Source organism: Pagrus pagrus (genome assembly GCF_965226575.1).
Source record: "Pagrus pagrus genome assembly, chromosome: 23".
In the NCBI taxonomy this organism is placed as follows: Eukaryota; Metazoa; Chordata; class Actinopteri; order Spariformes; family Sparidae; genus Pagrus; species Pagrus pagrus.
The window spans coordinates 14,500,552-14,571,210 of record NC_140205.1 but is presented as its reverse complement, the minus strand read 5'-3'; the positions used below and the strand labels follow the sequence as shown (position 1 = coordinate 14,571,210).

Here is a 70,659-nt window from a genome sequence, read left to right as displayed (position 1 = left end):
ACCAGCACATGCACAAGAATAAATTATCCATTCTTACACCAGTACATAACAATTTAAACTCTTGGCACTGGATATTTCAACAGTTTAACAATTCCAACCATTTATTTAACCTTTACGTTTTGCAACTTTAGCAAACAATTTAAAGGGGCACTCTGTAGTTTTGAAGAAGAAATTCAAACTCAGGATTTTAATATTTACAATATTAATGAGGTAATAATACAAACTCAGAAATGTTTATTTTTTCCATACCTGAATAAACAAGCTGTTCTCAGAGGAAAATAAAGAAAGGTGACAGGGTCCGCCACATATAAACAAAGTAAAACAGGATGAAGCTGTGTTGTTCTTTAAGTTTAGTTTGTTTATTCAGTCATGAAAACAAAGAGAGTTTGTTTCTTTAGTTTGTTTAGGCTTAAAAAAAAAAAATCAGTCCATGAAGATCTTTCTCTTCTGATTAAAATTTCCTCTCCAAAACTACATACTGCTCCTTTAAACCATGAAGTTTACATTTAGCTATTACCTTAAGCTAACTATTTCAACTGTTTACTTTTGGCTAACTAACGACCATATATCAACCATTTATCCTTTACATTTAGCCTTTAGCCAACACTGAGCTAACTACTTCAATCATTTAAGCATGGCTCAACTGACTATTCCAGCAATTTATCCATTACTTTTACTTGACCTTTTCCACTTCTCACACTCTTCACTCCCGACATGTGGTCCTACATGTAACATGATTCTGGTAACAGTGGGCACTGGTATAGGAAAAATCTTAATGGAAATCACAGGCTGTGATAACGAGTCTCTCGTTAACTCATTAAGACAGCTTTCCTTCATGGCTGAGCTGCTGGACGTTGATACAGAATGGAGGGAAGACCTCCCTCTGTGAGACCTCCACACAGAGCCACACAGAACACCATAAATCCATATCAAAGACCTCTAAGCCCAGAGTGCATTTACTCCTTTTTTTTGTGCAAAGTACTTGCAGTGGTTTAACCAACCTTAATTAATTTTATGCAAGTACTTCTACTTAATGAGCTATAACATGCAAAACCACTACCTTTTTTTCCCGTCTTAAGGAATCAATATTTCCACTAAAGACTTTTCATTAGCCGACTCTCACAATGGCCCGGCTCTCCTTTTTAAAAGGGGTGCCATGACAGATATTGCAACTGAAGCCTATGTTAGGCACAAATACAGATTCCCGAGCCGGATAATACTTCCTGTTTCTTGTGGGCATAAGTGACAAGAGCCTCGTTTTCAGCTACTACTGCATTATACAGAGCGGGGTTAAGCCTCCAGGGGAGCCTGCACACACGCACACACAGCGAGAGGAGACTCAGGACCGGTATGCAGATGAAATCATAGTCGACATTAATAGGTAAACACACCAAAGTAAATAAACTCCATTAAAAAGCTGACATGTTTAATTTAGCTGAGCTTTTTTTTTTTTGCCTTATCGGTGTTTTTGTTGAGAGAGAGAGGGAGTCGGTGGAGGGATGCGAGGAGAGAGCGGCGAGAGAGCGCTGCAGGTAATTATACTCCATACACTTGTAATCTGGGGGTCAGCCCGAGTCCCTCCCCTTTGTTCTACAATCAATAGCCTCGGAGGAGGTGGCGGGAGCTGGGAAGAGAGACAGAGACGAGGCGAAGGGAAGAGACGGAGCAGAGAACGTTGGTGGGTCCTTATTTTCAGCGTTAATCATTTAACAGCATGACTGTGGGCAGGTGGGAGAGTAAAAACACAGTGGAACACAAACACTTAAGTAGTCAGGTGCAACAGGGAAATACCTGGTGGCATTAACAGGTCCCTGCAGGAAAACAGGGAATAGACCCTGCAAATGGATTGGTCGGAGGAGGAGGCACAATAAAAGAGCTGAAGAGGGCTGGAGAGAGAGAAATAATCACTTTGACTTAATCCACAGATCTGTGGGGGAAAGAAACAGCAGCGACTTTACCGTCTCCATCCAGCGAGATATCTTAGTCAGTTTATTTGACAGGAGAACGGCGTCAGATGCAGTAATAAAAAAAGAGGCAGAGGAGGAAAGAAAGTACATTACTATTCCCCCTCTAACCTGTTAGACAGACCATCTTTTATTTTTTTAACAATCTCCTACCTGAGCACTGCATTCTCCTTCAGCTGCACCCGGAGTACCAACCACAGGAGGGACGTTATATGGACACACCCCCTTCCCAAAATAAGGACCTCAGTGAGTAATCCTCCACTAAAGAGTGTACATCTGTCCCACCATGATCTTGCTGGCTCTTCATGTGTCTTTATGACCCGTTTGTGGGGAAATCTGTTGACCTGGCTGGCTAAAAGTGCTCCCTGAATTGAGATGCGTCCCTGCTCCAACACACCTGATCCAAATGATCAGCTCGTCATCAAGCTCTGATAACGACTCACTCATTAGAACCAGGTGTGTTGGGACAGGGAAACATCTACAACATGCGCGTCAGGGGGCCACAGTAACAGAATAAAAAAACGCTGAAGGTAACCTTGGGGCTTCTTAAAATGCTATAAAGCACTGCCAAGCTCCATAAACCCACTGATACGTTTCAGGGCTACAACTAATTTAGTTCCTCTATTGATTTTTCTGCCAATTATGTTCTCGATCAATTGATTAATTGGTCTATTAAATGTCAGAAAAATGTCACGTCACAATTTCCTTCAGTCCAACGTGAATCAACAATCAGCTCATTGGTTTTGCTGATGTCGAGCACTAGATTGTTCTCCGTGAACTGCTCCGCAAGATTGTTTATTTACTCCTGGTATGAGCTTTCTTCATTGTTTACAATGTAACTGATGATGGTGATGTAACCCGCATCTTCATAAGAGAGTTTTCTTGATGTCTATGAGTGCAGTCATGGGTGAACAGGAGGGGGCCGAGCACACAGCCCTGGGGGTTTCCGGTGTTGAGTACTAACGTAGAGGAGGTGTGACCGCCAGTCCGAATTCTCTGGGGTCTGCTTGTGAGGAAGTTCAATATCTAATTGCAGAGTGTTGTGCTCAAGCCCAGAATGTTTTCCAGTCAGCTTCATGGGTGAGACTTTGTTGAATGCTGAGCTGAAGTCAACAAACTGGCAGGGGTGCTGTCTTTGTTGTGCTGGAGAACCAGTTTCTCAAAAAACGTCATTGGGATGGAGTTGAGATTTTTTTTATTAGAAATGGATAACTTTTATTAACTTTAAAAATTAAGAGGCTCTGTTGGAGCTATACCTCGCCTGGAGGTGAGCACTGCCTGAGAAGAAAAGTTCTGGGGAGTCCTTTCAAGTGAAGTTGAGGAAAGGTTTATTTGTAGAGAATAAAAACTTCATGTTCATTTGAACTTGGCACATAAAACTGATTATGAATTGGATTATGTGAAAATATGAAAACTAAGAGTTCTCCTACCTGACCCGAATCCAGGTACTAGCTTTCAAGATGAGTTCTGACCCTTTTGTTGGTGTAAAGCCTCAGGCTACAATCTTTCTTTGTTTCCCCGAATGTGATTTATTAAGAAATATTTGTCTTTTCTCGCTAACAGTGGAAATCGTCTGCATCCATGCATGTCGATCGTTGCAAGTAGATATGCAATTCAGATTGGGGAGAGGGAAAGAGGCAGAGCGTGGCCAATTTAGCACGGCAGGCTAATGGTCAGTAATGGATTAAATCCAGCAAAGAGAATGTTTCAAGCTGGTTCTGGTTCTCAGTTCCAGGCCTGTGCAGAATGAATTCCAGTTTGACTTTTTTTGTGGAAGAATCGCAGATACATGAAAAAGATTTATTGAATTTGTGACAATTTGTGTAATTGCAAGATTGCGGAGCACTCCCAGAGGAGTAATATATGATCGAGCAATGTAAGTTATTTATGATGCACTCCTAATGCATGAGACGATAACAAAGAGCCTACAGGACACAAACACAGATTAAAACCAGCACATCACGCTGTGTTTGTTGTGCACACACACACGCACGTATGAATGGATAAAGGACGCCGGTTCAGTGGTGCCTCCACATGGAATCAAGATAGAAACCCATTGTTTCCTTCTCGGCTCAAAAAGGAATCTGTCTTGGTCTGCATTCTCCTCCTCCTCCTCCGAAAACAGACAGAGATAAGGAGGGACTCTACGGCAGTAATGTCAGTCTTCAGCCAAATGGATAAACCTGGACGGCAGGCTTTTCACTGGCGATAAGGATGTTACTGCCACAGATCTGTGGGAGACAAGAGTCGGCTTTCTGAAAAGCCGATGAGAACGGGGGCCCCGGCTCGCGTCCCCGTAGCTTCACAATGCGGAGCATGGTGAACTGATGCCACAGTTTTCAAAGATCTGAATGGCGTCGCAGTAACGACGAGCTGGAGGTATCTTTATTATGGCTGTCTATGGGATTGATGGGAGCTGGAATAAAAATGTGCTCTCTTTATGTAGACCCTGACAGCTATTGTCACTGTGGAGAGCGTTCGGACGGCTCAGACTCGAGCCGGGGTTTTATTTCAGGCACCATGCTGCCATTTATGGACGTAATTAGGCCTTGATGTATACGGGGTGGGGAAAAGTTTGCGCCCGTTATGCAACCCGGATGTGCCACGCCACCTCACCCCAGACTGAGCAGGGGTGTGGCGTTTCTGACAAGCTCCGCCACAAATCATTGTTTTGTTTCATCTCATCAGTGCTTTGAAGCGTGAGGCGCCAGCGGGGGAAGTGCGATTATTCAGCTAAATTCTGCAAGGGAATTTACAGCTCTGTGGCAGCAGGTGCATCTACGATCACCCCTCCCTCCTCTCGCTCCCATCCTCAGGCATTAACAGGCACGCAAACATGGACGCATATGCCACAACACACACCTGTACATAAAGTACATACGCACGTATCAAAACAGGCTCGCACAGTCGCACCTGCTCTTTGTTTCTGTCTGTGTTTCACATTCACAAATCCTCCCCTACATCCCTGCCGTCGCTGGAAAAGAAAGAAAAAAAAGGCAGCACAATCACCCAGCGACACAGATCCGCACATGATCTCGCCACAATGCAGCAGGCGGGCAGGCGGGCAGGCAGGAGCTGCTCCAGAAGAGGTAATTCTGTTTCTGTTTGCTCAACAGAGAAAAGGGAGGGGAAGATAGGAGTAAGAGAGAGGTGGGGGGGTGGGGGGGTGTAAATCTAACATAGGGGCCCGTGGCAGAGCCCCTAGGATCAAATCCAATTCTGGCAAGATACACATTAAGCCCCGTCAATCACAACAGTGTCCTTGGAATGCGGCAGAATGGTGATGAGAGCGGCGGCGGGGAGCCTCTTTTCCACGAGAGCCGGGATGAAGCCACTTAGACGCAACGTCCGCGCAGGCACACGCTGGCGTCGCCCCCGAGGGGTCCTCGTGTTTTAAGCCCGCCCGGAGACACAGGCGACTGTAGGGACAACGATCCACAAGTCTACACCTCAGAAGAATGAGAAGGGAAATAACATTTACAGAAAATGAACTGTTAAATGATAAAATAGGAGTAAATCTAAAAAATTTGATCATTTGGCAGATTGTTCTTCTGGTGGCTGGTTAAATGTTGGTGAATGCAGCAGAACCAGAGATCGCTTTTGCATTCCATGCATTCCTCGTCTAAACCTGCTGCCTACAGTACCCACGATGCATTTCGACTGCTGCAGATCGGACCGAGATTAGGATGCGTTTCGCTGGCAGCGGCTAATGTAGCTTTAGCTGCTAGCCTCGGGCACAGATCAGGTAATCTCACCTCTCTCGTCACTTTCTCCGGAGACACAAAAGGCTTCATACGACTCTCCTCACATATGCAGCAGCACTCCCTGAGACCTGCAAACACACTTTGATGTGTAAAACCGGTGGAGCTCCACTTCAAGCGTGCCAAAACAATGGAGGGGAACGTGTCCCCGTGAACCGAGCACGCGTCCAAACCGACACATTCATATGGACGCCACGACCGGTGCTGAAAAATGCACGTCCTCCATCTAATTTTAGGAAAGTCACACGCTGCTTGGCTCGCTGCTGGAGTTCGTTCGGTGCTGCAGCGGAAGCGACAGTTAGCCTATTTGCTTTAATTCTGGACTTTTGCTAATTATCTTAACTACACAAGTAATTATCTTCCACATCAAAGGGCCCTCGCTCTGAGCCCCCCAACCAACCAACACACCAACCCCGACACACACACACACAGCACCCTCGCCACGTTTCCGGAGCCAGCTGAATCATGACATTAACAGATAATTAGACGATCGCGCGGGTGCGTTTGATGGTGGGGGGGCTCATGTGACGAGGAGCAGACGTCGACGAGTCGGGTTGCCGTTGCTGTAGTTTGTTACAGATTAGCAGTAAATAAATGACACCCCGAGGGACCATTGATGACTTATTATAGAAGAGCTCTTTCATGCCGATCATTAGCGCCCGTCGTTCTGATCACTCTGATCAATGATGCCCGAAAGCAACGTCTCCACGTCCGTGACTACACGGCACGTTCTGTATCCGTGTGCACACGCTTTGATTCGCTTCGTCTAATTCATTCACCGCCGCCTCCGGGCTCCTGTTTTTTTTTTTTTTTTCTGCAAACACACAATAATCAGGTCATCTGGCATCAGGCGCGAATCCTTCATTAACAATCTAACGATAATCTCTGCAGAAACATGTGACTGTGGGAGAAAATTTACATGAAGTGCATTTAAATTCCTTTGAAGTTGTTTGTTTTGCTCACCTTGGAAACACACTATTTCGACTTCCCCTCTGTGGTAAGAAGTAAACGCACCCCATAAATATGTATCTACCTAGGGCCCCCGTGCTATTCTGGCCCAGTGTTTTGAACATGGCCACTGGAGATTGGGCCTATCAGGGACCCGCCGAGAGAGAGAGAGGAAAAGAGAGGAAGATAGGGAGGAAGGAGAGAGGAGGAGGAGGAGGAGGAGGGAGCTGGAAGGATAATATTTTTATGTGCGTGCTCAAAAATGAAAATCGGACGGCTTGCGAGATGTTTAATGCAGGAGGATCGGGGCAGGGGTTCAGAGTACGTTTCCTCTACGAGTCACCTCACACACCTTCCAAACTTTCTGTCACAAATAAGTCTCTGCTGCATTCTGAAGAGTTGTTGTGCTTGTAGGGAACTGTTTTTTTTGTGTGTGTCTTAAAACTCAAGGTGAAAAACATGTTTAACCTCTTACAACCCCACTGATTCACAAGAAGATCCCTCAAAGAATCTTTGTTTAAAGCCACAGAATATTCTAGTCGAGTCTCCAAAGCCTGACATCGGATCTGTCAGGCTGAATCTGGAGGCGAGGTGGAAGAGTTTGGATGTATTTGATTTAAACACACAGTGTGTATACATGAAGCTTCGATAAAGAGCTGGAACAAGCTGATATTCAATAGACATGTGTCACAGAGACAAAATAAAGAGATTTTTCTAACCTTAAAGCTACTTAAAGGCAAAATATAAGGGGAAGACTGGGTTTACAATAACAAACATTTATATTATTGATCAACCTTACCTTTTCAAGATATTTTTAACCAAATTTAAAGGGGCACTATGTTATTTTGGAGAAGAAATTCAAACTCTGAATTTTAATATTTACAATATTAATGAGGTAATAATACAAACTCAGAAATATTTGTTTTCTCCATAACTCAATAAACAAGCTATTCTCAGAGGAAAATAAGGTCCCCAGAACACTGTTTGAAGCTAGAAAGGTGGCAGGGTCCGCCACATATAAACAAAGTAAAACAGTATGAAATTGTGTTGTCCAGGGATCCCAAATTGATTTGAAAAGGGAACACTGAACACCCTCAACCAACTGTCAGGCTTGTGTACTCACTTCAGATGGGGTGCGCGCTAACACTTTTAGCTTAGCAGCTACAGTGAAGATTGTGGCTTAAAAAAGGTTGTAATTAGCGTCTTTTCACGTCAGTTTGGGATCTCAGGGCATCCGGAGACTTTGATTATGCCAGACGAGCTGTATGGAATCATTTAATTTCATGTTCTCAGCTGCTTTTTAACATTTCAAAACAAGTCCCCATCTACTTCAGTTGTTTAGGAGAACGCTGCAATGCTGTTTTGCTGTGAAGCTTCAGAAATCTTTTGTGGACTGCAAAACTTAACTTGACAATCCAACGTGGGGGTGGGTGACTGAATTTTCATTTTTGGGAGAACTGTTCCTTTAAGGACCTGGTAAAATGTCAAAAAAAACTGTGAAAAGATACCCATAAATATAAAAAAAACATTTTAGAAGCTGAAACAAGAGAACGTGCAACATCCTTCAACTAGTTTTCCGCCTCTGCTTTGAGTTTGTTGTCAGAAAACCAACAATGGCTGGAACCAAAATAAAAGCAGCCTTGTAACTCGAATTAATCTGGCGAGAAAAGTCAAAAATGCCAAGAAAATCTAAGAGAGGAGCTTTTTCCCCCCCCTCTTCTTCTTTTCACCAGAATCTTGGAGGCAGAGGAAGCGTTATCAGGAAGAAGTTGCCAGGTCTGACACTAGTGCACAACCCGGGCGATACTCGCTGTCACCTCCTTGACGTCGCGAACCGAACTGCTGGTGGCACAAGTTCATATTAATTAGATGCCTAAATATGGAATATGAGCGCTCACATTAAAGCTATGAGCCGGTGCCGCTCTGTGCTGCCTGCCTGCTGGTGAATACATGCAGAGGAGCGAGTGGGAACGTGACATTTCCTCCCTGAACCCTGGTGACACCTCTGCACGGAGGGGGTGTGTTGGATTATATATTCCCACACGCACACACACATTCACCCGCTTACTGGTGAGCTCTGCAGGCTTCCGCAACTTCAGAGTCCTCTCCACCTGGATGTTATTGCAGCCCGCGGCGCCCTGCTCCGCCACTCTAATGAGCACCGCCTCAACTCAGTCAAAGTCATCTGATGACACTGATGTGGGGAGATTGATATTCACGCTTGACTCGCCGTCCTCTCCACTTGACTGCTGTGTTTACCTCCCCACACAATTAGTATCTGGAGAAGACAGACAGACAGACAGACAGACAGACGATGAGAGGAGAGAGCGGGGGGATGGAGCCCGCTGTGTGTTTGCGTGCGACTGCATTAGCCGCAATTGTTTATGAAGATGGGAGATGTCTTTCAGCGGCGGCTTGAAGGTGGCTTTTCTATATCGCAGGGCCATTACCAGCTCGTTTAATCCCCATAACGCTACTTTACCTTCTCTGAATGTCAGTAGCTTGAAATAACAGAAGCCGGATTGGCTTAAGTAAAAATGCATATTTCAACAGTTCTTCTTCGCGAATTTGCATCTGAGAAGTGCCTCGGCTCTGGCCTCTGAAGGATCCGCTTATGAGCGAAGCCACGGAGCAAACGCCGCTCCACAAGTGTGATGGTGCAGGTTCAACTCCTGCCCACACAGCACTGTTTACCCCCACCCTCCATCTCCGTTAGCTAACTTTCATCTGAATATCAGCATAGACACAAATAAAACACTTAGGAGGAGAATTGGCTGCCCACTCTGTGTGAATACAAAAGAAAATGGAGGAGGAGGAGGAAGAAGGGGGGGGGGTCGGCCGGTGATTGACGTTAGCAGACTTTTAGCCGAGCATGAGGACGGAGAGGAGGAGAGAGGAGAGAAAGGCGGGAAAAACCAGCAGCCATGTCTTCAGACTGATTTAGCTTTAATTGACATTCTCTCTAATCGGCGCATTCGCCATTTGAACACAGTGATGAAAACGGTTTATATGCTGCATACTGATGCCTACCTGAGTGAGTGAGTGAGTGAGCGAGAAGAGCTGAGCTGAGCAGGTGGACACTCAGGTAAGAGCGCCTGGTGCCTGGTTTGGGAAGGACTGCTTGCCAAAGATGGAGGGAGGGCTTTTTTTGTGTGGAGCCACAGCGCCCCAGTGTGGACGGACTCAAAATGGCCGCCTCTTCTTGCTCAAACTTGTAGTTCTCAGTTAGCTTGAGCAGGAGGGATAACAGCTTCTTTTCCAAAGGGATTTTTATTTTTTTCAGCCTGCTACATTTATTTTACTTGTTACTTTTCATATTTGACATATTTATAGGCAGTGGTGGAACTAGACTGGTCAAAGTAGCAATACCACATTGTAAAAATACTCTATTACAACCTGCATTAAGTATTAGCATCCATACATCAAAAGTAAAAGTACTTGTTATGCAGAACGACCCATTTCAGTATAATGTAGGTCTGTATTAGTGTTTATCCTTGAATTGTCCTTACTGATGCATTCTATGTAAGCATCATAACTGTTGCATCTGGTCATATATTTAACAGGATTATGTAATTAGGGTACAAAAACAGGTAACTGTTTTCCAGTAAAGTTACAGAAATAGATGTAATTAGATTACAGATACATATTATACCCTGCTGGGTAATTTTATCTACAGCAATGCATCATATTCTGTCAGATCATCGTATGTTTGTGACCTCACATCTCTAAAAAAAAGTCAACTTTTCTCTTGTTCTCAACTTAGTGACGACGATTTTCCTTGCAGTCAAAGGGTTTTTTTTTTAAATTTTTGACGTTTATTTAGCTTAAGAAGGAGGGGCACATAATCCTTCAGTTTATCAGAAAAATTCAAATTCAAAATCATTTGGAGATACATGTTTGTTTTTTACCGGACAGGTTTAGAGACTGAACTGCAATCTGAAATGTAACTGGTACTGCAACTGCAGGTGTCAGACAAATGTAGTGGAATAAATAGTATGATATTTGCCTCTGAGGTGTAGTGGAGTAGAAGTATAAAGTTGCATAAAATCAAAGTACATCAAATGTGTACTTGAGTACTTGAGTATGTACTTAGTTACATTCCACTGCTGTTTCTAGGCATCCCTTGTTTCTCTGCATAATGAGCTTTTACTTTGGATAACTGCATTTACCTGATAATACTTAATTACTGTACGATAGCTCGCTGTGATAGGTTTGGTGGAGGTTTTAGTAGAGGTGTGTGGTGGTCCTGATCGGCACTCGCTACAGGTTTGTGAGGTACGTCAAAAAAGCACTAAAGATCAAGCTTGGGAATCAAGTTTTCATAAACACAGCTTCTGAGGCTGTACAAACCCGCCTGAATTCTAAAATCCTACCTTTTTATGTATATTAGTTAGTATAGATTTTTCCACTTGGGCCTGATGTGGAAATTCAGAATATTATATATGAAAGAAGCATCAAAAAATGACCAGAGAGGGAATTTCCTGCAGCTGATATCGACACAACAATAGCTGCATTTCCTGGAGAAAAAGCAGGTGTGATCGCTCACAGGTGAAGATTTCAGCTCATGAAAAATAAGAGAATCCTCAAACTTAAATGGGCTTATGGCACCGCAGGGACTGAGACTTATAATGCCAGATCGACAAGCAGCAGGCAGAGCAGTTTCGATTTATTCTTGGTCCTGGTTTAGGAAGAACACTGCTCCACAACACACTGATGAAGTCCCAGAAAGGGCTGTAAAAACATCATTTTGACTTAAATTGCGCCAAAGTTGTAGCAGTAAACAAGACACAGATTACAACCTCTAACTCTTGTGAGCATTTTGAACAGAGTCAGCAGCTGCTCAGAGAAGCAAAGCCGGGTGGGTCTCTATCAGTCGTTTCTTTTTATTTTATTTTATTAGTTACCAATGAAAGAGATGGAATAAAAATAATAATGAATAAAAGTGGCAGGTAAAAGTAACTATCTTCTACCAGAAATCAGATTTTAGACTTCAGGACATGCGTAGTGCACAACAACCTGGCAACATCACGTCTGCTCCACGCCATACAGCGACATGTCCCGTCACAGTTCATAAGCCAACCCCTTCTCTGCAGCCCCTATTATGTTGCTGGCAACCTATAGGGCACAATGTGCAATGTGTGTGTGGACAATCATCAGCTGAATAGATGAGCAGGGTACGGTGCCATATGGCAGGTGGGAGGTTGAATTAGTGTATGCAATCTGCGAACCATGAAGGACAATTTGAGTCCCTCTTGTGCCCCAGATATGGATATAAAAAAATGTCGATTTAATAACGAACCAAAGTCAAATTCTGAAGAACAATTTAAAGAAAGGTGATAAATTAATTACAGTCTGAATACCGCATTATGACACCGAGATACACTTTGTTAAAACACAAAATGAGGACTCAGTGACACTTTATAATAACCAATGAGTCATTTATAGTTCATTTAACTTTAGTTAATAATTATTAAACTGTTAACAAACAATAAAATGCTTTATAAGCGATGTATGAAGCAACTGTAAAGGTTTATAAACATCAGTTGCAACGTTATAATGGCCATCTAAATAATGTTTATAGAACTGCAGTGTTTATTACCTTTTACAAAGTATTATATATATATAACATCAGTTGCAACTTTACAATAAACAATTGCTTAATAAATGGCTTATAAAGAATTTAATTGATTGTTAACAGTGAAATAACCAACTACAGTTTAAAGGTGCAATATGTAAGAATTGGCATCTTGTTGAAATCAAAATAAAACAAATACAGGGCATTTCAACAGAATAACCAGTAACTGCTGCTAATTGTAGCTATTTTTAGCTAGTTAGCTCAGTTAGACGTGCAGGTAGTGGTCCTGACTGGGAGCATGGAGCACCAGGGGTCTGTTCGTGTTTACACCACTAGCTTGAAAGCTTTGGACTGAGCCCCCAGAGGCTATCTGGGTTAGCATGCTAACATGCTAACTGTCATAACGTCACATCAGGATGTTTTGAACTAAAATTCTAAAACTAGAAATGTCCCATTTATCACTGATGGTTATTTTTAAGTGTTACCAATGTCTCTAAAAACATGAGAGGCACATGTGTTCATATTTGTATCTTTTATTTTTTGCTTTGCTACAAAAAACAGTCCCAGCAATATTTCATATGACCCGATTAAAAAAACTACTACAGTTAAGTACAAAATGAAATATACCAAAACTACCCAATGCTACCCAGCAAAAAATAGGTAATAGTATAAAATGAAATGTCTTGAAGTCTACTACTACAAAAAAAGTTAGAAAAGGTTACTTAAAAAGAAGGCAAGTATCCACCACAAAATGTGCCACTTTACCACAATCAAGTTTGCACGTCTTTCCTCGGATATAAAGTAACGCAGATACTTTACAATAAGTTAACGCAGGCACGTCCTCCTACGACTACAGCGAAACCAAGTAACAGTCAAATGTTTCACATAAAAAATACACTTTACTTTTTTTTATCCTTTTTTGGCAACAATTTCACACATCACACGGGGAAAAAAACAAAAGAAAAAAAAAAAAAAATCAGCGAGAAAACTTCTGGGTAGCAACAATTTTTGGTTTCTTGAGAACAATAAACGCTCCGTGTCCACATCATCAGACTGTCTGCATGAGCTCCAGAGACTTACATACTGTGTCACTGTGTATTCAAACCATATAAATATATATGAACAAAAATATACCAAACTATTTGTTATACAAAAAGGATTAATGCCAAATGGAAGCTTACGATTATAAACTTCAATAACTTAAAAATGGGAATACTTTCATACTTTTCAGAAACATGATATTTTAGCCCTAATCTCCTCAATACTAAGGCTTTTGCATGTTTTTTTTATTTTTCTTGATCATACAGCACTGTCAAAATCGCACTCGCTCCTCAGCGCCATGAATGCATCAAGTATAAATACTAAGAAAACTCCTGTACAGTACCCAATCATGTCAAAACTACAAAATAAGTTAGTGTCAGGCAGCTGTACACATTATTTACAGTTAAATACAAAGGAGGGTATTTGTAAATGCAGATGACCGGGGTGTCAATATGTAAAGGCTTTGGCTATTTAACACAACGGGAAGATTTTTGTCCACTTTAGCTAATTAATCAGCTACTAGATGCTACTTTTTTAAATAACATGTAACAGAAATGATGGTTTGGCTACGTGTCGAGTTGAAAAACGAATCAGCCGCAGCCAAAAAATGCAACGGTCAGTGTGAAGTTCTTGTCCTGACACCGCAGACGCATTTGGTAAGGCTACCAACATTTTTTTTTTTTGCCTTGAAATGATGAATGAAAATGATTGGTGGAGTGAAATAAGAGCAGTCTCTAAGCACAGTCACAAGCCTGGAGGAGGTGGAGAGGAGGAGATAGACACATTCATTTCAGCAGCAGCCGTATCCCGTCGGCACATGGTAGGAGTGTGTGCGAGTAGGAATGGATGAGGAAGAGACACACCACCTGTTACAGCAGGTGCCCAGTAAACATTTGAGTCTCCTGCAGAGACAGAGAGGAGGGGTCGGGGGGGTGTCGAGGAAGGTATTTGGTACAGGAGAGGTACAAGTTTGTGTGTGTGTGTGTGAGAGGGGAGAGAGTCAGTGGGTGTCATCAGTCCACGTCGCTGAGGTCGCTGACTGGCTCGTCCTGCACTATGCTCAGGTGGTTCATGGCGCGGCTGAAGGCGATCTGGACTGCCTTGCGGATGCTGGACGTGCGTCCTTCCATCATTTTGATTTTGTCTATGGTCTTGTCCATTCCCAGAGGAACCATCTTGGATCTAGGAAGCCACTGCCTGAAGGCGAAAAGACAACATCTATGTTACAGCACCTGAACAGTAGATAGGCTTAAAGGCTTTTTCATGACACAAAAAGTAGTTTGTCCCAAGAAAACAACACTCTTTTCACAAGATACATTTAAACATAATAAATAATAAAATGCTGTTTGTTGTAATTGCTATTTTTTCATTCGCAGTGAGAAAACACCCTACATATCTGTCACAGCAACCATATTAGCATGAAACTAAACTGGAATAAAACCACTCCAGCTGAAAAGTTGATCCAGTTATAATGTTGTAATGACAGTACTGTAAGGTCTGAGTTTGTGTGGAAGCATTGGTGAGGTCTGAGGTGGTGCTGCAACGATCAGTCAATCAAAAGAAAGTCTTTTCTAAGCAAAAATGTCAAAGATCCGGGGGTTAAAGCCTCTTAAATGTAAAGATTACTTTATTTTCTGCTTGTTTTTGATAGAAAATGAGAAGAGGCTTTGGGCTTTGGACTGTTTGTTAGACAAAAGAGTTCATTTGAAGACGTCCCTTTGGGCTCTGGGATATTTGATGAGCATTTTTCACAATGCTTGGGGGCATTTTTTAGACTAACTTATGAAAATGATCATTATTTGCATCCCTAGTTTGAAGGTCAAAGATTATCTTCATTATCTATTAATCCTAAGTCTAAATAAAAACAACCATCACATGTTCTGAAAGCCAAAGATGAAATAAAAAAATCACAGGATTTCTGCAGGTATTTCTGCAAGAAACCTCAGCCCTCATTATTAACACTGTCATTCTCTCTTGAGAATGAAATTCAAAATGTGCATAAGTACAAAAAGAACATGACAATTGCAGCTTTCTGTCTGCAGTATCTTCTACCACTGGATTCTGGGCATAAGCATGTTCAGAGCTGTGCTTATTTTTATACACATTCCTACAAGTTCAAGTTGATAAATTCAACACTTGAATGATCGTATGCACCTGTTACACACACATCTGTTGATAAATGAGGGCCCTGGAGAAAACTGCGTCAAAACTCCCACTAAATGGCACAACCTCGGCTCCTGGTATTCAACTCCTGATAGTAACAGTAGTAGTAAAAAATAGTTGTCCTAAAACACTACTGTGAGTAATAAACTGAGTCATCTTCAGTGTGCAGAGCTCTGTGGGACTGAAAGTGTTTCTTTGATAAAACAGGAAAGATAACTGACTCAGTGTGTGCCAGGACACAAAACAACACCGCAGAGGGTTAAATCAACTAATACAAATCTTTTTCTATCCACTTGTTGGAAGTTTTAGGATTATTAAGCTCACTTTAATTATCAAATAATATGATACGTTGATGAGTATTCTTCTCTAGTAGCAGATATAAAGTGTGACACAAAGGCTCCAGCACCATCACCACCGTTAAAGACTGAAAATCATTTCCCCAGCGACGCCAGTCCAGGTGAAATTTTGAAAAACCATTAGTTGTCTCTTGACAATTGATGCCGCGCAGCCACGGGAGAATAATGATCAGCTGACGGACGGGCTGACAGGTTTACCCTTGTCGGCCGCTGCAGCAGTTTAAATCATCCCCACACTCACCAGCTGCGCTTGTTGTCGAAGAAGAGGACGAGGTAGAGTTTCTCTTCGGCTTTGTACTGCATCTGTTCTCCGATGCGGAGCACGTCCATGGGGGGCATGGGGATGGACACCCCGTTGTGCTGGCAGCCCACACGCGGCATGTGGGGGTCGATGATCTACACGCAGCAGGGTGGGGAGGCGGAGGGTGAGAGGGGGGGTTAAGACATGCACGCTCATGAATGCAAACATGAAAAACATACATCCATCCACGGAAGCAATCGAGCAGAGATGTCTGTACTGTATACACACATACAAATGCATTTACACAGGCTTCTTTTTCTCATTTGTCCTTTCATGCTAAGGTCAAATTAACCTGGTTAACAGTGAAAGACTGCCACCTAGAGGAAAACCAGGACATTTTGGAATCAAAAAAGAAACAGCTGCAGTAAACTATCGCCTCTTCCTGCGGGACAAAAGTGTCATAATCAGGTTCCAATGTGCCCAAACGTCAAGAGACGACAAGGAGATGACAGAACACAAAGACTTTAGTCAGCGATTGTCATGCTTTCTGTCCCACAAACACTCACCAAGGCAGGGTAGGAAGGGTATCCACTACATTTGGCCCAAACTAGCTTTAGGGGTTCCAATGCAACTGTTGCAGCACTAGCGGGCATCCAAATATTGCTGTTGCCAACCTCTAAAGAAGCGGGAACAACACCAAACAAGTTACGAGTGGGTTTAAAAACACAGACAGAATCACATCTCCAAAGCCGAGCTGTAAGTGCACACAGCAGATCAGGGTGGGAAATTAACTTTTCGCCGACAGATATTAAAATACACCAGCCACTTTGAGCATTTTATAAGCCAAATATGAATCTTTGACAAGGGAAATGTCTCCAGATGCTGACTGGTCACATGCCATGATGGCAGGAAGAGTACAAAGAGTCACCGCTCGCTGCCAAAAGTCACACCGAGCTGGCTGGTGGCTGCTGTTAATTTCCAACCCTGATTCTCCCTTAATGTGTGTATGAAGACCAGCTGTCTGCAAGTTCTACCAAGTTACACTTTTAGCAGAGAATTAATGCTGAAGGTCGAATGAAACATGAAGCCAATTCTCCACTTTAATAGGAAAAGTAAAAGAACTCTGCACTTTTCACAGCTTCCATAACATGATTTAAGACATTGAAGATTTTAAAGGACCTGCAGACATCTGGAGATATACAACGCTACTTACTGACTGAAACTGAGTGCAACAGCCTACAACAAATACTGTCTTGTTTGAAATTCAGTGAAAGTCAGCTACTGACACTAGCTTAGCACATACATATCAGTATCTGTGCATATGCTCTGAACTTTTTTTTACGCTGCAATTTGAGGTATATTCGACCTTGTTTTTTATTACTTGACAGTCCAGTAAGGTTTTATTGTACTGTTTTCTCATATCTACTGTTTCCTTGATGAAGCAAGATGTTGTAAGATGTCAAATCTCTCGCCCAGGTAAAAATCTTTCAGTATGAGCCTAAAAATATGTAGCAACGAAGTACCAAAACTGAAAATATCAATTAAATATCAATATTTCGCTGTATATTTATATGAAATGGTGGATAATCTGTGTGCATGCGTTCAGATTCTTTGGATACATAATGCAGCAAACTCACCGGCGGCGATGCGCGCAGCTTTTGCAAAGTTCCCGGTTTCGATGCAGGCGATTAATTCGCTCTTATCATCCACAGTGTTTCTCCGGACCAAGGCGGGTTTCCCCTTCCCGCATTTTGGAAGACTGAGAATAGTGCTGAGAACAAAAAAAAGACACACCAGAGTCAACTTTAGAAAAGTAACACCAGGTGCCAGATATATCAAACTCTGTAGGTTCACGACTAGACAGAGACAGAAATATGCAAACGCATTCTTTCAAGGGCAACACATCTTAAATTTCCAAGTCTGTGTGGACAGAATATTCACATTTCACTTGTTTATTTGGGTCACAACACAACATTTTGTGAGATGAGCCAAATAAAAAAGTGAAATGTTTCCCTGAGTTGGATCTTTGAGATGTGCTGCTCTTTCATGTTTTTTTGGAATTTGCTCACTGGCTTTTTTGGGTCCAAAACTCCACTAAGAATCCCAACTGTTGATGCGCGACCTTTTTCTATTCTATTTTATAAATCTCAATCTTTGTGGAAATGGGCGCACATGCTGAAATTAATGCTAAATGAATGCAAAAACAACCTTAAACATCTGTCTGTATATCTTCAGTTGTGCCCGCTCAACCACTCATTAGACCAGGAAGAACAGAAATTAGACAAAAATATAAAATCTTCTATCTGGTGGACTACCTGGTGCTTCCCGGCAGACTGCTACACGAGGAGATGGAGGACTCAGAGGCGCAGCGTCGTCGTGGCTCCACGGGTCGACTGGCTCTACTCGAGTCTTCCAGCTCCTTCTCCTCCTCCACCTCTAGAAAACCACTGGACAGACCTGAGAGGAGAAACAACATCAGAGGAGGCAAAAAGATCTGAATCTGAATCCAGACTGCTCCTGGTCAATGTGGAATGTTTGTGCACCGGCTACAGGTTGTTCAATCTCTGGTGTCATTTAAGAGAGCTGATTTCAAAGAGTATACAGGTGTGATGAAGCAGTTTACCAGCTCATTACAGTGTTTGCACTGCCAGTTTCAGTTGTTAGCAGCAGAGCTAAATATTGCTGTGCGAATGTAAATACGGTCTTGAAGAAATGTCATTCAAATTCAAACATCGTCATTGATGCAGCGCTGTTGTTTTTTCTCTTACCAGTGTCGAGTCGTTTGACGGGGGACTCTCCCTCCTCTTCGTCCTCCCCTCCTCCCTCCTCCTCACTGTCTCTGCTGCCACTGTGCTTCCTCTTCTTGCTGTGCAGTAGCGTCTCCAGCCTGGGTATGACCACCGACAGGAAGGATTTGGAGCCCAGCTGGGCACCGTCTTCATCCTCCTCCTCCTTCTCGCCCTCTTCTTTACTGTCCACATCGTCGGCCGCCTTGTCTCCTTCCCTTGGAGGCTTGTGGGGGCTGGCGGCCTTCGACTTGCGGAAGAGCACCGCGGTGCGGCGGTTGACTGTGCCTGTGGGCTCGGCGAGGGTCGACGTGGCCACCACGCTCACGTCTCCGTCGAGTAAGGAGCTCTGGAGGCTGTCGTGGGAGTAGCCATTGAGGCGTGGGGCAGAGGAGAGCAAGTCTGGAATTTCGCCATCGAACTTGACGCGCTTGCTGGGAGCTTTGTCTTCGCAGTCGGGGGCGGCGTCGATTGGTTTGAGGGTGGGGGGCTCGGGGTCTGTGTCGGAGTGGATGAGGGGAGGGATGGAGTCTGACAGCTCCAGTTTAGGAGGGAGAGACTTGTCTCCTGAAGGGGAGAGGAGAAAAAAAGTTTTACTGTTCAGCTATCATTAAAGGAGCACTATGAACTTTTGGGCAAATTTTGGGACATTTTAAAAGGTGCAATATGTAAGATGTGTAATGAAAACATTGACTTAATTAAAAATTAACTCAAATTATCAATGTGAATAGTTTTGACGTAATGAGGTCTGTGCATTGTCTTGCATAGATATCTACTGAAGTTAGCATGCTAACCAGCTAGCCTTGGCCCAGCTCGGCCTGAAGATTCAAGCTCGTGGTCTACACCAACACTCCCCTGGTGCTCCAAGCTCCCATCCTGGACTGCATGGCTAACTGAGCTAACTTGTTAGAGGCAACTAAAGTTAGCAAATAGCGGTTGATCTAGCAATATACTGCGCCCTATTTGTATTGAGTATGAATTCAACAGGTGGCCAATTCTTACATACGGTACCTTTAATAAGAGGAGAAAGATCTTCAGTGACAAGAGTGAAAAAACTCTTTCTGTTTACTGAATGAACTAAATAAACAAACTGACCTTAAAGGACAACACAATTTCATACTGTTTTACTTTGTTTATATGTGGCGGACCCTGCCAACTTTCAAGCTTCAAACAGTGTTCTGGGGGACCTTATTTTCCTCTGAGAACAGCTTGTTTACTCAGTTATGGTTTGTATCATTACCTCATTAATATTGTAAATAATTCTCCAATACTACAGTGCCCCTCTAATCATTCAAACTGTGGAACAACAGATTACATGTCCCGGTGCACAGGTTGTTTTTATAGTTATTTTTTTTGGGGGGGGGTTATTATTTTTATTTATGTCTTTTTCCTTTCTCTTTCATTCTACTTCCATCTCCTCGTGGTGCTATAGAAATAAAGTATAATAGGTTCTGTTGTGAAGGATTAGCGATGCAAAGAGAGCATAATGAAATCTTTGGCATCCTCTTTTGGAAAAACAATGAACAAAAAGCTATTCATAAAAAGCACAAACATAAACAATATGACAAAGTGACAAAGACAAGAAATATGACCTGCAGTATAACACTATTACCGACAGTAATGCGCTGCAGCACTCATACTTTGTGCTTGCTGACACAGCACATTATCATATGGCTTTTGGGTTTATCATAAAAGTAAAACAAGGCGCTGTTTAGCATAACACTGAGGCACGCCAATAAATAAAGAATGAGAGCAAAATTACTTTTTCCTTTCTTCCCGTTCTTTCTCCTCCCTCCCACCAGCTCATTATAACACTATCTATTCAGGGATCAGTTCCACAGAGAGACATAAGAACGTTGTTAGGATTCAACAGTAACACTTTCTCTTCCGCTGCTGGAGCACAACCATCATCACCTCCATGTAATGCTCAACTTGTTCCTGTCTGCCACTGTGATTCTTGAGTTCACAAAGAGGTTTTCTGTGTCACTGAGCATGTGGAATAATTTTCAGTTACGTAAAGTCTGTGTGAACCATCTACGAGAAGTTGCCCTGTTGAAAGCACATTTTTTAATAACACTCTCTCACAGTTGGAACCAAGTGCATCAGAATGAAATCCACGGCCCTGTTCACATTTGGCATTATCGCACACTTGTCCTGGGCCACACTGAAGAACCGCCTACTCAGCTGACGTACTCCGCGAAACAACAAGAAGCCAACACAACAGGCAGAACGGGTTATGCTCTGTCTGATTTTTGTGAAGATTCAACTGACCATGGGACTAGTAACTGCAATATCTCCAGACTCCCTCAAGTGATTTTAAGACTTGTTGCATGAGGAGAAACTGAACAAACTTTGCAAACAGCTACAACAAATTCTAAATCATTTCTGCCTTCTTGTAAATTCGGCATTTAATGCAAAACATTAAGTTGTTTCTGCCCTGTTAAAAGCTTCAAGTTTGTCGTGGCACGGCTGTACAAGCCTGTCTGCTTCTGTGTCTAAAGGTGCGTCACCTCCACACACACTGTTTCAACTGACAAAGAACAGGTTGTTGACGGCAAACATGTTAAATTTCACTTATACGGTAAACAGAAACTAAAACAGGCTACTTCTATCAGTCTGTAAATAAAGTCCCTAGACTACCTTTAAAAAACGCTCAATTGGGAGACTTGTTGCATTATGAGAGGCTTAATCAACTTTGTGAAACGCTGTCAACAAAAGATTCTCAACTATTTTGGCCTTCGTGTTAATTCGGCATTAAATGCAAAACATTAAGTTGTTTCTGTCCTTGTAAAAAGTGACAATTTGTCACGCCATCGCTGTATCAGCCTGTCTGCATCTGTGTTTAAAGTGCATCACCTCCCAACGTTTAGAAGCTGTTTGAACAACTGATTTCACCATTTACACCAAATTTATGAGAGAGGACATGTTGATGATGTTAAATTTTTACATTTTACAACTACAGTAGACAGTTACTGATACAGGCTACTTCTTTCTGTTAGTGGGAGAAATCCCCAGACTCCCTTAAAAAACCCCTCAATTTTGAGACTTGTTGCATTAAGAGAAACTTCTTTGGCCTACTTGTTCATTCGGTATGTCAAAATGTTGTCTCCGTATGTTCTATTGATGCACATGTATTTTTGCATATAAAACGGGGAAGTGAGATTTAAGTGGTCGTGTGAGGTGCATATCGAGATGCATCAAAATGCCGGGTGTGAACCAACAGGCTTAACTCTGTCAGATGGTGAGACAGATGGTGATACCAAATGTGAACAACCTCTCAGACCATTTGAACACAAAACCTACACTAGTAATAAGATTAAGATATAATGACCCATATATCAAATATATATACTTTATTGGTGCTATAAATATTCCTGATTTTGAGCCAATGACAGCTATTACACATTAACAAATAATATTACCACCAATAATCCTGTTTCATCAGTTAATGACATACTTAAAATTTGGCTTTCTTGATTTGAGAAATAAAAGTTGATGTTCACAATCACAAATACCAAGAACAAACACCAAGAAGTGTGCGCAAATTTCTCAAAAACAGCAGACAGATGCTAGCCTCATGACAAACTGAGCAGGGTTTGTAATGATTATGTGTTAAAGTAGCCATTGAGTTCTGGGAGGCAATAAATCTGAAACCAGGCTACTATTGTAGTGCTGAAAGCATCAAAGACAAATTATGTATGGAGAAGAGCATGTGACTTTGCTCTCAGAGGTTGTGTTTTGGGTTGCGGGCTAATCTCTGACCTTTGACCTGTGCTTCAGGATATTAAGGACATGTGACTCTCTTTTAGTCAAACACAGAACACTCTTTCTAATAAATCCATACGTACCCTCATCGTCTGGAAAATGTCCGTTGGGCTGTGATCCCTCTTCTTTAGGTTTGCCTAGCTCTGAGTGGGAGGCAGCAGCTGATGAAGATGAGGCCGATGTGGAGGCGGTCGTGGAGGACGAGGAGTGGTGGTGGTGGTGGTGGTGATGGTGGTGGTGGGAGGGGTGGACTCTCTTTAAGCTCATTTCATTGCGCACGTCGTTGATGGTCTTTTTGAGTAGTTTTAAGCGCTTGCTGCGGGAGGGGCTGGACTTCATGGCGCAGGTCAGGTCGAACTTCTCCAGGAGCTGCTGCAGCTGCTTGTCCGGAGAAAGATGCTGCCGATTGGCTGGGACAAGTAGGCGATCGACTAAGGAAAGAATTAAATAATCATCAACATATTTTAATTTTAATGATGCATCGGAGAGGCGTGTGTCTTTACTGCCGCTCTTACCGTCCTCCCAAGAAAACGTTGGTGCTGATTTCATTTCAGGAGCTTCTGACAGATGCATGCCACTTTCCGTGTCAAAGCCGATTCTCTCCACGTCTTTCCGAGCTTTTCTCAGCAGGGCCCCGCCCTGGTCTCGGAGGCGCACGGCGGCCCGGTAGAAATACGTGTCCTTTGAGTTATATTTCATGCAATTATCAACGATGAGGTTGAAGTCGCTCTCAAACTGCTCCAAGTTGTTGTAGCCCTGTGCGTCGATGCGCTGACGCATGGTGGAGAAGTCCATTGGGTGCTTGATGTGGTCGAGGTAGTCAGGCACCTACAGGAAACAGAAGATTAAAGATTTTTTTTCCAAACTTACTTTAAAAATTTTAAGCGAATATCATTGTATGTCGCATGTCAATGCTGCAATATGTAAGAAGTGGCCACCTCTTGAATTCATACTCCATAAAAATGGGGGCAGCATATAATCAGAGTAACTGCTAACTGTAGCTGTCGTTAGCTAGTTAACTCCGTTAGCCCAGCAGCTAGCAGTTTGGACTGGGAGCTCAGGGTGGTATCACGAGATAAGGACTGGCTGCTGCTAGCTGGTTAGCATGCTAACCTCATCAAAATTCTTATTTCTTCACATTCTTTGATAACATTGGTTAGTTTTTGAAATTTTTAAACTACAATTATTATATGTTGCACCTTTAATTTAAAGTCCTTAATCAAATATCATTATTTAAGTTACAGCGTCTAACGTTATTCATGTCCGCAGAGGCCGGGCTACATGACCTGACAACAGCACCATCTGAAAAGACTCTAAACAACTTCATCACAACATCTTCAAACTTAGAAACTTGAATGCAAATACAGACACATTTCACACATGCTCAGGCTGCCAAGAAAACAAATAACGTAGTAGTAACGTATTGGACTCCAGAGTCAAAAGCTAACGCCCAACGTGGGGCTCGAACCCACGACCCTGAGATTAAGAGTCTCATGCTCTACCGACTGAGCTAGCCGGGCATGTTAAAGAAGGAACCTTTGCCTTTTTACAGACGTTTGCCTGTGGACCTTACTCTCAGGTTACACATTCATCATACCAGGAAGTCACATTGCTCAACCCTTGTAACACAGGGGAAGGGGGGTTGATTTATACCCTTGTGTCACTGTGACCAGAACCTGACACGGAGCGAGCGAGCAGTCATCTGCTGGTTGTAGTGTTTGTGGTGTGTTCAAGTGCAACTTCTAACGGATGTGTGGCGATACAAGAGAAAACAAAGCGTGGAATTCTTCTCTCTTAGGTCTACGAAGTAAAGCAGTTATCTGGCAACCAGCCAGACAAACAGGTCAAACAAACTATTGCTGTTAAAAAAACAACCGGCTGAGCTAAAATGCAAACCAGCAAATCCAGCTTGAAGGCTTATCAAACCGGAAGTTTTGTTATCTGCGTTTTCTTGGTTGAGCTTGTTTAACACAGCACAATAAACAGCAGCAGTGCAGTACAGCTGCGACAGTTACAAGGAAAGAAAGTTCTTTTTGATAATAGATTGATGGTTTCAGTCATTTTTCAAGCGGGTGCCAGCTTCTTAAGCTTGAGACCAACAACCGGCAAGTATGTTCTTTGCTGCTTTTCTTTGTCATTGATGACAGTAAATGAAGAGTCTTTGGGTTTTGGACATTTGCTTGGACAAAAGAAGCTATTCAAAGATGTCACTTAGAGCTCTAGGAAATTGTGACTCAATTTTTTTAAACAACATTAATCAAGAAACTATTCGGCAGATAATCTACAATCAAAATAATCATTAGTTGCAGCCCTATACCGAAACAAAACGAAACACTCATAAAATGCAATATTTACATCAAGTAAAATGTTGGGTGAATTTCTGGCATTCAAAGGGGGAAAAAACACAAGATTCCTTGTGGACGGACGCAACAACAGAACTTAAAAGTATTTAGGTATCTACTGAAGTTCACCTCAGTGACGTCAACCGGCTGGGTGAAGATCTTGGCCTGGTCTTTCGCCTGTAGCTGATCCAAAAGGGCTCGGAGCAAAATACTGAAGGGAGTCAACTGCATCTCCAGGAGGGTCTCCTGCTGTTTAATCTAAAAAAAAAACGAGCCAAGATGGGAAACATTAAAAGATCAAATTGATTTCTTTATTTTACCTGGGTTAGGTCAAAAGTCAAATCTGTCTCCTACCTCTTCCCTCTTGAGCTTCTCCCTCTTGCGGATGAGCTCCAGCAGCAGCCGGGCTCTCTCCAGGTCGTGTCGGAGGCGATGCCACTCCTTCAGCTGCTCCTTCAGTGCCCTGCTCTCCTCCTCGTTCTGCCTCTGGAGAAGACATTGACATACAAACACGTTAAGGAACAGAAAACTGACAGTACACACCTTTTTCCTATACATCTTCAACAACATCTATTACTTCATGGCACACATCCACATTTAGCAGGAAACTTGCTTGTATACACACAGCACTGTCAAAAACCTTGTTGACAGCTGTAATAACATGTTTAAAAGCATACTAGGAAGAGCATTAAAGGGTTAACAAAGGTGTTGAAAAGATCTGGCTGTATGAAAAGTATAACACATGTTTCAAGTTCTAAAAGCTACTTAGGTAAAAGGCAAAGCGAAGACTGAAAGCCTTCTGTGGTTGACTGACGGTTGAACAAACCGGCTGTGCATTCTTCTGAGACTGCAGGCCTGTCTGGAGGCGTCTGATGAGGGGAAGCCCGTTCCTTGATTGCCTCTTTAGCGTCCAATAATTTAGGACCAGCTCCACAAATGCTTTCTTCTTCTGGATTGACACCTGGTTCATGATGGTTTGTAACCTAGAGACGCCGGCAAGACAGGTATTAGAAGGATATAGACAGAGAGAGAAACCAACAACCAGCAAGTATGTTCTTTCAGAAAACAGACTGTGGGAGCAGTGGCTGGTCACCTTGTGGTCCTGGCTTTAAACTTAACAACTACAGACAAAATTTTAACCAGCATCTAGCACTAGCACTTAACAAAAACGTGTTCAGGTAGGTCACTGAAACTTCTATCTAATCCTGTAACACACAATGTTTGTACATCAACACACATAAGTCCTATCAGTGTCTTGAGAAAGACAGGAGAGCCTTCCTCAATCACAGACCAGGCATCAACTCCATCCCACCAATGATTAAAACTCAGATATACCTGTGAGCAGGAAAAGTAGGCACGGTAGCAGGGGTTTCTTCTTCACTTTCAGGTTCAGGCTCAGGCTTCTTACTCTTACTCTTCTTCTTCTGCTTCCCTTTCGAATGTCCCTTCCCTTTATCCACTTTCTTACATAGTCCATTTTTGGGTTTGGCATCATCGTAAATCGTGAGAGGCCTCCGTACGCACCCGTTAGGCGTGTGAGCTCCACAGTAAGCCGTCTTTTTCACAGAGAACGTGGGCTCTCCCGTTTCCGTCACCTCCTTGATCGGCTCCATCTTCATAAAGAGGCCAGCCTTTTGGGCGCAGCTGACGTGGAAGGCGGTGTAACAGTTGGCTCTGTGGCACTGGATGCACGCGCCGACGCCTTTCTCCTTACAGAGGTAGCAGGTGAGCTTCCAGCGGGCCGGAGGAATGTGGCTGACCCCGTCGATGGGTTCGATGAAGGTGGTGTTGGAGAAGCCCACCTCGGGGACCCAGAGGGCGCACACCACGTGGCCCCAGCGGTCGTCGTCGGTCCTTTTCACCGCTCCACCCTTGTTAGGACAGAGTATGCAGTCTGCGGGCTGGGTGGATGCCTGGAGGCAGTGTCTGCAGAGCCACTGGCCCTCAGGAATGTAGGGCACACCGTAACATTCTTGGTGCACGGCCACGTTGCACATGTCGCAAAACAGGATGGCATTGCTGTTGTGACACTCTCCGTCCATGCAGATGCAGCAGACGGCATCCTCATCGATGGGGGCGTGCTTTTCACCGCACTGGTCCAGACTCTCCAGGTGCAACTCTTTCTCAAAGCGGTCAACTAGAAACTCAAAGACGTTGTGAGAGACCTGACTGACCCCCTCGCCTCTCCGCTTTTCATTGACCAAATCCAGCCAGGCATAGTCTTCCTCGTCCATGTCGTACTCCGTCTCCTCATCCAGCTCTTCCTCCGTCTTCTCCGTGAATTTAAAAAAGGCAGCTGAACGCTTAGGAACTGCTGGAAGATTATATTCCACTGTTCGAAATTTAGGCTCTGGAAGCTTTGGTCCGGCGTTAACACCAGCATTATGTCCTCCTCCCTCTCCAGGACCAGTAATGCCCAGCGCTGCGTTCCTCTTCTCCTGGTTGTTTTTTAACCTGACCGACCTCAGGAGGACCTGCTGCTGCGGTTTCTCAGCGTTCTCCTTATTGCTGGTGCACTCCATCATCTCCTGCACCATGGGGTCATCGTCTGAGATGACGTCCAGCTTGTCATATATGCTGACCCGGTGGACGCGGCCATCTATATCGAACTCCACCATGCGCTGCGCCTGGGCGTAAGTCAAGATCTGCTTGTTGGGGGAAGGCTTGATGGGAGACGGGGGCCTCTGCGGCACCGAAGGCCGGTGCTGCCGAGCTTTCTTCTTCATCTTGACGCTCCGTGTTGCTGTGGAGACGCAGAAAGGGAAAGGAAAAGTTGGAGATGGTGAATGCTGTTTATTAGAGTAGCTGCCATTCAGGGGTAACAAAACACAGACCTTGATAATTTACTGAAACAGTTAGGGCTGCAACTAACGATTGTTTTCATTGTCGAATAACGTGTTGATTATTCTCTCTCTATAAAGTGTCAGAAAATGGTAAAAACGTTGATCAGTGTTTCCCAAAGCACAAAATGACGTCCACAACCCGAAGATACTCAGTCTACTGGAGTAAAGGAACTGGAAAATTTCACATTTAAGAAGCTGGAATCAGAGAAATTCAACTTCCTGTTCTTCTTAAAAAATGACCTCAACCTCAAATGGTTCTCGATTCATTTGATTGTTGAAAACGAATCGATCAAACAATCAATCAGCGCAGCTCTAGATACTGTAACCTGTAGTGTAATCCACACTTATTCATGACTGACATGGTATAAAACATATAATTGAAAAGGCCTTAATCACTTTCTTGAACAACATGAGTAAGGTTATCAAATGACATGCAACCCGCAAGTAAGCCAAATAGATAAAATAGTATAGTATTGACATCTATTACAGCTGCTATAATGTAGCATATCTGCTATATCTTGAGAAATAAGGTATTTTACTTTAATGTACGCCGCACCAAAAGACAGAAAAAACATTGTGTGATTTGAATTTATTATATTTTAAAGGAGCATTATACACTTTTGGTGAATACATTTTAATCAAAAGACAAAGATCTTAAATAAATAAACAAACTCTCTTCAATAACTTCAATAATTTAATGACCGAATAAACAAACTGACCTTAAAGGACAACACTATCTCATACTGTTTTACTTTGTTTATATCTGGCGGACCCTGCCACCTCTCTAGCTTCAAACCTTACTTTCCTCTGAAAACACCTTGTTTATTTAGTTATGGACAACATAAATATACCTGAGTTTGTGTTATTACCTCATTAATATCGTAAACATTACAATTCTGAGTTTGAACTTCTTCTCCAAAACTACATAGTGCCCCTTTAACAGCCACGATGACTGATGCTATGATAAGGTATCCGCTCTACACTGTGAGTCATGAGGTATTTAAGTTTAACCCAATGTTCTCTGCACCAAGTGACAGAAACAGTTTAACACTGTGTGATGTGAATACATTATATTAAAGGTAAGCTAGCTGATTAAGAGAGCAGAAGGATGGTGTGACTTTCACTGCTGTTACTGCCTCAGACTAACTTCCAGTGACTTGATGAGTGTGTTGTGATGTGTAATGTAGTACGTTACAGTTTTGTCAATGAGCTGAGGCATTTAAATGCGGTGGGAGGCGGTCACACACGGCGCTTTCACCGTGACTGCGCCGGAGTTAGCACCTGGCCCTTTGGTGCAGAGACGCAACTGCCCTTTAACTAACGACCAAACAGTCCAAGTTGCTAACAATAACATTAGCTAGCTAGCCAGCTAACTAACTAGCCAGCGGAGCTAGCCACCACCCCCCCACCTCTGAACGGAGCAAATGGCGTCAAGCAAAACAAGAGCTCTTTAAAAAAAAAAAAAAACAACGTTTGTTAATTCAGACACAATGTGTAGCGTTGAACACGCATTTTGCAGATGCATTACGTGCCTTCTCGAGGCCACGGAATAAAACACAGGAATGCAGAAAAACCAAAAAGCACATACCTCGGATCCACGAACAGTTTTGCTAGCAGAGGAAGACGGTAGCTAGCCAGCAGCCTTACAAAGCAATGGCGACACGGCCTGCTAAGTGGCTCTAATTCCGTACACAGTGTTCTCATCCAACGGGCGATACTGGGGTCTTTTCAGATACTGATGAAAAGATGAAGAGGCCTGCTGGGTGCCTGTGAGGTTTCGATGTTAAATCCCACACAGAGCACAGTATTATTTTGCTTTGTGGACCATTCATAGGTTAGAGTCGCTCGCTAGCCACAGTCGACCAGGAGCAAAAAGCAGCAGCAGCAGCAGCAGCACTACGTACGGGCTCATCCCCCAACACAACAATGCGTTTCACCAGACAACTCCCACCCGTACGCACTACTCTACGTGTGACGCTGGAGGTCATGTTGGTGGTGAGTCGTAGATTTCACACAAAAGCCCATCTGTCACACAATCAATGCATTGCCTTTTGTCGATCCTTACTAGCAGTACGCTAGACACAAAGCTCCGAACAAAGCGCGAACCGGGGCACTGTCTGAGCAAAGCTGGGGACGGTGTGTCTTGTTTTGGCTCTCCGGGACCGGGGGGGTGTGTAGTCATAATCGACGGGTATGACTTTCAGATCGGTGTGTGTTGTGTGTCATGGTCCGGGCTATTGATTCAGCATTTCTCCTCTAGTCACAGAGGACACGGGCCAGGACAACAACAAACCACTGTTAAATGCCCCACCCTGGTGACCAGTTCGCCCCAGATCGTATCCTTGAGGGGGAAGAACAAGAAATCCCCGTCGGGTTACAAGAGTTTTAATGTTGTGTTGATAAAAGCATAAATATATTTAATTATATTCTTCAATCAGAGCTGTGGCCCCAAACCGTGAACGCACCACGGAGCAGAAGTCGTGTGTTAATTGAGGAGTAATTATGTCGTAGTAACGAGCTGCCGAACTTTGTTCGATTAATTGAACGAACCGCCGTCATTGGAAGAAGAATAATAATATGCAAACTGAATCATCCATTAACGAAAATTAACACTGTATTATTATTATTATTATTATTATTATTATTATTATTATTATTATTATTATTATTATATTAGAGTACAAAGTTACTTATAAAATAAAAAATGTACCCCCCAAAAAATATTGTTACTGTTGTTCGCGCTTATTATAAAAAAATAAATATGTCACAACAGACCTGTCAGCTGTCATTTTAATAATAAGTCGCCCACTGCTGTTTTTGATAAGTGAAAAATAAAAGTGTTATGTGACATCTTGCTTAAACGTGTTGCCCCCTGCGCCCGGTGACATCATTAAAACATGTTCCTTCCGTCCGACGCTGTGTGGAGCTGCTCCGGCCGAACGTGAACTGCTAGCTAACCAGGAGACAAAAGCAACAAAGTGAACCCCCCTCCGGATCAATCAAATGTGTCATATTTAACTGTTTAGGAGCCGAAACCTTGTGTCCCACAACGCCATACTTCACAGTAAGTATCCCGAGCACATGTACGCGTCCGAGGAGAGGTTTAATTCGGCCGGGGACGTCGTGGTGAGCCCCGGTCTGATTCGGATCCCGTGTGGTTCGTGTGTTGCCACGGCTGGGTTCTGCCTCGCCAGGTTAGCTTGTATGTCCTGTGTGTGGCCTAGCTGGCAGCTAACCAGCTAGCAGTCGTGGTGTGGTCCGAGGTTTACCAACCGCCTTTACCCGGGATATCAGCGCGTTAATGGGATAGTTGTGGAAGTTTCATTGCGTCGAATATTTGTGCCACAAGCCCATGTGACAGCGGTGTTGTACCCTATGTGTTGTTTTTGTGTGTTTATTAGCCTTGTGGCTAACCCAGTTAGCACCAGGATAGCCACCGTGGTGTTTACTGATGGTACAGCCTAACTGCCTGAAATATTTAATCAGAGCGTTAAATATTGACTAGCATGAGGGTCGCACAAGTGTCAGGTTTTTGTGTTAGCTGTTGTTCAACGACGGTGAGTCGAAAGCCGGCGTGTGGGTCACCATTTACAAGTTGGTGTGTTGTGTGAAGACGAAGGCTAGTCAGCGTTGGCAAATATCTGCTGTCCTCTCATCTTCCTGACTAGCACTTGAGCCAAACCCGGAAAAACTGTCGTCTGTCACTGCTCACTTAGGAAATGAATTACTTTTGCTTGTTCTTTTGAAACGCAATCATGTATTAATAATCAGTTATACAGTTTGTTGCACTTGTCACACTCACGGGGTTAGATTAAGATCAATTAACGGTACATTTTATGAACGTTTGGTAGAGATTGATACAAGTTAGTCTGGATTGAAGGGATCATGTTTACTTAGGCAAATATTGTCAGAGCTTAACGTTATGTGTCTTGCACGCACTGTATTGTGCAATGTGAAACCTGTTTTAGGGTTTGTTTGTATTGTTTGTCTCATCTGTTGTAAAGATACAATTTTGTAGTTTAGTCTCAGTATTTCCCCTTACTTTTTATGTTGTATATACAGTATGCTTGATCTTGAGCACATTGGTCCACAGTACCACAGTACTTACTGTCTGTTACTGTGTTGTTAACAGACCTCATTTGACCTGATCCTACAGCTAAGGATTTTAAGAGAAATATTTTTTAAATTTTTTTTAAAAAACAAATTACACACCCAATTCAACCCAGTTACCAGTGTATTATGCAAATTGATGTAGTCTAATGCATTTACTCCTTATACTCCTTTCATGCAAATAATAGAGAGATGGTAGATAGTGAGTTGTGGCTATAACTTAATTAAACTGTCATTTGGATGTTGTAAACTGTACAGCTGTTTAACTCTTGCACTATAATGAGAGATGTGTCTAATATTTTGACTACCCCATTAATTTCACCAAGGCTAGCTTGGATATTCTCTGAAACGGTTTCAACAAAAGCTGAATAATGTAACCTTAAAGGTGCACTATGTAGTTTTGGGGACAGATTTTTAATGAGGGGAGTAAGATCTTCATTGACTAATCTTTTAAAAAAAATTAAAAATTGTATTATTTTTTATGCCTAAACAAATTCTTTTCATTTTCATGACTGGATAAACTGAATAAACAAACTGTCCTTACAGGACAACACAGTTTCATACTGTTCTACTGTTTATATGTGGCAGACCCTGCCACCTTTCTAGCTTCAAACAGTGTTCTGGGGACCTTTTTTTCCTCTGAGAACAGCTTGTTTATTCAGTTATGAAAAAAATAAATATTTCTGAGTTTGTATTATTATCTCATGTTTATTGTTAATATAACAATTCTGAATTTCTTCTCTAACGCTACATGGTGCCCCTTTGATTAAGGTATTGTGTGTTGCAGGGCTGTTGTATTAGACTGCATTAGCTTTAGCTAAGTGGAGCTAACAAACTGGCAACTGAATGTATGTGTTTTGGCACATTTAACCATGTGTACTGACCATACCTATGCATGTAGATCTACCTGTATTATGACAGGATAATTTTGACTGTGTGGTGCTGATAAAGAATTAATGGTCTAACAGTGTCGTGGCAAAAATGGTAAAGTGGGTGTCCCTGCAAACATGAGTCACGTGAGTAATGCACTACCCTGAGATGATTTCAGTCATTAGTTCCTCTATATTTACCAGTCAGTGCTGCAGTGTGGTTGAAATGTTTCAGTGTAATAAAAAAGCACGTTTTATACATGGATCCACATCCAGTTTAATTTAAGCACCATGTTTGAAGAGTTGTAGGACATTTTTCAGTTGTTTATAGATCTACTGTACCATTGGTCAGTTATACATAATCAAATGTGATGAGATAAAAAGGCATTGGCACCACAGAACATATCAAGTCCCAAAAACTGTAAATTTCTTATTAACAGTATAACTAAATGAATATGTCTTTGGTAAGCTTTACTATACACCGATCAGCCACAACATTAAATCCACTTACGAGTAAAGTGCATAACATTGATCATCTTGTTAAAATGCAATGGTTTGCTGGGAGACCTTGGGTCCCCGCATTCATGTGGATGCTACTTAACACTCACCACCAACCCAAACACCATTGTAGACCAATTAAATAACCTCATGGCAATGGCACTCCCTGATGGCAGTGGCCCCCCAAACAAGAAAGTGCGCCCTGCTGCACCCGACAAACTGCCCAGGAATGGCTCAAGGAATGTGACAAAGAGCCCAAGGTGTCGTCCCCCTATTCCCCAGATCCCAATCTGATCGAGCATCTGTGGGACGTGTTGAAACAAGTCCGATCCATGGAGGCCATCCCCTAACCCACAGGACCCAAAGGATCCACTAATGCCAGACACTAAAAAACAACCTCATAAGTCTTGTGTCCATGCCTTGACGGGTCAGAAACCTGCAGAATATAAGAGAGAAAACCTGCAGAATATAAAGCAGGCGGTTTTAATGTTGTGTCTGATCAGGGGTGAGAAAGTGTATTCAGTTTGTGGGAATGAGGACAGGGGATTATGATTCAGAAAGCTGAATAAATCGAGCAACAGTTCTGTGGAAGAAGCTAGGAGAGGTGTATCTGCCCTTGATAGATGACTACAGTTTCCCTGGTGGCTGCTTGTGTATGTAAGCTGTGGGCCATGAATGCAGGACTTGAAGGCCAGGCTGATCTTGCACATGTAAATGAGACAGCATAGCCTCACAAAGACCAACATTAAAACAGTCTTTGGGTGGTGCTTGCCAATTTGCAAATTCAAGCATTTCAAAGTTTATAACCAAAAATTTGCATTTAAATGAAAACCAAAGTGGTCAACAAGGGAAGAGTTTTGTGAAGCTTGATTGTACAGCAGGAGATAGTTGTGACTTTTAACATCGACACACATTTACACATTGAACCTTGTGTAAAGAGCCTGGTCAATTTGTTCTAGAAAATAAAAATGTAAAGACTTCCTTGTCATAACAGAATATCTACACTGATCAGCAACAACTTTAAAACCACCAACTTAATATTGCGCTGGGTTCCCCATGTGCAACCAAAATAGCTCTGACCCATCAAGGCATGGTCATAAGACCTCTGGCGGTGTCCTGTGGTGTCTGGCACCAGGACGTCTGTAGTGGATCCTTTTGGGTCCTGTATGTCTGGGGGTTCGGCCTCCATGGATTGGACTTGTTCTGGCACATCCCGTAGATGCATGATCGGATTGGGGTCTGGGGGTCCGTTGCCATGAGGGGGTGTACTTTGGTCCACAACAGTGTTTGGATGAGTGGTGCCTGTCAAGTCGTGTCCACAAGAATGCCAGCACCCGAGATTTCCCAAAAGAACATTGCATTATAATAAGATCAATGTTACTCACATCACCTGCCAGTGGTTTTAAAGTTGTGGTTGATCTGTGTATTTTACCTGTTGTTGTTTTTGGAGTTGTAATTTCATAAGGATACACTTTAATCTATCTTCTCTCTCCCACTCTCTAGGTTGTGTGCAGAGTGGTGGAAATACTTCAGTCATAAATGGAGAGGGACAAGCAGGCAGCCTGTGTCCCAGACAGCCACACACTCATTACAACACCTGCTTGAGGACTGCAGTATCGATGCCTACACCTGAAATAACTGATTGCATCTGACGACAACAGACCTGACGATTCTACAGAAACCCTTGGGCTGCTGCCATGGATGGCGAGGAAGATGTCCCTCACATGAGTGAGGATATGGTCAGTGAACCTAATGGCTCCATAGAAAGTAAAAAGAGAGAGGCAAAAGGGACCTGCCTGAAAATTGAGGGCCAGGATGGCTATGTGTTCAAATCCTACAGCATTACTCCCCATGAGGCTGCAGATGCAAGGTCACCTGCTTGCTCCTCAATAACACTGGATAAAGACTCTCCCCCTTCTTTTCATTTATCTTCTCAGGACGACAAACAGCTGGAGTCAGACCAAGCAAGCGAGACTGATCCAGCATCTCCCACTCTGTCAAACAAATGCCTAAACACTGATACTGAGGAAAATATGGAGAGTGAAAAGTATGAAAATGGCAATGAAGAAAGTCAACATATCAAAGAGGAGACTGGGGATGCTAATGGAATGGAAGAGGAAATCCAGGATGATGAAAGGCTCGCATTTGGTAGCTCAATTGGCCCTTTTGTAACTAGAGATGTCGATGAGTATAGCAATTTATTAAGTGGATACACAAGCACCCTTTATGATGTTGCCATGGATGCTGTCACTCAGAGCCTTTTGTCATCTATGAGGAGTAATACCAACCCGAGGAAAAAATCTCCTGCATGGAACCATTTCTGTATATCACCACGAGACAGTACCAAAGCAATCTGTTTATACTGCATGAAAGAGTTCAGTCGGGGGAAGAATGAGAAAGACCTCAGCACAAGTTGTCTAATGAGGCATGTACGAAGGGCTCACCCCACTGTGCTTTTACAAGACGGGGCAGACGCATCCTCAAATCTGACTGGCTCGCTTTCCTCATCTTTGATACCTCCCTCCCCAAACTCACCAAAAAATGGAGACTTGACAAATAGCATTATTTCTTCTGCCTCAAAGAACACTTCACCGTCCACCTCCTCAGCTGAAAACTCAGATCTGTCATCCAAAGAAGTGTTGCCCAAAGTCGAACCAAAACTAGAACCATATGCCAACACTGACACTGTTTGCAGCACGCTCTCATCCTCACATTCCAATGAAAACAACCTTGAAGACATGTCAGACGGAGTGCCCGAGCGCCTTCCTGGGACACCTAAAGGCTCGAGCTCCCGTCGGAGATCAGCTGTATGGAAACACTTCTACCTGTCGCCTGCTGACAATTCCAAAGCAGTATGTATCCATTGCATGAATGAATTCAGTAGGGGTAAAAATGGGAAGGATTTAGGGACAAGCTGTCTTATCCGTCATATGTGGAGGGCCCACAAAGAGGTTGTCATTGAGGAAAATGGACAGGGCAATCACATTCCCCCACCCTACACAAACCCGCCCTCACTACTGTCCCGCACACAACTACAGGATCCACTGGAAATTAAAAAAGAATCGCCCCTTCTTCCATCTTCACCAGAAACCATATCTGATGAATTACCCCAAAGCATAGAGGAAAGCATGGATATAAAAGAGGAATCTGAAGAGGTCATGCATCTCTCAGGACAGGAGTCCTCTCTCAATCTGTCCTTCAAAACTCAGGGGGAGGATACACCCTTAACTTCCTCACCATGCGACCTCTCTGAGGGCCCCAGCCTCAATCAGGATCATTCAGTTTTCCAGCAAAACAAGAAGATCATGAAACGGGTGAAATCTGAGGTGTGGCATCATTTCATAGTGTCACCAGTTGACCAGTTAAAAGCACTGTGCCGTTACTGTCCATGCGTCATCAGCCGGGGAAAACGGGGCGACTTTGGTACAAGCTGTCTAATGAGGCATCTTATGAGACGCCACCCAGACGTCCTCAAAAACCAAAAAAGCACAGATGAGAAGGACTCCTCCCCTCATCCCTATGTCAGTCTCACAGCACCGGATGCAGTTTCAACCAAAGAAACTGAGAGCCCTGCAAGTGAGAAAAAGCCACAGCCCCTGCCTGTTTTCAGCAAAAAGACGTCAAAACTGTGGAACCATTTCTCCATTTCACCTGCTGATCCCACAAAGGTGGTTTGTTTGCACTGTAGCCGCACAATTAGCAGAGGCAAAAAGACTACAAACCTCGGCACAAGCTGCCTCTTCAGGCACATGCAGAGGTTTCATGGACATGTTCTAGAAAGCAACAATACTATCTCAGGTGATGTGCCGTCTGCTGAAATTCACGTTAAACAAGAGCTCATGGACACTTCTGTTTATGAAACAGAACAGACTCATGAGAGGTTTGATGAACACCACCCGGTTGCCAAAAAAATCACCAAACTTATCGCTGAAATGCTCGCACTGGATCTTCAGCCATCAGCTATGGTGGAGAATGCTGGACTGAACAGACTACTTGAGTACCTCCAGCCTCAGTATTCTCTACCACCTTCTTCTTACTTTACCAGCACTGCCATACCAGATATGTACGAAAGGGTGAAGGATGTTGTGCTGACCCACCTTAAAGAGGCTGAAGGTGGTGTTGTTCACTTCACGACTAGTATTTGGGTCAGTAGCCAGACAAGAGAATACCTGACCCTCAGTGCCCACTGGGCAACGTACGAGTCAAGTGTCAGACCCCAGGGTCAGGACTTTCACTGCTCCGCTCTCCTAAGTGTCTCACAGATAGACTGTGATCACGATATGCATGACATCCCAAAGCAGCTCGAGTATCTGTGGGATTCTTGGATCACCTCATCAGGGCTGAAAAAGGGGTTCACTGTAACTGATAACAACACCATCAGAAACACTTTGGAGGACCATGGCCATGTCACCATGCAGTGTTTCGGACACACTATAGACCTCATTGTTAGCGAAGCCATAAAGAGCCAGAGAATGGTTCAGAACCTTCTGAGTATTGCACGAAAGATCTGTGAACGTGTGCACCGCTCAGCAAAGGCCAAGGAGAAGCTGGCTGAGCTCCAGAGGGCCCACCAGCTGCCAGAGAACCAACTGATTCAGGATGTTCCTTCAAAATGGAGGACTTCCTTTTCCATGCTGGATCGGCTGGTGGAACAGAAGAAAGCCATCGACGAGATGTCGATCGAGTGCAATTTCAGGGAAATGATCAGCTGTGATCAGTGGGAGGTCATGCTATCGGTCTGCAATGCACTGAAACCTTTTGAGGTCGCCTACAGGGAGATGAGCAACCGCACTGCCACTCTGGGACAAGTCATACCACTAATTCACATCCTCAATCGAAAGATAGACCTGCTGTTTGATGAAACTGTGGGCATAGACAACATGCTCAAGTCTCTAAAGGAAGCCATGGTGAGCAGAATGTCCGCAACTCTGCATGACCCACGATACACCTGGGCGACCATGCTGGACCCACGATACAAGACTTCATTGTTCACAGAGGAAGAAGCCGAGCAGTGTAAACAAGATCTGATCCACGAGCTTGACTTGTCCTCTTCTACCTCAGTAGCAGTTAAGCCTCCGCTGCCCAATGGCTGCAATGAGGCCCCCGTTTCATCTGACACCCCCGACTCAAACAAGGACAACCTCTGGTCCCTAATGGCCGACATCCGACAAAAGATAAAACACGAGGAGAAGCCAAAGTCCTCAGAGCTGGCAGTGCTGGAGTACCTTGAGGAAGACATACTTGATCAAAGCTGTGACCCCCTCGACTATTGGAACCTGAAAAAGTTCCTGTGGCCCGATCTTGCCAAAGTAGCTGCCCGTTACGTGGGCTGCCCTCCCAGCATCGTCCCAGCAGAGACACTGTTCAGCACAGCTAGTGTCAACTGTACTCTAAATCAGCCCAGACCGCTACTGGAGAACATGGAGGGTCTGCTGTTCCTCAAGGTCAACCTCCCTTTGATTTATTTTCAGTACTGATTATCGCTGACCATTAACTTGAAAACCCTTTATCAAGGACCAAGTTGCGTAGCTGTGAAATGGGGGTTTTCTGTTGGGCAAAATGTAAAATATCAATTTATACACTGATTGATTCTCAATGCAAAGGCCAGATTTGAGGGTTTTATTGTATTCTGTGTACTACTGTTAAACACTTTGGAGCTGTTGTGATGAAAAGTCTCAGTCAAAAGTGTATCAGGGAGGGAGGGTTTTTCTAGCTGTAGGGGTTGGTGATAACGTGTTTGCTTGTAAATCGATGTTTTTTTGTTTTCTGTGTCTACTCTCTCCTTGTGCCTTATCCAAAACTACTTCAGGTCAAAATGCTGTAAATATTTTGTTAAATTGCGCAGATCACTTCAGGATGCTTTTTTGATGATTTATGTATTAAAAGTTAGATGCAGAGTTGTTTTCTGGATGAAAACATGGCCCAAAAATAAATGCTGTGACTGAAAGATGTTTTTAAGTTAATGTTATTTAATTTTCATTGTGAATTTGTGGCTCATGGTACTGTCGTTTAGAAATAGACCTGTTTTTTTTTAACTCGCTTAAATGTTTTTAATAAGAGTATGTATAATATTGCTGTATTTTCAGAATAAGCAGTTTGTTTGGAATATACAATTTGTCTCTTAAGCACAATTTAAGTTTATGTCCAGGGGATTAAATTATGGGTTTATTATTGAGTAAAACAATGTACTGTACATTTTTATATTAAATGACTTCTGAACCTAATTTGATAAATGTTTTAGCATTGAGACTGGAACCATGCAAATTTTGTGGTCATTTGTAAATAAAGGTTTTCCTTATGCAATATTGCAGGTATTGAGCCGTTTTCATTGGTTATTGGGGTTTTAATGTTCAGACGAGTTTACTGAGTAGTGTGTGACTAGAGAAACAAAAGTGCAATTCAGGAATCTGGTTACTTCCACTCATTTTCAGCTTTATTCATCTACAAAATATAACATCACAACCTGGGGTAAAAAAATACAAATCTGTCTGGAGAAGATGAAATAGCCCTGCACTTGTCTGCAAGAAGACATTTCATTATTTCCTTGCTTTTCAAGGGAAACAATGCATTACTCCTTAGCATGACAATAGAGAACCATTTTAAATAGCAGAAAAGATTTGACAGTTCAATAAAATAATTTTCTTGGGTAGCACATAAGCAGTTGTATTGCAGACAAATGTGACAGATGAAAGATGTGTTATTGTCTTCACAGTACCCTCCTTGTTTTGGTCACCTTCAGTCTATTTTCTTGGTCACTCCTTAATCCAATGCCCTTAAGGTCCCCCTTTTTGTTGCCCGCTTGCAGTCTTTCTCTCCATTAGCACTGTTTTTCTGTCCAACCGCACACTGACGGGAGGGAAGTGAAACATGTTGAAGGCAATGTTGCTGTAACCTTCTATGAAGGTCAGAGGCTGATGAGTGTGCTGAAGCAGCTGTATCTTGGTGGTGTTGGCCTCCATCAGTAGGTGTGAGTACATTTTGATCTCAGGATTTGTAAGGTTCAGATCCTCACGTTTGTCATATCTGTTGTAAAATGAAAGTGATGGCATTACAGAAGGAACAACTGTTTTTTGACAGGTTTTAGTTTGAAAATTACACCAACCTCCAGTTTCTGTTCTGCTCCAAGAAGCGAGAAACTCCAGTTTCAGCAGCATAAGTGTCGATATGAACAAAGACATCTGAGGAGAACAGGGCATTGTTTAACTGAACACACCTTGTATGTTTGAATGACTGAGTATATTAGTATAGTATTTTGTACGATTACTGAAAAGTACAATCATTATAGTTAACATGGTTTGTGAACATGCTCAAATAAAGTTTTGATTATTTTAGATTTTTGCACAACATAGAAAACATTAAAACTAAAAGACAATCTGAGTGTTACCCCGAAAATTGCATATTACACGCACATATTTTCTGACATTTTCAATGATTAAATCCTAAGTATTGATTCATGAGCTCCTCTTAAAAGGTGGCAGGAATTAAAAGTGTTTCTGACTTCTTGTTTAAGAAGAAACAAAAATTGAAAGTGATTCCAACCTGCTGTGACTGGCAACAACCTGTGTAGTTCCTGCAGCCCTCGGCCCCCTGGGTAATTGTGGTGGGAAACATATAGGCAAATACTGGAGTATGCTGCATTGATCAACAGCTGGCCAACCACAACTGCAGAGCCCAGTTTATACATCCAGGATTTCTGGTAGTTGCATAAACTAAAGCACAAGGGAAGGAGAAAGTGAACAACAGCTTTTGCTATCTTTGAAATGATTTTTGTTCTCTGAAGGTCATATTAGTATAATTTCCTGCCCTGTGTTTCGAATGTAAGCATTGGGCTAATTTGTTTCGACTTACATGAATGAACAGCCTCGCGCAGCCACCAAGCTGAGCACAGGGAAAGTGTACATGATGAAGCGCATCTCCTTGTGGGGCAGCAGCGAGTAGAGGAGGATGAAGCCCACGGTGGGAAGCAGCAGCAGCTTCATCCGCCTGTCAAGGAGGCCGAGGGGGACGAAGAGCAGCGTGCAGCCCAGAGCACGGGGCACAGCGGAGTAAAAGTACCACAGAAAGGGAGAGGTTTACTGGGGAGATAGAGTCAAGGAGAACTGGGGGTGGGATCATCCTTTATGGTTTTTAGTGATAGTAAATGAACAAAACGTTGAAGTGAAATGTATTCTTGTAAATTAAAGGATATTCCCCAGTTGGAACTTTTGTTGAGAATAGTGTTGTACCACAAAACCTGACCTTCAGGCCACAACAACTTCCTCCAAAAGATGGTGTCGATGGCCACCGTCAGAGCTGTAAAAACAAAAGGAAGTTAAAAACTGTTGATGATTTATATTACTATTCACACACTGTACATTCACAACTCACCCAGTGACATGATCCCAGCAGGAACAGCATAGTAAAGCAGCTGCAGCAGTCCCAGCTTCCTGCTCAACAGTGATATCAGTAACATGAGTCCCATTAAGATGCAGAGCTCCGACCGGAACACGATGATGACCAAAGCAGAGAGGCTTATGAATCGGCCATATTTCTGAGCCATCCAGGACGTGAACGCGACCAGAACTGGGAAGAAAAATATAACACCATCATGTCACTGGAAAATATAATGCTTAATCGAGACTCATTTAATTATGTTTTGTATTACCTAATCGCTTACCTAGTGGCAGTGCAAATACATTAGGGAGCGTCCTGGTGCTGTAGAACATGAGGTGAAACTGAGAAGCACAAGTCAGACAGAAGAGCCCTGCGACTGTGGAGCCAAACTGCCTCCTCACCTCCCTCTGCATGTGCCACAGTGCGCCGATGACACACACGCCCAGGGATGCTCGCACTGTAAAGAACACATCAAGAGATTTATTTAGACTGTTTAAAACCAATGAGGCAACATTGTTTTTCACACAACAGTGGATTGAATGAGACCAATCAGTAACAGTTTACCTGTCAGCTGTGTGTAGAATTTCGGTGCATCCAGCAGAGAGGACAGAAACACAAAAGGGGAGCAGAGCACGGAGAGAAACAGGGGGCCGAGGAAGGTCCGCGGCACCACACCAGGGAACTCATGGTGGTCATACTGAAAGACAGCAAAGGCTCTGTTTTCAGAAAAACTAATACAGCCACATCTTAGTACAGAAAATGTTTTTGGGCAAACTGTTTTCTCAATTCTTTCAAATATTGTGTTGATTATTATGATAAATACCGACACGTTTTAGAGAACAAGTACAATATGTTTATTATGTAACAGTGCATACAGCAATGTAGTATGATTAAATGATAGCGTAAGTAAGACTAATATATAGAAAGTACTAAAATATAAAAATAGCTGTAAACAAATATGTATGTAAAACTATATATAGTTGCAGCCCTGTGTATGATTTGGGGATATACAAATAAAACTGATAGTCATACGTTTCTGGGGTTTTTTGGGCTAATATGGTAATGATGAAACATTATTTCTGATGGCAGTGAGATTACATTTTCCAGTATAGCAGAAATAATTTAGCTTTGATTTCTCTGACTATGTGGTTCTTCGTAGATCTAAATAAAGGCTTCCTTGTATTTATTATGAACATTGCTCATGGCTCTGTATTACATTAACTTTCTATTTTATTCAAATTGTGGTGCTGTGAAGGAATTTCAACCCATTTCCACCTTCTACGAATGACAACAATATAAAACTGGGAGCCTATAAAATACGTACTATCTTTAAGTGTCGTCTGCGTGGTCTGAGTAACGTTTTCACAAAGGTTGAATTAGAAAATAATAATAATACTTCATTCACTGGTGCTGTCCATAGCTAGCTTATTAGCACTATCCAGTACCTGCATCTATAACACCTGCTTACCTTGTCAAAGTTAAGTCTGTGATACAAAATGTCGTGCGCCGCTTGTAGATTAAAGCTCTCCTCAACTTTGGTGAACGGACAAAGCAATAAATGCAAGAGAGCCACAGCTATTAATAAAAACAGCAGTGGCAGCCCCAAAACATTCCTCTTTTCAGCCATGACAGCTGAGAGACATCTACCACTTCCGGTCAAGACCGGAAGTGAACCACGCAACACGTTTAATATCGATAAAAAATATTAAAATTACCTTTATAGTAATGAGGTTAAGATATTATTCAGAGGTTTGATTAAATGCGTCACCCAAAGGGGAAAACTAAATTATTTAAAATATCTACTACGAGAAATATTGAATTTTCCACGTGTGTAAGGACCTTTTGGTCCCGCGCGTGGCGGCTTGTGATTGGCTGCACACGTGATTGACAGGCAGCGCTAACAAATCAGCGCAAGCCACAATTCGATCAAGAGGCTGACGCGGAAATCTAAAACCGCATCCTTTTTTCAGCACCCGGCATGTAAATACCACTTTGTTGCGCTTTGCATAGATAACGCTAACTCACATTTAATGTTTAGGACGGCTCGTTTCGATGTGTCCGAGCCGTGCAGCGCTGTAGTATTAGTTGGAAGCTTGCTTACGAGTGGCTGAAGCGTGTGTCCTGTTATGAATTGAACGGCTGAGATGCTGTCCACCGGTCCAGAGCTGCGGCTGCTGCTGCTGCTATTGTCTTGTGTAACTCTTGTTTTACTTTTTCAAGTCACCGACGCCAAGAGAGATTTAAAAAGCGCCTGTGTGACCTGTCAGCAAATCACTGACAACTTCAACAAGGTGAGAGGACATTTCTAAACCCTTCCTTTGTGTTGTTTGGCGGTTTATACATAACTTGCTTTGATATTGTTGGTGTGTCCTGCTAGCTTAAATGCTGCCAAATGTCTTTAACTGTACAAACAGTGACTGTGTTTTGGTATTTCAGGGCTTTGACAGAACAGCAAAGCAGGGCTTTGGTGGAGGCAACACAGCCTGGGAGGAGAGAAAACTGTCTAAATATGAGACAAGGTGAGCCTGTCCTGTCCAAACTACAGGTCACCCTGCCATCAGAGACGTGTTTGCTTTGCACCAGAGCTGAAGGCTGTTATACTTGGCACAAGGAGCGTGTCAACGTTTTAGATAAGCGATGTTCATATGAATATATATCTAACTGTGTGCACAAGTGACTGGCAGCATATTTAAACTGTCCAGCTGCAGCAGTTGGCAGGTGCGATTGTTAATTTCCCACTCCTGCAAGGCCTACCTGACGTAACCCTTCACACGTGCAATTCTGAACTAACTGTGTCGTGTTTTTCCTCCACAGTGAGATCCGTCTGATGGAGATCGTGGAGGGCCTGTGCGACAGCAGCAGCTTCGAGTGCAATCGCATGCTGGAGGAGCATGAGGACCATTTTGAAACTTGGTGGTTCAAGAGGTTTGCGTCTGCCAATGCAAATGCTTTCAGGGTCACCATGGGTGGCAGGTTATTTGTGCCTAGAAGATTGTTTCACTTTGTAGATTGTGGTAAACTCATCTTTTCCTGTGTTGTTTCCTGTTCAAACGCAGGAAAACAAAACATCCTGATCTGCATAAATGGTTCTGCATTGAAACCATCAAAGTGTGCTGTCCAAAAGGAACATTTGGACCGGACTGCAATGGTGAGGGAAAGCACGAGTACATTGATTCTGTTATTTGCACAGTATAACCTAAAAATAAACAAATAAGCACAAGAACATGTGACCGGCGTTGATGTTAAAAGTATTACTAACAGAATGGTGTTTGTATTTGTGCTATCTTTCTGATTTTATTGTTTGAAGCCTGCGTTGGGGGCTCTGACAGACCCTGTCATGGAAACGGGATGTGCGATGGCGACGGGACTCGCGGCGGGAACGGAAAGTGCAGCTGTGACAACGGTTACGAAGGGGAGTCCTGTCTAGACTGCATCGAGGGCTACTTCAACGAAGTGAGGAACGACACCTTCTCTCTGTGCACAGGTACACTTCAACACACTGACCAAGCAGCAACGCATCACTTTCCTTCATATACACGAGAGAAGCAGCAAGTAGTACATCTGTCATGATTCTGAATTCTGGCTTCGCCTCCTCATACAGGATGCCACGAGTCCTGCAAAACCTGCACTGGAGCGACCGAGCAGGACTGTGATGAGTGCAAGGAAGGCTGGGAGGAGGATGACCAGGAAGCTTGTGTCGGTAAGAGGACCAGTGAAAAGTCCATGTAGTATATAGGGGGTTATTTTTGCAGATGATACTAATTTATTTCATCCTAATGTTATTTGCAACAACTTTTAGACACAATGGAAATGACATTTCTAAAGAGTTAGTTTGCTTTACTATTACTGAATTTAAGTAAGACAAGAGTCCTAGTTTTCTGCAAACATGCAACAAATATTTCACATTCATATTAAAGTCAGTTTCAATACAGTATAAAACTAGACAGTCTAAATCAAGCTTCATTAAATACCTTATATTGTTGTCTTACAGTTCCACATACAATTTAAGTGAGTGAAAATCTGGGAAATACATAAAAAAACAAACAAATACGTGTGTAATTTCATTCTTCAACGGAAAGTACTTACCATGAACCTTCCAACTCAGTTTATTAAAGTAAAGTATTTAATTTCTGTTGATTTAAAAAAAAAAAGAAAACAAAAGAGATAGTTTGATGATGTGTGAAATGTGAAAAGTTTTAATTTAGAGTGTTCTGTGATTTAAAATCAATGCAGTTTACCATCTTATTCGGGACGCATGTTCAAATCAGCCGTTCAGTTCACTTAACAGTCGCAGCATCTACTGTACAAATTCAGTGGGCATGCCACGCAGCTTAGACTAGACAGCCAAACATGTCGTCACTGATGTGGACATTTTTGAGTTCAGAGTTCAGAGAGCAAAAAATCTATGAGATTTAGCACAACAAATCTTATTGGAGGTATAGAATATCAAATGCTATAATTGTATATTAAATGTGCAAGTTGCCTGTTAAAAGAAGTTAATTGTGCAGACAGCATCACCGTATTTTGGAAGCAGAGACCAATCAAACAGACTGTATTTGATATGTAATTTGTCACATTTGACAGATAAACACTCATGTGTCATGTTTGTGCACCCGACTAATCACTTTACTGGATGGCATATTTGAAACAGGTTTTTTTAAATAGATTTTTTTTACATCCTGTTGTGGTAGAAAGCGTGAAGACTGCTCAGTAGATTAAGGCGTTTGTTTAACTCTTGTCTACAGATGTGAACGAGTGCTCCAAAGATCCTGCTCCATGTAAAGAAGATCAATACTGCCTAAACACAGAGGGCTCCTACTCCTGCAAGGGTAAATACTCATGTTGAGAACAACATTTTGATCTGTGAGATTTGGACACAACAGTAGCTAGTATATAGTAAAAAATGTATGTGTATTACAGTTATCATACTGTATTTAAATCTTCCTCTTTCGTAAATATTATTTGCTGATATCCATCTAATAGAAAGCTGTTTGTGTGTTTGTCCTTCACAGCCTGCAACAAAGTGTGTTCCGGCTGCACTGGAGCCGGTCCTGATAAGTGCCAGGCTTGTGCCAGCGGGTACCAGGACACAGAGGGCTCCTGCACAGGTACCATGTCAATATATCGCTACATGGGTAAAAGGTTTTAGTCCTTTATGCCGTATATCATTTATAGAAGAATTGTGAGATACGGTTGTTTTCCAGTTTTCAGGAAGTGTCTTTTTTTTTAAGTGTAGAACAGACAATAAGAATGTATTTAACTTGTGTTTTGGTGTATGCACAGTCCAACAGAGTAGTTAAGGATAAATCAGACTTTATTCTGTAACTTTCTAATTGTCGACAAATGCCATGAAGTCTATAAAACAGGTCAGAAATATATAGTTAAGTGTACTAATATATAGTTAGAGTTGCTTGATTTGACTTAACAGGTGCAGCATGCACACTCTGATCCAGTAGGTGGCAGTATGCGCCTTTTTTTTAAAGTGGGTTCAAACCCTCAGCTGTGCATAAACCACAGGTTAGGAACTTATTGTGTATGGTTATCGGTTATCTTCTCTGTACCAGCCATGAGAAGCAGGTCATCATCTGTATCGGCTCAAAAACATCCATATTGTGCATCACTAACTGTAAGCTGTAGATTAAAGATTGATACACGCCAGTAAGTATTTATGGTACCAGGATGGTATGAGATCGAACTAAAAATGGAATACACTGTCTGGGTTCATCATAATGGAGGATGTGTAGTTTATTGACGTGTTTTGGTAGTTTTTGGACAAAAATTTAGCTGTGAGTAAGACGGATCATATTATCACCAGACTTGTCTTTTTAAATTCTGTTTCATCTTTGAAACATGTCACCAGCACACTAAGCTAATGCTTGGTGATTTATTATAAATCTGCCTTCTTCTTCTTCTTCTTCTTCTTCTTCTTCTTCTTCTTCTTCTTGTATCCGGTTGGTGCTTTTATATTGTATAAGTGTTGCATTATGTTTTCCAGATATTGACGAGTGTTCTCAGCCAGAGTCCGTATGCAGTGAGGAGCACCAGGAGTGTATCAACAATAAAGGAAGCTACGTGTGCATCTGCTCGAAAGGCTACGAGGAGGAAGACGGCAAGTGTGTCGAAGCACCACAGCCAGGTGAGGGTTAGTGATGGTTTAAAGACCTGATTCAGATGTTGCTCTACAGATTCAAGGCAATGTATTTGCCTAACATGACGTATCAATATTAAAAGTGACCAATGAGATTATCGTTATTTATTTGTGCTTCTCTTCTCATCAGAAGAAGATGAAGAGTCAGAAGAATCCGAGACCGACGCAGGCCCACACGGGGAGCTTTGATGTAAAAAACTGACCGACAGGAGCGAATCATAAGAGGATCTGCTCATTTTTAAAATTAATGACAACATGCACTTAAAGTACCAGCTGCACTTAGAACCAACAGACGCTGCTCCAGCTGTGGATTGTGGATTCAAGGACAAAAAAAGAGACATTTTCTGCTCTCAGTACGCTGGTCGTTGTTGCTTCTCTCTGCTGTGCTCAAACTACCACTTGATGTCTTTATTTGTTGTATGGTTTTAAAAATCAAAGGTGTTTCAATAAAGGTGAATCATGTTCAATTTAAGATAAAGCCATGTCGACAGAATGTGTATATTTTATTGTATACTTTGTGTCTCTTTTGATTCTTGATCAGCAAACTGGATCACATGAGCTCTGGAAGTTGGAACGCAGGTTTTGTTTTTTGTTGCAGTTATCACAGATGACCACACGGTGGCAGTCTAAGCCTATGAAATAGGGACGCTAACTACTGTGTAAAGATGAAGGCCTTACTTTAATTGATCTAGAAAGGTCTAGTAGTGTGTGTGTGACTGTTTCTACCATTTTCATGCATGACCAGATTTGAGTGTGTTTTACTAAAAGCAATCATACTTTATATTCTATATCACGATTTCTACATGATTTATATCCCAAATTTTGGAGAATTTCCCACACACAACAATAATCCACAGTGTTCCTGCCATTCTATCACCACCACCATCTTTTGGCAGCACCGTCACCACTTGGGTGTTAGGATACTTTTCAGAAAGACCTTCCCGTGGCCCCCGTTTGGATCAAAGCATATTTTTCTAACCCAAGTCTCACCTTGCAATAAGGCTTCCTGCGGGATGATGTCAGCTGTTTTGACTCGACCGGCTTGCCGAGGTGGGGGAACAGCCAGTCGAGACCTGTCTGAGCTGGTAGTGAGGCAGCAGAGATGCAATCATACCACAGAGTCCCCCCCTGAGCTGCCCCTCCACTTTTCACTCCTGGATGTTAACTGCTATATGGAAAGACTGTATGAAGGAGGCTGGGAAAAGGTTCCTTCCCAGATGTATGGCGTTGTCATGGTGCTGGTAAAGATGCAACATCCAGGACTGAATAATAAGCTAGGACCCATAAATTACATTAGCTCACTCCCGCATGCTTTCCTCTTGGCTTGCAATCTGGAAAAAATGAGTAACAATGTTTTGGTACACAGACCTTCATCAGGTTACTTTTCTGTGTACCAAAAAGCACAAAAGCAGAATATGTTAAAATATCCTTATCAAAAAAACGAAATAATGCAGTTTCTACGCTAATATGAAGCCAAGCTAGTTGCTGGTTAGCTTAGCTCCACTGTCCTCAAACTGTGGCCCCCTGTAGTTGTACACAGAGACATCCCAGATTTCTTTTTTTTATAAATAAAATAGGATAAAATAAAAAACAAACAGTTAATACTATCAAAAACTGCAGAATTTCAAATAAGAATACTACTGAAATGTAATGTATGATTAGCTACAAGCTAAATCCAAACAATGATAAGATAGTAAGCGGAGGTGAAATAAATAAAAATAAATAAAACTACAAACGTGGCTCCAAACGGGAACTACAGAGAGAAAAGCGGAGCACGAGCAGAATATTTCAAGCAGCCCCGTTGAAAGTGTAAGTTGACGAGAGGGAAAGGAGCACGAGTGAGTGCTAGTGGCCATGTAAGCAGCACAGCTGAAGCGTCCACAGCACTTGCTAACATTAGTAGCAAACGACGCAAAACAGTGAGGCTATTTTTAATTTAATAACTATTTTTGCGTTATTTTAATGTCGGCCATTATAGTGGCACTTGCATCATATTTTCTGAGGTGAAAACAATTTTGAGAAACACTGGCTCATTAGCTTCACACAAGAAAAAGTGGAAACAAGGAAAGAGCTAGCTTGGTTCTGTCCATGGGTAACAAAGATGGCTACTGCAAATTCACACTGTATAACTGTTGTTTGTTTTTGTACAAATTAAACAAATTTAAGAGACACAAGGTCACTCGTGAGCTTCAGAGACGCCTGTTTGTCAGCTAGCTGTTTCCTCATTTCCAGGCTTGATGCTAAGCTGCTGCAGTTTCATATTTAATGGACAGAACTTCCAGAAGTTCTCCTTTAAAATGCCTTTATTATCACAATTAAACAACAAATTGATAAGGAAAAGAGACAGACAAACTAGCTTCAGCTACACAAAAGCTTCTAGGTCACATGTATCATCAGTACCTGAAGGGAGAAAGTGTTTGTGTTGATGAGGGGTTAGGTTAGACGAGAACCCAAACAGCAAGAGAGGGCACTGTGAGTCAGCACACTGACTAATACATGAGTCAGTGTACCACCTATTGATGCTACAACACCTATCAAGGTGAATTTAGCCTTTTTTTTCCAGCGAGGAGAAATATTTAATAAGATGCCTCATTGCTTGGAAACGAGAGCTTTCTCCACCTCCGTGAGAGAAACGACTCATCCAGGAAAGTTTGCGATCATGTGGCAGCAGGCTGATGCTGAGTGACTGGGTTACCGTGAGTAATCACTGAAGATTCACCTGGCTTTTTCTTCACTCAAGAGCTTTTCTCACTTATCACACACGCCCGAGCAGTGCAGCAGCAGAGATTTAGTGATTCAAGCTGGAGTTAGATAATATTCTCCACCCGTCTTATCGGCCTGAGCCACAAAGTGGGGCTGGAGTAGTGTTGTGTTTCATCTACGGATGTAGATTCACTCTCGGGTATTTCAGCCTTTTAAATGAAGTTGACGAATGAAAATTTAAAGGAAAACTTCGGCATTTTCCGACCTTTATTTTATATTCTCATAATTGTAGCCGCGCTAATCTCTATAAACAGATGTCAACACATGAATGCAGAATCTGTCTGCAAGGGACGTGATTTTGTATCTGAGGCACTCTGGTTTATGTTTGTAGTTCTGGTGGTGTTGACCAATCAAGTTAGAGCAAAAGAAAATGGGAAATGCATTGGCTGACATGTAATCTCAGGATCCATTGGCTATCATCTGACAACTGTTTAGCTTTACTTTAGCATTTTTAAAAATGCATCTGCATTCATTTGCAGATTATTAAGTGATGTCTCTCAACTCCATTCTTGCATTTCGAATTGCTAATCGGACTTTAAACAATGACCAGTGCACCAAAGAGGAAGTCTCGGCTTGGATGTCTGTTAGTCGGATTAGAGTACGGTTCAGAATGCTTTTTCTGTCTGAACCCGACCCAGTCCAAGAGTAACAGAGCCTGAACAGAACTCGACAGGTGTATTGTTGTTGATTAGAGCTATGTCCAGTGTAGATGACCAAAAAGGCATCGTTTTATGCACACGACATGACCAAACCGCATCCGAACCTGGACATCATTTCTAATTTTTTGTCCAAACCCGGCCTGGTCCATCGGGTCCTGATGGGTCTTGACAGGTTTGGGTAGAGTCAATGCTATAATTTGGATATGGACTTATACCGGAAGCCCGGAAACATCAGCCTTTGCTACCAGAGGCTATATCTTCATCAGAAAACAGCCGATGGGTTCCGAGACTGTGGCCAGTGTAACTTCTTCTGTAAAGTTGCAGGAAATGCAAACTCCAGCAAGTTGCCTCGGAAGTAGATCCTATCCCCAGTAGCGCACATATTGCAGAAGAGTTACGTCGGAAAGATGTAATCTGGGGAGTGTTTACTAATTGGGAAGACACTGACCAACGTCACGACAACGTCTTACCAATTAGCAAAAACTCCCCAGACTACATCTGTACTATCTTAAGTCTCATGTTAGCTTGGCCCATTAGTTAAAATAGGTAACTAGGCCTAGTTTATGTGGTTACGTTCGATGGGACTCAGAGATATGTGTGTTTTCAATTACACGTAACACTGAAATTCATTTGGATAGTCCCGGGACGGTTGTGCTACTTCTCCCAACGTACTTGTTTTGAAGGAGTTAGCATTTCCAGTATCTCCTCAACAAGATAACAAGTGTAAAGTTAGCAGAAAATAAGCAGAAATTAGCAGCTTCCACCAGATCACTTACAAAATGAAAAGAGGTATTCAATGTTAGAGGTACGTCTTCGAGCAGGCAGGTACGTCTTCGGGATCCTGCTCGAAGTCCTGAGCATTATGAACTTGTGACCTTCCTGAGAAGCTCCTCTAACCACTGGGCTTGCCTGCAGTTGAAATTAGAGCATTGTTTATTCCACATGCTGGCCTCCCCTTTCGTGCGGTGCAGTGAATCCCTGGTTGCGGAGTCCACAAAATGTGCACCAAGACGTGGATGGTGTTTATGTGTCCGCACATGCACGGCATTGCCCCTGCATGTGTTTACGCGCGGCGGAGCAGCGTGCGCACCGATACTGTGTGGTTGGAGGGGCACCCTGCTCTTTTCTCCTGACTTTGTGGTGGTTTTCTTCTGCCAGTAAACCTCAGCTGTGGACCACATGGTCCAGCTGTGGTAGGGTGACTGGGAGGACACTGACAGGGTCACTCGGGACACCTGCTGAGTTGATAACACTGTAATCTTCTCCATTAAGAATGCTTTCTACGTTAGCAGGCCAACACCCTGCCCCGCTACTCCTTGGCATCAGAGCGTGCATCTGATTCTCCTCCTCATCCTCATCCTTCATCAGTGGTTAAATCTCAGGGCCGCTGTTTCCCAAAGCTATCCTTAGACAACAATCCTCTTTGTTCCATTGTAAGGCAGTGGGACAGGGATAATCATACATTGCTGAGGTACGCTGAGGGAAACAGCATGCTAAACTAGAAGCCAGATGTGGCACCATGTGCTTTTGTTCAGCTGACAGTGGCCTGCACCGCCTCTGATGTCAGACACTCCTTAAACTTGCTGCCCTCTCTGATGCGGTCGTGTCTGCGATTAAGCCAAACAAATTGGAAACTGCGCAGCGCAGACCCGAGTGGAACTCAAATATAGATTCTCGATGTGGTGTTTGGGAGCTTTCAGGGGCTCTGTGAAGGAAGCGCAGGGAGCCTCAGCGAATGAACCGACACCAGCGCTCCCGCTCCAAAGGCGCTTCATAACTTTGGCGGGAAATAACGGTATTAGATGGTGGACGGAGGAGCAGCTGGGGCCGCATGTGTAGCAATAGCTGCCTGCCCGGGGTGAAGGAGGGGAAATTGGAAATATGTGTGGTGTGCGAGAGAGAGATATAACACACTGACTGTGTGACCCCTGGAACACAGATGAACCCGAACGCTGGCTTTCACCAGAAGGGCGGTTTATGTTCTTATCTAGCTCATTTCTGAGGGTACAAACAAGAACACACGTGTGCTTTTACATGTGACCAAAGGCTGCAGAGGAATCGAAGCGCAGGCCTGTGTCCACTTATCTGCATAATCCTGACTCTTAAAGGATAAGTTCACCCAAAAATGAAAATTCAGTCAACGTCTACTCACCCTGAAGCCGATGGGAAGTCAGGGAAAGTTTTGTAGTCCACAAAACATTTATTTTTGGAGCTTCACAGCAAATCAGCATTGCGGCATTCTCCTAAAAAGCTGAAATAGATGGGGACTTGTTTTAAAACGTAAAACAAAAGAAAACGTAAAGACAACTTTGCGAAAATGCTAGCAACAGCACACATTCAGTAGCAACATTAGCAATCAGACTGAAGTGTGTTTCTGGCCTTCAAACAGATTGAAGTCCAATATTCATTCTCCTTTTGAGCCCTGTTTTGATCTCCACCAACTTGTTCCACCATGCTCGTTCACTAGCTTTACCTTTTAGCTTTCTTTACTAGCTTTTTTCTGTCTGCCGCTTGGTGCTGGGCAGATAGCATACACAGCTGAAAACAGGCGTCTGTTGTAGCTTAAAATGTGGTTGATGAGAGCAGTGAGAGTCAAAACAAAGAGCTGAAAGAGGCTGAATTTCAAGATATAATATTAACATATCCAAATGAATGTAAATGTATAAAAACAATCAGACCTTTTGTTTTATTTTTAGTTGAGTTGTGTACTTACATGATCCCAAATGTTTCAGAGAAATCAGTAATTCTGTCTAAGCTAACTGTGCCTTTCATTTGATCACCTGACGCTTTAATTTCCGAATGAGAGAGTCCAAGAGTGAGGAGGGAAGCTGGCCACCGTGACTAAAAATAACATGAATAACGCTACCTATATTTCCTCGTCTGTGAACATCATGTCGATATGTTTTCATCAGCAGTGGTGGTTGTTTATAACTCCCATGATCCTGCACTGTTTACAGCTTTTGTTTTGATTTAGCTGAGGGACTCCTGAAATCACATACTGTGCATTTAAATAGCCATGTAAAAAACATCACAGTTTATATCTTAATTTCCACAAGCAGGTATAATATTCATGCTGTGTGCTATGGCTATCTCCTCTTGATGTCACATGAATGTGTAAAAGTAGGCTATGCATTGCAGAGTCTGCGTTTACTGCCCGTGTCTTTAGATCAATGACCGTTTTCTGTCTTTTGACGGGAGTGACCGAGGAAACATAACGTGAATCTGAATTATTTACACCGTGAGAGGTCATAATACTTTTTTCACATCAGGGTGGTCACGGTGTGCCACGTCCTGAAGCAGCACAGAAAAAATATATTAGCTAAACATTCAATAATGTCGGTGTTTTCCTCTCATGTGTGAAAATGATGTCCTACCTGGGACTATTCTGTCCAAGAGCGGGCAAACATTTTAAATTATTCAGCGCGTTTTGTGGCCCCTGTCGCACTGGAAATGAGAATATGGAGGGAAAATAGTCCTTTCTGCTCAGGTTTTCTTGTTAGTAGATGTCACCGTGAAAGGCGCATGAAGTGTGTAATTTAACAGGGAATATAAGAAGTGTATAAAGACAGAATTGCTGCATTGTATATGGGAGTCTTCCATCTTCAGACAATGCACCAACGAAAGGAGGAGGAGGAGGAGGGTGAAGGAGACAGGGAGTGGCGTGGTGCTGGCTGGCACGCTCCCTGCTGCACACAGATTTCTCAGAGGTAGGACGGATTGATGTTACCCACCTCTGTTTGATCTCGAAGCCAGCGCCCATGTCTGTGTGTCTGCACGTGAAGGCATCTGCATGACAGCGTGATGAGATTTTGTGTGTGTGTGTGCAGCTCCATAGTGCGACTGCATCGTCTGGCCTCTGGTCTCTTACTCCCATCAGGAATGAGAGAAGACAGAGGGCGACTTTGATCTCGCGCTAAAGAGATGCAGCAGTCCTCCTCTCTAAAATCTTGCGTTTTTTTTACGCTAAGATCGGGAAGTCAAAGGAGGAAGAGCCCTTGATTTATCCTGAAATGGCACGTTTACTTTTAATTGACGCTCTAATCCTGTTCAGCTAACAGGTAGAGGGTTGATTGTCTTTCTTAGACTGACTCAACCATTCAATGACTCACCCATTGAATAAGGCGTATTGAGCAACCAGGTCACAGTCGGCTTTCTTGAGTAACCTGGTTGCGTGAACGTCATAAATGAGAAACAATTTTGCAATGGTCAGGGATTAAAGAAACCTGATTTCAAATGGAGAAACCCGATTTCCTCGTCGCCCAGGTTAAGGTCTGAAGCAAGCGTGCCACAAAACAAAGGAAAACTTGCACAAGAGGGAGTGACCTGGTTAAATGTTTTTTGGAAGGTTTGGGCGTTGATGATGAGATTTTCACGTTATTTTGTCATTTGTTCAGAAACTTATGCTGCAGCCAAATTTGAGTTTTGTGAGACAAGAGGACTCACTACAACTCCCTCTCCATGGTCAGTTTTTATTGAGAAACATTACCTATTTTTAGTGGGGACTCTAGTGGGGGCTAGGGCTGGACAGGTCTAAATGTCTGTTGGTCAGTCAACTACTTTGGTCCATTATTAAACATCTCAATAAACTATTGGATGGACTGTCATCAATTCAGACATTCATAGTCACCACAGGAGGAGGGTTACTCATTTTTGCCATCTTCAGTTTGTCAACCTTATTCTATATAAACAGTAACATCTACTTGTTTCATGGTTTCCAGATGTAGCCGTATGAATACCATGATCCCGACTACAGCCACCATTTGCATTTGTGTAAAATATCTTGCCAACTATTGGACGGACTGTCATCAAATTCAACTCAGACATTCATGGTCCCCAGAGGAAGAAGCATACTGACTGTACTGATCCCCTCTTCATCAGGCACCACCTGCAGGTTAAAGTTTTCACTTACTCTACATATCATTTCAACATCTTCTATCTTTATGGATTTATGGACACAGACTTTGTCATGGTTCCCAGATGTTGTATCCTGATGACTTTGGTGATCCCCTTGACTTTTGGGGAGGTTGACATTTGTGGTTTTGAGCAAAACTAGAGCAGAGCCTGTTTAAAACATGCTGTTCAGCACCTATTATTTGGTAATGTGAGGTCCCCAAAACACTGTTTGAAGCTAGAAAGGTGGCAGGGTCTGCCTAATATAAACATAATAACAGTATGAAATGTTGTTGTCCTTTAAGGTCAGTTGTTTATTCAGTCAGGAAAACAAAAAGAATTTGTTTATTTACTTTATTTAGGCAAACGTCAGCAAACTATCTCTTCTCCCCAAATCTACATAGTGCACCTTTAATAAGGGTTCATAAAGTTTTTTTGCGAACCACGACTCGGGGTCTGATTTTTAAAAAATGTCGCCACAGGATGGCAGATCTTGTGAGTCACACTGAAATGAATAAAAGCTGTGTGCATGAGGTGATGACAAAGTTATACAAAGACTGGCCTATTTCTTGTAATAAAAAATACAGTGTGCAGCCACTCATGGACAGCTTGTGAAGCTCCAGTTGTCGCTGGCCAGCTTCGGCTCGTTTTGGTTTGCCGTAACTTCGTCATGCTTTCTGTGTTGAATTCATTTGGAGTCTACTTCCAGATGCAAGGACACATATTTGCTGTGTGGATCAAGCCTGTGGTCTTTTAGTTGCCGGACCGTCTCCACCCTGTCACATTGAATTGAAACAGAATTAAGGATCAGAATCTGAAAAAGAAGATTTGTTTGACTATCAGCAGAGCCTCACAGAGAGTAACACTGACAGGTCGAGGCAGATGCTCCACACCTGGTTAGGTAATCCTCCGTGTCAGGACCCTGAAATCAGTCATGGGCTCATTATTGTCAACAATTGTTTTCATTGAGATCTAAATTGGGAGTTTTAACCTAAAAAAGGTGTATCAGTCATTGTGTAGGTGATAGCATGACCTACTTCACACAGAGGTTGTAAAACTATGAATAGGCAGTATTTTCTATTGTCAACCCATTTTAAACACCTGCAGTAACATAAAACGCTCACTGGCCCGCCACATCAAAGGCATATTTCTCTCCCACCGTTGGACACGACTTCAAAATATTTTCAGAGAACCTTTTTTCCCTCTAAAAGCAGTCGTAAAAGCCCCGGTGGAAGCGGGAGGCCCCTGTTCGCTTCTCATCGTAGCGCCGTGTGTTGCCATGGCGCCCAGGCACTGTTGACACTGGAGGGTGTAAACAGACGTGGAGGAGAGGGAACAAGGTGGTGGTGTGTAGGTGATAGAGGAGGTCACACACAAGCTCAGACAGACAACACAGTCTGGGCGGCAGGGGGGATTAGTGTTTGGTGAGACGGGAAGGTCACAGGTTTGATTCTGTGTGTACCTTCACTGTAAGCCGCGCGGTAATTCAGCTAAATCCACACTCAAACACTGTTGAGGAACAGACTTTAATTTGTCTGACGCACTTTTCTTATTTGAGGGATACTTGTGATGCAGGTGTTTGAAGGGAGCCGGATCTTATGGCTCCGCTCCTTTTTTTGTATTTACCAGGCTTATCTGCAAAATAATCACAAGGATATTGGTGGGATAAGATGTGGATCAAATATAAACTTGAACATCCCACCATTATAACTTAGTTTTGCATGTGTGGCCTAGGTTTAACAGTAAAAACTTACTTGGATTTCCAGACCTAATGTCAGTGATCTGCATGGTAAACAAAAAAACAATGGCGGCTGCTCAAGAGGTTTGTGTAGAAGATGTAGCTGCAGTAATATGAAAACTGGAGAGTATATGTCATTGAAAAGATGTGCAAAGAACGACACTGAAGACTTTTCCCGATAGAAAATGTGTTTTCACTCTTCTTCCTACTGATTTCGTCAAGAGTTTGATTGACTGTCGTCATGTTTTTTGGTTATTTAGTTCAGTTATTTCCTGTTTATTTTGTAGTCCTCTTCTCATTTGCCTTCTTGTGACTTTCCACTTCCTGTCTTTGTGTTTCTTTCCACCTTTTGTATTTCACCTGTCTCTTAGTCTTCCCACCCTTGTGTATTATGACACATGGTTTGTTGATCTGATTGGTTGAAGCCAGTAAAAGACATCGATAGACAGATGGTTCGTCCAATCAGCTACCTTGAAAGTGCCTTTTCCAAGGACGACTTCTTAGATGGTTCCATCTGGCGCGTCAGGTTATGAAATTCGGGCTCAACAAGAACAAGAATGACTCGATTGTCATGGCCACCTGACATATCTAAGTCCAGTGTTGATGAAGGTTCTCAGTCATCCAAGTCATGGTAACTCTAAGTGCTGTATCGTAGGCAACCGGACTTGTTTCAGTTTCTTGAAGACATTTCACCTCTCATCCAAGAGGCTTCTTCAGGTCTAACTAACTGGAGGGGAGTTGCAGGCTTTTAGACTCTGTGTGGGAGTGTCCTTACAGAGTCATTAAGAACATGTGTGAGCTCTGAGTTTCAGAGTCATTAGGGCCGCTTGTGGGAAGTTGACTTAACTGGCCTTCATGTGTTCATCTAAGTCCAATATTCACTCTCTTTGTAGCTCTGTTTTTGGTCTCCACCTCCTCCAGAGAAAAACTGTGGTTCACCAGCTAGTTTTTTGGCTGAAAACAATGACTTGAAACAAGGCTGAGAGTGCGTGATGACAGTGCATGAAAATAGTTAAATTGCAGGGCATAAAACCAAAACGATGAGATGAACAAGGCTAAAATGCTCAGGGGGCTGCAGAGTCAAGTGATTTGATGCTACTATTAAAATTAACCATGGTAACTTTTCAGTGGCTTTTCAAAATGTAATGTTTAAAATGTATTTTAACATTTAAGGAAGAAAACAGTGCACAGAGTTAATGGCTAACAGGTGGAGGTTTTAGCAGAGACAAAAACAGCAGTGCAAAGGGAGCTGGACATTCAAAATTTGGGAGGAAAAATACAAGAAATGTTTTATTTTCTTTATGATTTACTAAAAGTACCTTGTGGTGTCCAAACTGCTGTAAAATAATCGTGCAGTTTGACCAGTCAAATGCAGGAACTAGAAGACACATAGCGACATAATGAAACGGTTCCCAAATTGGGAGGTAGTGTTCAAAAACAATAGCTGATCATATAAAGTGTTAAAGCAGTAGAGGAGGCCGGATGTATGTGAGACTGCAGCCCTGTCTCCTCGCTGGAGACTGCGACAGACTCGCATGCTGTTCTGGGGGCTGAAGTGGAAGACTGGCTCTTGGCTGATGAGTGGGTTGCAAATAACTACATATGTATATAGCTTCACTCTCCAAGTTGTGGTGTTTGTTGTTGTTTTTTTTTATAAATGTGCACAATTTGCAACATAGTCTAGTCTTAAATTGCAGTCATGGTACTTTTTCCACTCTCAGTTTTGTCAGCTGCACCGTCAAAATACAACCTTCGACTGCTGGGTCATCAAAACATTCTCACATCTCGGCTCAGCCTCCGAAACGTGACTCGCTCTGATCCGCGTTTTATTGGGTAGTTTAGTGGATGTGTTTCATTGCAACGTAATAAGAGAGGACATGAGTCTCTTATGAAGCTTCAAAGCCACGCGGCCACATGAAAGCAAAGAGCGGCCCATCGCGGCAGCAACAACAGGCATCAAATCCATTTTCCCCTTATTATAAGCGACTGGATATGAAACAGGCCCGGGCTTCTGTGTCATTCTCCGTGGAACTCATTTCCTGGCCGTTATCAGTTCATATGGCTTTGTTTTTTCTGGACGGGAACCCTAGAAAAGAGAGAGCCATGATCACAGGAGGGCTCAGCAGCTTAGCCATGCTGACCACCCCACTGATGGCAGTTACGCAACTGACAGGGCTACTTTCGGTCAGAGCGAGGGGTGATTCACGTTCAGTCCGGTTTACCTCGGGGTGAAAACAAAATGTGTCCTTCGTGATGGCAGCTCAAGCGAAAGGCAGATTATAAAACCTCCTTTAAGTACGAAGATTTGGTGGAAACGAACACCAAAGTGTGAGTCGGTGTGACAGTCAGGTTTCCAGGGAAAGAGAGTGTGTTTTGTATTGAAGGCTGTGCTGATGAGTCTGCAGTCAGACAGAGTGAGGGGGCGAGGGAGCAGCACTGCTGGGTCAGCTAAGCCTTGCCTGTCACCTCTCTGTCAGCTCAGCACTTTTGGACATATATCTGCCATGTAGAGCTGCCGGGCCCGTGACATGCCACTCATTCCCCACTGAAGCCCCGCTCTGCTAGAGCCTCTCACTTCCTACATCCCCACTATGACTTTTCACACTCACAAAATACTACTAAGTTGATGTTTATGCCACCGGATTGTGATGTCGTGTGTCCAAACACATCAGTGAGGTCAGTCATATTAGTTTGAATATATAATTACACTATTGTAACAGTATAATTATATTTATATTAGCTAATTGTTTTGGTTTTACAGCCTTTTGGTTTTTAAAGGCGCAGTATGTAAGAAATTTAGTTGAAAACAATCAAATTCAGAAAAAAGAGAAAGATCTCCACTGACTGATTTTTGTTATGCATAATCAAACTGAATAAACAAACTTTCACTTTGTTTATATGTGGCGGACCCTGCCGCCTTTCTAGCTTCAAACAGTGTTCTGGTGGACTTATTCTCCTCTGAGAACAGCTTGTTTATACAGTTATGGGAAAATATGTCCGAGTTTGTATTATAATCTCATTGATATTGTTAATATATTCCAAAACTTCATAGTGCTCCTTTAAGTATGCACATATTTTCAGCAAAAGTACATGCATAATGCAGAAAATCTGGTTTTTAAGTGTTATATGTCATATATTCTGTTACTGTAGTTTTTTTACTCAGGCATTAATGTGTTATCAGTCAGGTATCTTGTAACTAGTGAAGTAAGAAGTGCAATATTTCTGTTGTAGTCTAAATGTATAAAGTAGCTTCAAATGACAGTACTTGAGTAACTGCACCGTGTTACTTTCCACCACTGACACTATCAATGCTACACTGCCTCACTGCCGTCTCTCCTCCTGTCTTCACACTTCTGGCCATTAGGTGGCGACCTTGCTGTAAGAGGCCCACACATGTACTGAGTTAATAGCCAGAAACATCTGGACACACGGGCAATTCAAAGGCTGGACACAGCTGTAGACAGAAACCATCCAGCAGAGCGTTCTCCTCCAGGCGGCCTCGTCTTTGTTTTACTGTTGAGTTGGTGCCTGCATGAGCCTGTTCGCCTCAGGACGTGAATCTTTTAGTTTACGACAGGCCGGTAAAAAGACACTGTTCCTCCTCACTGTAGTTACGTAAACAACAGCATGCCTCCCCATTATGTTCTCCTCTGGTAGAACATGCCCTCGGGTGATGATCTCGAGTCAGACCGGTTTTGTGCAGCACGTATGCTGTAGGAGACGGATCAACAATCAATGTCCCACAGATTTACACTCATTACTCTTCTGCTCCTCCTTCCAATCAGTGCTCTCTGATCTCAGCTGCTTTCCTTTCCCCTTGTCCTGGACGGTAGGAGGGAACGTGGCCTGAAAGCTGACCAGTAAGAGGTTAAACGATGGTGACATAACGCACCCTCTGTCTTTGATCTGCAGGATTTTTTCAGGTATTTCCCCTTTTCTCCAACCTGCCGTCACTACCAGAATTGAAAAGAGAAGAGAGGAGAGGAGGAGAAGGCCTTCCGGTGTTTCATTCCATTGCTGAAAATGTAAATTAAGCGTGTGACCAAATGACTACACAGCTTGATCTGGCAGGCTTACATAATGCTGGAACCGAGTCGGTTACCCGTGGCCAAGCAATTGCAGCTCCGGCTTGGCCTACATCCTGTTTCTGGGAGTCTTTAGCGATGGCTGTGAATGGCTCTGGTAGCAAAACGGCGTGGAAGTGTCTCTGATTGCAGAGAGAATGGAAGGCAGTGAACAGCCCACTCACCAGGCTGCTGCTGCCCCCGCACACAGACGCACACACACATGCACGCTAAAACACTAGAGCGTGCACACGAACGCTTGCCTATTGGCAACCGGGTCGTCTTTGGTGAGCTGTCATTCTATTCGAATCGTCAGGTGGAAAAAAATAGCGATGACAACATTAAAATCCCGAAATGAATTTTATTTAATCGATTGCACCCGAAGCGGATATGGACGATAGATACGCCAACACCGCTCACTCACACACGGTTACACACTCACTCACTTGACTCTTTCCATCTTGCTCTCGCCCACACACTGACACACTCTCACACATTTGTACATGCCAATAGAGTACTCCCAGATGGACTACTACCAGAGCAGGAATTACGTAACAAAGGACTGTTTCAAACTACAAACTTTAAACTGAAACAGTGAGGCACAGTGTGATTTTGGGTCCATACGAAGGCATGCCTGCCAGCTTTTGATAGTACTCGCCACCGATGAAAAATTACCACCATTATAATGACTCTGAAACAGTGAGATTCAATATTCACTTGTTTGTCTTCATGCAAAACAAGACCGTATACACAAAAAAACCCAAAACAACTAATAAAGCAACACTATGTAAAAATATAGTAAATATATTTGATTGTTGAGTCTCATTCCCAGATCATCAAATACCAATGCTTTGGGTTAACGGTTCGGGTTTGACGCCAAAGACCCGATTTTGTATTTGATTTTGATTAGAATTTGATGATCTGGGTGTGAGAGTGGCGTACACCACCTCTCGCCAATGTTGCAACGCTTGGATCAACTCCGGCCCATCGTGACCCTGCAAAGGATAAGTGTTACAGATGATGGATGGAGGAAGAGACTCAACGGTCAACAATTCTTGGAAAGAAGCTGTCTTGGATTAATTACATTGCTGAAACAAAGTCTGACAAAGTGAAAAACATTTAGATGGTCCAGACAGGATGGAAGCAAGCTAACTAGATTACCTAAACCACTTTTATGGAGGTAAAACAGAAATTGAGCGCAGGAAAAATGTTAGTAATTATCCCTTGTTGCACAGGAGAACAGTGTGGGAAGCTGGTCTGCAAGCTGAGAATGGAGAGACTCGCACCAGCTCATCGAGCTCATCTGTCGGAGCTAGCTTTCACTCGTTAGCAAAACTGTTAGCTGTTATGATTATGAAGTAGGTTTTGTTGTTTTGTGAGTTTTAATTTTGAAAATGTTAGCCTATCTTCATTTTTGTCATGTTTTTTTACATCTGAAAATGTTTGCAGATTAAATTAAGGCCTGCTACTGTGTCATGGAAAAATAAAGAAGCTGTTTCCCTCTAACTCATTTTCAAAGGAGAGTCGTTTATGTTATGCTAATGCTAGGCTAATAACGAATAACACTAATACAACATACACATGCTCCATTTCCAAATAAATGTAGCCAACCATGCTAACCTTGTTTTTCTGGATAGGTTGTTTTGAGCGTTATTGCTGTTAAGAAATCCCACCAATTGACTTTCTGAGTACATTAATTTCTAATTATCATATAACCAATCAAGTGTAAACACTCAACTAACCACTCCTCTAAACAAGGGTCAAGTCTCCCTCAGTTCACTTTACTGAAACCTCTAACTAATCAAAAAATCTTTGTACATCTGTACTTGTCTCCACTTTGAATGCAATGAGCACTATTTGTAATGATTTCGAACTTTCACCCTGCCAGGGAGGTGGTTACACAACTCGAGGTTGCGAGAGAACAAGATTTGACTGTTAATCGAGTTCATCTCGCCTCATCTCCCGCCAAGGAGTGAAGCCCCTGCCCCTCTCAGCCCCACATGGCTGGCAGAATGCTACCATTTACAAGCTGGGGAGGAGGTGAGAGGGGGGGTAACTCGGAACAGATGTAACTTCTGCCACGTACACACAGACGCGCGCAACTCTTAATCCTGCTTACCATATCTCTGCGTGTCCTCCCCTCAGACCATGTTTTCAATATTGCCTCCCGCCTTCTATTCTTTATTCTCCCAGCTTACATTTCTCCCCAAACACCACCATGTCTTACCCTCCACCCCCCAACTCTTAACTTGCAGGGGTTTAACAACAGGCTCAGTGTGGCCCGCTGGCGTCACCTTGCTCCTCCACAGGACACAGGCCACTCTGTCTGGGTGCAGGAGGGCCTACGGGGGGTGGAGGGGGTGGGGATGTGACTCTCCACCCACCCAGAACCACCACCACCTGGGAGACACAGGCAGAGGGAGTAAGTATGTCGGAGTCTCAAACTCTACTCTTGCCTCCTCTTGGTCTGTCTTTCCATCGTCCATCTTCTTTCTTTGTCTATTTAAACACCCTCGCTCACACCTGTCCTCAGTGTGTTGTCACAAGTATAACACTCTTAGGTGTTGTTTACGATGGATTTTCCTTCCCCGTCTCTGTTTTCTCTCTCTGAATTTTCCCAACCTGGCAACATCACACAAAGGCCTGATTCACACCTGTTACTAACATACATTATGGATGATCCGATCACAAGAGACAGCTCCAGGTACAGGTGTGAATGCAGACAAGATGCATCGAGGACGCACATAATCACTAATTGCTGTTTACTGTAGCTGCCGTTAGCTAGTTAGGTCAGCCAGCCATGCAGATATCCGTCGTATTAGTAGCTGTCTCTGCCCGGACAGAGAGCTTGTAGTGTTGGAGGTTTTATTTAATTTCTAATCTTGATTGCTAATAAGACCAATAGCTTGCAAGGCTAACTGAGCTAACTAGTTATGGGTAACTACAGTTAGCAGTTACTTAGCCAACAGGTAAAGCTATTGACCCATCACAAAGCTGTTCCTTGAGGCAGAGCAGCCAGATATCTCCACTTGTTGCTTAAGTAACTGCTAACTGCTGCCATTAGCTAGTTAGCTCAGTAAGCTCAGTTAGCCATGCAGATAGTGGTCGTATGAGTGGCTGACTCTGCCCGGACAGGGAGCCAGTACAGCAGAGACGTGTTGGAAGTGTTATACCACTATTGAAGCTTTATTTAATCTTTAATGCTAATACAACCAATAGCTGCAAGGCTAACTGAGCTAACTAGCTATTGGCAGCTACAGTTAGCAGTTACTTAGCCAACAAGTAAAGCTGTTAGTCCATCACAAAGCTGTTCCTTGAGGCAGAGCAGCCAACTAGCTGCTAACTGATGCCATTAGCTAGTTAGCTCAGTTAGCCGTGCAGATAGCGTTTTTGAGATCAGATATTGTTTTTCCAACCAAATCCGTGCCTCATTTGTGGTCCAATAAACACTAAATTCATCACATTCAGGTTTAAAACATATGTTTATTTGCATATAGAGCAGAGACGTGAGATCCAATCTGAAGTGGTCCCTCAACATGCATGTGGAGAGGCGTTCTAATGCCAGGTGTGAACTGACGCACATAGAGCTGTCCACTGATGACTGGATCACCCAAGATGCATGTTAATGCCAGGTGTAAACAGGGCAAAAGAGCAACACAATAGCCTTGTTGTGTTGGCGCTGCTGCTCAGGAGGAAAATACAAGGTTCATGCTGTCATACCCCTGCCTCCTGGTTTCTGCCCCTCCTGAGTGTTTTACGATCAACTCTGCTGCAAGCTGCAATCCGAACAATTGCTCCTTTATAAAACCTATGATTTCCTACAGATCAGAGTAAGATGGATAGAGTCAGAGCTCTGAATGCTGATCATGGGGGATACATTTGGCCTCTCTGGATTGGATTAAACGCATCCTGCCTGTGAGAAACTGCAGGGTTAGATCCGGTCTCCTCCAGAGGGGAGCATTGCCCTTAGCATATATTGCATATATTCGTTTAAGTCATTCTTCTTGCAAAAGGACATTTCATTGTTCCAGCTTGTGAAATGTGAGGATCTGCTGCTTTTCCTTTTCATCCTTTACAATTTTGAATAATTTTGAGGTTTGGACCAGTGGCGGACTCAGGATGTTTGAGGGGCAGGGGCGGAATAGATTCAAAGGGGCACCAGTTCGTAAAAAGGGCACCCTAGAGGGCACGTCATCATGTTTTATCCACCATAGGGGCATCCATCGCAGTATTGTTTGGAACATTTGGGCTGAGTATTATAAATGCTTTTACTTCAGTAAGGACTCTGAATACTTAATATTTCCATCACTGTTTACAGAGTTGTTCCGACCATGACGAGATAAATAAAGTAACAATGGTCATCCCTTCTTCTGTCGCTACAAATGGGTCACAACCAGACTTTCTGTTAGGTCTTGAGGACGTTTTGTCACTCTTGTGACTCTGATGATCCTCACATGAGGCCCATCTGACCTCAATGACTTCCATGTGACATCAAAGTGTTGATAGTGAAAAGCCCGGGAATCCCCTGGTCAGCAGAGGATGACTAAACTGCCAGCTCAGTTGTCTTTGACCTGACACTGTCCCTCATTGATTTCAATAAATGTATGTTAATCCCAAACTAGGAGATGCAAATGAAGACAGGCAGACTAGTTGTTCTGCCATATGATTGTGCTAAAGTGGCTGTAAAAAGTTAACTCACACACAATAAAATAAAAGTAGTATAACAATATAACAGTCAAATCCACATTCCTCTTTCTTTCATTCGTCCATGTTTGCATATTCTCTGACTTTTTCCTGACGACGTTGTCAGTGAATGCAGTGCGTTTTGATAACCAGCACCGATCCCTTTCATTTAGGAGTTTTACATATTTATCTATTATCAAAGGATCCACATTAGCTGATGGCACCAGCTAGTCTTCCTCGGGTCTGAAATCCATCACTTCTGTGTTACATTCTTTTCCTCTAATTGTGTTATGTTAGTGGTCGCTCAAATTTTCTTAAACATCATTCAGATCATCTTGGCTCTGCTGGCCCAGTGAGTAGAAGGTTGTGTGAGGACAAATTAGTCTCAGAATTGATCTCAGGAATTCAACTCAGAGGCCATAACAAGGAAACAAGAACAACACGCTGTACATGAGCAACACAAGACCATTGATTAACTGATTAGTAGTTCTTTGGATGGTATTTGATTTGAAGGATTTGCGATTACATCAACATACTTCTGAATGGACTCAAGATGCACTGAGGACGCATTTAATTCTGGTGCTCAGACCACATTTGGAGATGTTCTGAGCCAAATTCCGCCACATTCTTTGAGCCGGATGTACATGAATGCTTCCTCAGCCACATTGAAAACTACCTACACAACTGATGTAACATGCGCAAGCAGAAGTACGTACATATAGGTTAACTACAGCTAACTGTAGCTGCAGTTAGCTAGTTAGCTCAGATAGCCATGCAGATAGCGGTCATACTAGTAGCTGACTCTGCCTGGGCAGGGAGTTTGGATTGATATTTATAGGACCACTAGCTGCATGGCTAACTGAGCTAACCGGCTAAGGCCAGCTACATTAAGAGGTTACTTAACCAAAAGTAAAACTATCTGTACATCAGAAAGTTGTTCCTTGGTGCAGAGCAGCCATACAGCTTCATGTATTGCTGACGTATCCTGCATTTGTTCAACTTCTGGCATTTGCTAGTTAACTCAGGGGATCATCCCTATGTTCCCTGGGTCCTATGTTCCCCGCTTTGTATGTGACCGCTGTTAGGGTTAGGGTTAGGTTAGGGTTAGGGTTCCCCGATCGGGGAACATAGGACCCGGGGAACATAGGTACGCTCCCCCGAGGAAGTGTTGAAAGCTTTATACAGCTAATGCTGCTTTATTTGATCTTAAATGCTAATAGGACCTCCAGCTGCTAACTGAGCTAACCATCTATGAGCAGCTACTATTAATGGCTACTTAACCAAGGTAAAGCTATCTGTCCATCAAAAAGTTGTTTCTTGAGGCAGAGCAGCCAGTCAGCTTCACTTGTTGCTGAAGTAACCGCGAACTGCTGCCATTAGCTAGTTAGCTCAGTTAGCCATGTAGACAGGGAACCTGGGGTGCTGGGAAATGGAGGTTTTATACAACTAATAAAGCTTTATTTAATCTGTAATGCTAACAGAACCTCAAGCACATTTATCCATTCATAAACATTTATACACTGATTGAAGAGGCTGTTATGCAGGCTGCCGACCTGCTCGTCAGGAGCAATACAGCGCTTCCCAAGCAAAGCGCCCCTTGATATTACAATGCTCAGCCATTCACACAACGATGGAGCAGCCATCAGGAGCAATTTGGGGTCCAGTGTCTTGTCCAAGGACACTACGACATGCATTGAACCGACCTTCAATTACTGGACAACCCACTCAACCTCCGGAGCCACAGCTGCCCCAACAAGTGGCAGGCTCGAAGGTAGGAAATAAAAAAGCATAATTAGTTTGTATATAGACATAAATGAGCTCTAAAATACATTGTGCCAAACATAATGAGGATGCTTTATGATAGTGATTTTAAAGAAATGTTCTTCCGAAGTGCAGTGCCAGAAAATGTTCATGGTTTATTTCCTGAGTTGGCATTTGTTCATCAGCCCACCAGTATTTAACTGTGAATGACAACTACTACATTTCCATTTACACTCATCTTCTCTCTCTTTCAGATGGAACATGGAGGTCTGTGGAGAGGACAGGAGCTGTGACAGTGACCGACGAGGGCTCTCTCCTCCTTCTCCTCCCTGCTCTCTCTGGCATTATACGAGATGACAATGCTGCCATGTTACAGGAATGCATCCTGTATTCCTCGCTGAAAGAAGCAGGATGTTGCTGATGCTCATAGGTTCTTTCAGCCAGCAGGCCCCGCCCTGCGCCCCAGCCAATAACAAAAGACCCCGCTGCCTGCTCAGACTGATTAACCAAACAAATGCCACTGGTGGCACAAAACATGTCTGTAAATGCACGTGGGCATTCCTAACATGCCTGCCTGTTTATATGGCAAAGGGGGTTCAGGGGGGTTCATGCGTTTGTGTGTGTGTGACTGAGGCCAAAACGTGCTGTATGGACGCTGCCAGTGAATGGCCCGGACGAACTCTGTGACTTGAATTCTGCTTTTCACACAAGTTGACTAGTTGCACTACCCAGCGCATGTGTGGCAGCTCTATAGAGGGCCGTGTGATGCGTCAGCTTGAAGTGCTTTGTCTTTTCTCCTACAGGTTTTAGGCGCAGGTTCGAAGAAAGCGCCTTCTTCTGTTTTTCGATGCTAGACGAACCTCCCATCTGTTCAATTCAAGGAAAGACCGTCGATTCACCGTCAATCCTCAAGTTTCTGTCGAAGAGACTGAAAACCATTCTTCCAACAGATATTCCTTCATTTGGTGTTTTTATGATGTTGGTAATGAGCTCTGTCTTAACACATCAACGTCACACGTCAAAAATCTCCCATAGGTGTTGAAATGGTTTGATATTTGGTGATTGTGGTGATTCACAAGATTTTTTTTTCATTCAAAAAGCCAATTTTGTGATGTTTGGAGGCATCTCTTTTTTTTAATTAGTCATCATGTATTTACTGTTCTAGAAAAAAACATCTACAGTGAAAAACCTCACAGATATTCTGACAATCATCGAATTATTAATTTCAAACTAAACTGACACGCAAACATGTGTTTTTGTTTCACAAATCCATGTCGAAAAGAGCCACTAGAAGCTGTTTGGAAAAGGGCAGGCACTTTCAAAAACTACGTACGGCAGGTGATTGGACAAACCATCTATCTATCTGTCTCAGGCTAATTTTAACCAATCAGATCAACGGGAGGAGAGTGAAGACATCTTTCAATCAAGAGAGGCCTTCAGTGGTGGTCTTTGCTCTTCTTTAAATTAAATACACTCTCCAGTTCTGATGCTAGCAGCACACATCCACAGCTGCCATCTCTAGTGCTCAGTAGTTCTTGGTAGGACTCTGATTGGTTAAACACCCGTGTCTTCGATCACAAGATTACGTGATCTCACAAATCCAGCTAGCTCGCTAGGTAGATTCCTACCATTACAGTTACAAAAAATGACTTTTGAACCACTGTAAATTGACAGAAAACATCTGATACCAGTACTGATGCACACTTCAGTCAAGCATCTCTTGGTCAAAAGGCCTCAGAATGCTTCAAAGTGCTTGTTGGATCGTCTCACAGCTTTCTAAAAGAGGCTGTGCTTGTAACTTTTTGACACAGAGCAATGATGTGTAACAGTAATATAAGGTTCTCTCTTGAGCGCTTTCTCTGTTCTAACTGTCTGTGCTTACAACCAAGAAATAGCGTGGAGCTATTCCCACTGGCACACATTCTTGTCTCAAGAGTGAAAAGACACACAAAGGACACCGAGGAGTTCTTGAAGGGAGATAAACAGGAGAAAACAGTCTGGTGCTGTTAGGAGGAGAGTCTGATGACAGGCTTTCATGCTGCCTTTGATTGCGGCCATTTGAAACTGGTATCAACACTTCGGCCTTAAGATGTGGTCAGACGACACGTCAGATGAACTGGTTTGTTTGAAGCATGCTGAAGCCTTAGACAAGCTTTATTAAACATGTATCATCACTAACACACCTACTGACAGTCAAACACACACGCATAGTCGGTATGAAGATGTGTTTATCAGTCCTGAAATACATTTATGTTTATAATAATCCTGATGATGAAAAGAGGACACCATTATACAATCATAAAGTCTGAGTTCAGATT

General features: G+C 42.9%; 4 protein-coding genes across 9 annotated transcripts; 2 read left to right on the top strand and 2 right to left on the bottom strand.

The window, feature by feature from the left end:
* Positions 1–12,765: 12,765 nt before the first annotated feature.
* On the bottom strand, positions 12,766–29,472 carry brd1a (bromodomain containing 1a). 2 transcript variants are annotated; one of them, XM_084346370.1, is made up of 13 exons: positions 29,374–29,472; positions 26,278–27,685; positions 25,757–25,925; positions 25,297–25,428; positions 25,072–25,200; positions 23,116–23,428; positions 22,684–23,031; positions 18,818–19,402; positions 18,365–18,506; positions 17,687–17,820; positions 16,616–16,725; positions 16,050–16,204; positions 12,766–14,486 (listed from the first exon to the last, which is right to left on the bottom strand). In XM_084346370.1, the coding sequence occupies exons 2-13, from the start codon at positions 27,666–27,668 to the stop codon at positions 14,303–14,305; spliced, it is 3,792 nt and encodes a 1,263-aa protein (XP_084202496.1). In that variant the 5' UTR covers positions 27,669–27,685; positions 29,374–29,472; the 3' UTR covers positions 12,766–14,302. The 2 variants fall into 2 exon arrangements, with proteins under 2 accessions (XP_084202496.1, XP_084202497.1); XM_084346371.1 differs by having other exon boundaries at positions 25,769–25,925.
* A 178-nt stretch (positions 29,473–29,650) lies between these two features.
* zbed4 (zinc finger, BED-type containing 4) lies at positions 29,651–39,565 on the top strand. Of its 3 annotated transcripts, XM_084346374.1 has the most exons (3): positions 30,685–30,849; positions 34,766–35,001; positions 35,200–39,565. In XM_084346374.1, exons 2-3 carry the CDS (start codon positions 34,960–34,962, stop codon positions 38,737–38,739), a joined length of 3,582 nt encoding a protein of 1,193 aa, XP_084202500.1. In that variant the 5' UTR covers positions 30,685–30,849; positions 34,766–34,959; the 3' UTR covers positions 38,740–39,565. The 3 variants fall into 3 exon arrangements, with proteins under 3 accessions (XP_084202499.1, XP_084202500.1, XP_084202498.1); XM_084346373.1 differs by lacking the exon at positions 30,685–30,849 and adding an exon at positions 29,651–29,780 and having other exon boundaries at positions 34,766–39,565; XM_084346372.1 differs by having other exon boundaries at positions 30,686–30,849; positions 34,766–39,565.
* Positions 39,566–39,668: 103 nt separating this feature from the next.
* On the bottom strand, positions 39,669–43,295 carry alg12 (ALG12 alpha-1,6-mannosyltransferase). Its single transcript, XM_084346375.1, has 9 exons — positions 43,104–43,295; positions 42,200–42,332; positions 41,919–42,092; positions 41,630–41,824; positions 41,452–41,554; positions 41,111–41,335; positions 40,802–40,971; positions 40,365–40,440; positions 39,669–40,285 (listed from the first exon to the last, which is right to left on the bottom strand). The coding sequence occupies exons 1-9, from the start codon at positions 43,260–43,262 to the stop codon at positions 40,036–40,038; spliced, it is 1,485 nt and encodes a 494-aa protein (XP_084202501.1). The 5' UTR covers positions 43,263–43,295; the 3' UTR covers positions 39,669–40,035.
* Positions 43,296–43,540: 245 nt separating this feature from the next.
* On the top strand, positions 43,541–48,261 carry creld2 (cysteine-rich with EGF-like domains 2). 3 transcript variants are annotated; one of them, XM_084345719.1, is made up of 11 exons: positions 43,541–43,615; positions 43,856–43,926; positions 44,072–44,154; positions 44,450–44,560; positions 44,692–44,783; positions 44,943–45,119; positions 45,237–45,335; positions 46,381–46,464; positions 46,648–46,743; positions 47,631–47,771; positions 47,914–48,261. In XM_084345719.1, the coding sequence occupies exons 4-11, from the start codon at positions 44,463–44,465 to the stop codon at positions 47,970–47,972; spliced, it is 846 nt and encodes a 281-aa protein (XP_084201845.1). In that variant the 5' UTR covers positions 43,541–43,615; positions 43,856–43,926; positions 44,072–44,154; positions 44,450–44,462; the 3' UTR covers positions 47,973–48,261. The 3 variants fall into 3 exon arrangements, with proteins under 3 accessions (XP_084201845.1, XP_084201844.1, XP_084201843.1); XM_084345718.1 differs by having other exon boundaries at positions 43,557–43,926; positions 47,917–48,261; XM_084345717.1 differs by having other exon boundaries at positions 43,558–43,926.
* The last annotated feature ends 22,398 nt before the right edge of the window (positions 48,262–70,659 follow it).

Bases quoted from the DNA above. Each gene is read 5' to 3' on its own strand.
- brd1a (XM_084346370.1), bottom strand. From the start codon at position 27,668: ATGAAGAAGAAAGCTCGGCAGCACCGGCCTTCGGTGCCGCAGAGGCCC. The intron at 25,201-25,296 runs GTAGGAGACAGA...TTTTTTTTTTAG, and splicing joins AGAAGCTCAAGAGGGAAGAG to ATTAAACAGCAGGAGACCCT. The intron at 23,032-23,115 runs GTAAGAGCGGCA...TTCTTTCCTTAG, and splicing joins AACGTTTTCTTGGGAGGACG to TCGATCGCCTACTTGTCCCA.
- zbed4 (XM_084346373.1), top strand. From the start codon at position 34,960: ATGGATGGCGAGGAAGATGTCCCTCACATGAGTGAGGATATGGTCAGT.
- alg12 (XM_084346375.1), bottom strand. From the start codon at position 43,262: ATGGCTGAAAAGAGGAATGTTTTGGGGCTGCCACTGCTGTTTTTATTA. The intron at 41,336-41,451 runs AATATCCTTTAA...ATCTCCCCAGTA, and splicing joins AACAAAAGTTCCAACTGGGG to AACCTCTCCCTTTCTGTGGT. The intron at 40,286-40,364 runs GTTGGTGTAATT...ATTTTACAACAG, and splicing joins GAGCAGAACAGAAACTGGAG to ATATGACAAACGTGAGGATC.
- creld2 (XM_084345717.1), top strand. From the start codon at position 43,780: ATGCTGTCCACCGGTCCAGAGCTGCGGCTGCTGCTGCTGCTATTGTCT. The intron at 43,927-44,071 runs GTGAGAGGACAT...TTGGTATTTCAG, and splicing joins TCACTGACAACTTCAACAAG to GGCTTTGACAGAACAGCAAA. The intron at 46,465-46,647 runs GTAAATACTCAT...TGTCCTTCACAG, and splicing joins GGGCTCCTACTCCTGCAAGG to CCTGCAACAAAGTGTGTTCC.